This window comes from Pelobates fuscus, chromosome 10 (genome assembly GCF_036172605.1).
Source record: "Pelobates fuscus isolate aPelFus1 chromosome 10, aPelFus1.pri, whole genome shotgun sequence".
Classification (NCBI taxonomy): Eukaryota; Metazoa; Chordata; class Amphibia; order Anura; family Pelobatidae; genus Pelobates; species Pelobates fuscus.
The window spans coordinates 107,908,904-107,969,971 of record NC_086326.1 but is presented as its reverse complement, the minus strand read 5'-3'; the positions used below and the strand labels follow the sequence as shown (position 1 = coordinate 107,969,971).

At 41.2% G+C, this 61,068-nt stretch overlaps 1 protein-coding gene across 3 annotated transcripts; it reads right to left on the bottom strand.

Annotated features, from left to right (window-relative positions):
* Positions 1–907: 907 nt before the first annotated feature.
* On the bottom strand, positions 908–38,717 carry CTNND1 (catenin delta 1). Of its 3 annotated transcripts, XM_063434809.1 has the most exons (19): positions 38,510–38,717; positions 20,572–20,789; positions 19,068–19,208; positions 15,067–15,485; positions 14,702–14,933; positions 13,274–13,496; positions 11,806–12,001; positions 11,511–11,628; positions 6,591–6,738; positions 5,697–5,765; positions 5,247–5,374; positions 4,844–4,994; positions 4,255–4,441; positions 4,034–4,148; positions 3,846–3,924; positions 3,720–3,767; positions 1,834–1,913; positions 1,646–1,727; positions 908–1,510 (listed from the first exon to the last, which is right to left on the bottom strand). In XM_063434809.1, the coding sequence occupies exons 2-18, from the start codon at positions 20,764–20,766 to the stop codon at positions 1,665–1,667; spliced, it is 2,592 nt and encodes an 863-aa protein (XP_063290879.1). In that variant the 5' UTR covers positions 20,767–20,789; positions 38,510–38,717; the 3' UTR covers positions 908–1,510; positions 1,646–1,664. The 3 variants fall into 3 exon arrangements, with proteins under 3 accessions (XP_063290879.1, XP_063290880.1, XP_063290881.1); XM_063434810.1 differs by lacking the exon at positions 1,646–1,727; XM_063434811.1 differs by lacking the exon at positions 20,572–20,789.
* Between the last annotated feature and the right edge of the window lie 22,351 nt (positions 38,718–61,068).

Here is a 61,068-nt window from a genome sequence, read left to right as displayed (position 1 = left end):
GTTTTATCTCTTCCAAATACAGAGAACCTGTTTGCGACTATCTACACCTATATCCTACCAGTGGGGGATAGACGCCACTGAATGCCAGTATTCCCAGAGCTAGTCTTAGCTCCCCAATAGGTGAGTGCACATACCACTTGTGAAGTTTTACCCTCTTTTTGGCCATTTACCATCTGCACTATTGGAGTTTATTTTTTCTTGTGTTCACATATCAAAACCTGCACCGAGAACTCTACTACTACAAGACCAACAATGTACTCAGATCCACAGCAAAATCCAGTATCTGTAAACCTACTTGATCTTTTTGTCCATATTATATCAGGACTTTAAATATATATTTTCTTTCTCTGTCTGATATATGCAAGTACATTATCGCTGTCAATACTATATATTATAGCTATTTGTGGCATACCAGTTTTTTTTTCCCTTTTGCTTTGATTACAGAAGTTTAAAAAATAATTTTTACAGTTCATTGTGGCACGACCTCTTTCATTTTTACTATTTCCTCAACATAAGCACATTAATCAAATTTTTCAAGTGCCACCTCCTAGGAACCCACACAAGTTGTTAAATGTGCAGTTTGTCAATAATACCTTATAATACATTATGTACAGCAAGATTACTTTCAGAGTTGAACGTCTATACATTAGACACAGTATTTTTTACCTCTTAAAAAGGAACCTACACGTTTCTGAAGATTACATAATTTAAGGTTTCCCTTTAACAAATTAGAAGCTGTACTCCAGATTACCATATTTCTATGTGTGTATAGAACACGCATTCTCACTCTCCAAAACTTGTTCTAAATCCAACCAAGAGCAGAAGACAAAAAAGTCATAATACTCAGCTTGCCAAAAAAAAAAAAAAAGTATAAAGCACTTCAGTTTGTTTTTGTTTTTTTAAACGATTGTCTTAAAAATTTTATTTATAAAAAACATAATCCTTGGCATCAGATTGTTATGAAAAATGTTTGTAGAGAAGCAATCGGGGGTGAGAGTTAATTATACAGCCACCCCACTATAATCCCTCCCCCAAGAGAAGGCCACTGGTGATTCCAAGAAAAACAAAACAAAAAAACAATGCAAAACAAATATTAAAAAAAGGAATGGGAGAGAATCAGACAAATTATTCGAGGCAAACATAAAACCAGGTCACCCGGAAAACAAAAAGGGGAGGGGGACATAATCAAAGAAGCAGAGACAGCTCAGTGGCTTCTCCAGCAATCCAAAAAGACTGTTAGTGTCGCAATATCAGCCATGTCATGATATGTTAGTGTTCCCATATTTACAGTCATTCTACACATTTTTTTTCGATATTTTATCGCATTTGCTGCATCACTTGTCTAAAAATATTCCAATAGGTCATCACAATTTACACTGCAGATGAGATCTTCAGATGCAGCAGAGAACCAAAAGGTAGTAATGGATGGGAAAAGGACAGGCAGTGAGGTTAAAGAATGAAGCATTTGTGGACCTGTAGCTCCTCAATAGGCTCAAGCTTGTGTTTCACCCTGTCAAAGAAAACAAATGAGAATTAGGAGATCAAGGAACATCTGTAGTAGCAAAGTAGCTAACACAAAGTGACATGTACATATTAGACTGGCCACACGTGCATGCAAGAGACCCAGACAACTCATATTACATACACATGCGAGAGATGTGGTATTAGACTGGCTGGTCTTCAGCATCCCCAAGATCCAGAGATCCCGCAGCACTGAGAGACCGTTCCTGTGACAAAGATCGTTAGTAGTGAGATAGATATTATGCAAAGATGTGAAGAGAAACCGCATAAAACTGCAGGTGAGAAAAGAGAATGCAATTGAAACTCTGTTACCTTTAGGGGCTCCAGTTCTGACAAATCTCCTGAACGGTTTAAGTGGCGAGTGCTACTGTCTCCATTGTGCGAGTATGGATCTTAAAAAAAAAACCCCAAAAAAACCCACAAGTTTTAAACCAGGTTTAACACCAATATGATATACAACAATACTAAATTGAGGAGTAGCAGAGCAGACTTTGACAAAACCTTAACTTTAAATTACATCTTAAAATGCTCATTGGTAGCTTTGTTTTTATCTAAGTGGTGCGTATGCTGTGCATATAGCCATATTATAGGGAACCAGTCATCCAAAAAATGAGGATCAGGTCCGAAAGATCACTTTAGTTCACACAAAGAAGTGATCAATGAGCAGTTATAGCTCCTCAAATCCTGACTAACTTCATTTTAAAATGCTCTAATGACTGGAGTGGGGTTGTTATTTACATATTTATAACTGTATCAGGACTGAATGATTTAACTTCCAACTACAAAATGAAAAATACAAAAATCTCTTGAAAAAGGATTTGCAAATTAGTCAAAATTTCATATATCCTTTTTCAAAGGACTTTTATTTAGTTCTGTAGTTAGAAGTTAAATCACTCAGTCCTGATACAGTAACAAATATTTTTTTCTAAATGGTACAGAAATAAAGGCTAAAACCTATATATGCAAGCAGGATAGTCTTACACAGGAATGCACTCCAAATTTGATGACCCACAGCAAGCAAAGATTTGGCCCAGTCAAAATTGTAAAGGTTACAATTAAAAAATAACCAAAAACAAACATTTTGGATGGCGTAACATGTCTCCATGGAAATGGCAGCATGCTGCCCAAAGAAATTCTTTTGATAAAGACTTTATATGATAGAATGTACACAGCTGTTTTAGCTATACTTTTTGTTACCAACATAGTACATAATTTATCATTAATATAGCACCAAATCCCATAGCGCTGTACAATAGGTGAATTAAAACTAATTACAACAAGAAAAGCGGAATATACAGGAACAGAAGATTCTCCTCAAACCCACTTACATTCTAAAGGTGAGTGGGGCAAATGACAACAGGCAAGGGTAAGACATTCATGTAATGGAAAAGCAGGTTGCTAATGTTTACAATTAAGGTTTAGGGCTTTTTTTGTATGACAGCTGACAGAGAGAAGATGGGTTGGTGAGGTGTGGGGAATAAAAGCTGTTTACAGTTTAATGCACGTCCCTTCTTGAAGTTGTGAGTTTTCAGTGATTTATTTAACCCCTTAAGGACACACGACGTGTGTGACATGTCATGATTCCCTTTTATTCCAGAAGCTTGGTCCTTAAGGGGTTAAAGGGAGACTAGGTGACAGTCTAATGGGGCAGGGAAGGGGTCTTGCATAGGAACAGTATAGCCCTAGAAAAGTGTCTGGTGGATAGAGTCAGAGGTGTGAGCACGAACAGAGGTCTTCAGCAGAGTGTAGGGCCTTAATATGGCATACTTGTGTATTAGCGAGGATATTTAGATAAAAGCAGTGTTATGAAGAGATTAAAAGGACTGTGAGGGGAAAGGCAGAGTGGGACAAAAGGAACATATGCCTTTCTGCAGCCTTCATTATAAACTGTAGCAGGGCTAGTTGGGAGAAGCGGATTGCTGCAGTCAATGGGGTTGTTGAAGAGTATTTAAAGTGTGGAAGAGGTGTTTGGTTACGAGAGTACTGAAGTGGTTTTCTTTGGTACAAGAAAGGGCAAACTATTGCATGAATTTATACAGGAGGAAATCAGATTTGCAAATGTGTTTGAATACTTTACTGACTGGAGATTAAAATCTCTTTTATTCAATGATGCTCCACCAGCTATGTCCATTTTAAAAAGTTAATAATTTTAGCGATTTTGTTAAGCAAAGAATGTATTAACTCTCAGGATGTCTTACCTGTTCTGATATCATTCAAAGGGATGTCCATGCTACCAGACTTCTTATCTGCAAGACCAAAATACACAGATTAGACATGCCAAGAGAGTCAAGGAGAATGGATATACTTAATGGTTGATTACCCACCATTTTTCTGATTCCGATCAATAAGCGGAAGAGTGCTATCATCATATCCTTGTGCACGAGTCGTCCCAGCAAGAGACACCTAAAAAACAAAACATAAATAAGAACAATCTGATATAAGACAGTGGCAATTGTTAAAGGGAGAAGAAAACAAAAGACAACACTAACAGTGTTGGCAGATTTTTAGTTACCTGGAAATCTGTCTTTTTCCACCCTTCTTTCTCTAATGGTCTTCTCAGATCCTTATAACCCCAAACGGTCTGTAAGCAAAGACCTGCCGCACGTATCTCTCTGTCAGAGCGTCCACTATGGTAAAATAGTCAGTTAGAAAATATAGAAAATCCACTTTTACCTCAAACACTAACATTTCCTGCTTAAAAGGAGATAAAAAATTAAGGGTTGTGTCACTGACCCTCCCTTGTTGATCAAAACCAGTCTTTCAATTCCTTGACTTTCTCTAAGCTTTTTTGCAGCTTCCAGATTACCAGTGATTACTTCCTGAATGACACCGAGAATGGCAACAGTAGTATCTTCTGACAATACATACTGGGAAGATGAGCTGGGAAGCTGCGCCACAAGACTGTTGAGCGCATGCTTACCTACATGAAGGTACAATACAGAATACAATGAAAGTGAGTATTTTTGCACTAAACAGCTAGGTGCACAAACCCCAGAAAAATATAAAAATGCAAGTCAACACTTCTTTAAATCTTCCAGAGCTATTCTGCCCTTTAAAGAGTATTTGTATGTATGTTTAGTTTTAAACAAAGTTAATTTGGGCCTTCAACATTACTTGTGTTAGGTCAATTATTTATTGTTAATCCCAATATCCCAATTGCATAGCTTTAAAACACTGCGCAAAATGTTGGAGCAATGTATATGGTAACAAAAAACACTTTGATGTACACTTATGCAATCTGTAGAGCTCTACATTTTGTATTAAACGAGTTTGCACTTAAAATATCTGCCTTTCACCCATACAAAAAATTAAGCTGCCTCACCAATCAGTTCTTTGTTCCGGCTGTCTCCACAGAGATTGCGCAATGCTCCACATACGGCACGTACAACACGCTCACTCTTGTTGTTCAGATGATCAGCCAGTAACGAAAGCCCTTTCTCCTGACGAACAGCAGCACGAATACAGCGGCCATACTGCGAGAGCGCACATACACCACAGAGCGTCAGACTACAGGGCAAGTATACATGCTAGGGCACGAACAGTTTAAAAGATACTCTACTAGAAAATAATTATTTCTCTTCCTTATGCTAGTGTATGAATAATAAAAAAAAAAATCTACACACGTATAACATAAAATTGTACGCAAATATAGCACACTGCAAGCATGAGCACACAAAAGCATTTACAAAATTAGTGCAAGAGTGAGTTAACCAAAAGGCACTCACAGTCCAATTTCCAGCACACAGGTTTTGAAGGGCTCCAGCTGCTGCTTCCAGCACCGCCTCTGTGCGAGAAGACTTTACAAGAGACACATAAAGCTGCACTAACTCTGGCTGAAAGAGAAGCTCATAACCTGGAGAGGGTTCACAAAGAATGGGGAGAAGGAGGGAGGGAAAAAAAAAATAAAAAAAAATTTGAAGTTAGAAAAATGCATGTCAATAGTATAACACAATAGAGGTCTACTTCTACAATACTCCTTCCCAAGCCACAACCAATGGACGAGTGGAGTAACACTATATTGACTGGATAATTTTTTTATTTTTTTTTAAAGAAAAAAAAAATACATGAGTGTGGTCTGCTGCATGCATATTTAAGAATTAAATGGGGTGCATCCAAGTCACTGGAGGAAGAAAAAGCGTAACACTTAATATTAAATAAAAAAAAAAACACTTCACCTTGTGCTGGGGCTGTTCTCTTTGGAAAATCAACAGCATCTGCAGAATTCTCTTCTGAAGTCTTCTTGCCTGAAGTCACAAAACTTGTGAATTTACAAAAAGATTGGGATAAACCCAACCTACAACAATTTGTGCATTGACTATTCGGTTTACTATTAAAAACAAAGTCATGCATTTAGACTGGAAGAAAATAAAATTTTGACTAAAAGCAAAGGCAATTTTTTTTTTATTTACAGTAAGAAAAGTATGTGAAATTCCAGGCCTGAAAATGTGGTTTTATCAGAGTCTGCACAGATGTTTAACCCCTTAAGGACCAAACTTCTGGAATAAAAGGGAATTATGACGTGTCAGACATGTCATGTGTCCTTAAGGGGTTAAAGAGCAATTGAATGCATACTTGCTAAAACATAATATTAAAGGAAATAAATGTTTAAATTGTGGGGCAATAGCTTCTTGATCCAAGGATAAGTTGGACTGCCATTCTGGTGTCATTAAGATTCCCCTCCTCCCCAGTTTCTTGTAAAATGAATGTGCTTCAAACTGGGCGTTTTGCTTTTTTATGGATGAACAGCAAAAAACAAATGTGAGAAAGGCTGAACATCTCTTTTTGGCCTATGTAACCCCTGCAAACTCCTACAGTAAAAGAGCATGGGTGGCTAGGGACAGGTACAGCAACAAATATTTCCTGCACTGGCAACATATGGAAGGGCATACTTTATTAGAAGAGCTCATTACCGGATATCAAATTATGCTGAAATACCTCATCAACCCTAGCAAGAGAAATATACAAGCTAGGGTTGTCAAAGTGATGATCCTAACTCTTGCATCACAATAGCACTGAATACTTAATCACTAAATCTCACACATCAATATAGGTGGGGGTGGAAAGAGCACCTTTTCCTCGTCGAACTCCAAAGCAACTTTGGTTGCGGGGCTCAGCGGTGTTATTTTGTGGTGCTTCTTGGTATTTCTCAGCCTGTGGAATCTCACGGTGTATGTGGTATGATAGGTTCCTAAGCAGGCATACTACATTCTCCACAAGCTGAGGGAATAAGACCCAATGTTAAATTATGTAATACAATGAAAATGCAAACTAAAAAACAACTAACTGATCTAGTTTATACAAATATACTGCACAGAACATAGGGAGAAGTTAATATGAATGATGGTTATCAGCTTTAAAAATGCAGCAATCTTCAGCCATAAGACTGCAAATTAAGATGACAAAAGAGGAATTAACTAACTTTAGTAGAAATAACATTATTGGCTACACATGTGGGGTCTCTTCCCTCTCCAGCTCAAGAAGAATGACACGCACAGCCCCATTCAATAAACTAAATGGGATGAACTGTTCCAGTAAAACTGCCATCAGCTAGTTCATCACTGAGACCCAGATCAGAAAACTGAATGATACGGCCTGTAAACACCTGTTGTGAAGGTGTTTATGGAAATATCCTAGTCTGCAGAACCAAATGAGAAGCACCTATGCGGCAAAGTTTTTCCTGGTCTTTTAGGGGTTCTGGTGCTTGTCTGTAAATTAGAAGTAACAGCATGAACCTTAAAAAGGGAGTATTTATTTTATCCCTTCGTATAGTGGCAGTACTCACAAGTGGGATGTTCCTTACGTTGGACAAGAAGCTCCCCCTTCTTTGAATCTTATAGCTGTGCTCCGCCTGCTGCCTCCATAAAACCTGCAAGACCGAATCACCCCCCAGTTCTTCTTGTCCCGGCAACGGGACAGACAGGTTCCCCAGTTCTGGTGGAGAAAGGTGTGATCAGCACAGGCTGCTGATCGGGGAGGTGAGTGCCCGATAGCTCCCCGGGCGGGGACTGAGTGGAACAGTACTTCCGGTCTCGCGTTACGGAACGCGACCGGGTATTTCCTTTTTGTGGAGTCTACGGTGAGTTCCCGGGCGGTCCTCCTCGATGGCATTACGCATGCGCACAGCGGTGGAACGCACGCCCGGGAGGCGTTGCGTTCCACCAAACACAGAATCGCGCTACTGCGCATGTGCGAAACTGGGTTTTTGGCGCCAAATTTAAAAAAAAATAAATGTATATAAGCTGTGCAGAACCTTTCTGGCCTCAAGGGTTCTCCGTGTCACCAGCCCTCCTACACAGACATTAGGTGATTTAAGGTGAGATTTAACTCTTTAAACTCTTTAAACTCACCTATTATGCATGCTTCTATTTATTTTTATTTTTATTTTATTTTATTCTGATTCCACAGATATGCCCCGTCCTATATCTCCGGATAAAGCTGTTAAGACAAGATGTCAACATCTGTCCCCAAAAAAGCCACAAGCAAATCTAAGCACTTATGTTGTCTGGAATGTGCTGTACCTCTACCTGACGGATGTGCAAAAAGACGTGTAATCAGTGCTCTACGGAATTGCTAGAGAAAGCAAAGCAGACTGATATGGCATCCTTCCTGGGCTGGTTTCAGGAAAATTTCTCCCAGACGTTTGAGTCTTTTAAAGATGCTGTGAAGGGGCTTCCCACCAGAAGAGCTGAAGAAATGTATTAAAGAAGTGACAACAGCTGTACAAGAAACTGAACCTACCAAGGGTAAGGTTAAAGGTTTCCCAATGTCACCTAAAATCTTGGATCTCCTTCATAGAGAATGGAAGAATCCTGAAAGACGTGCATTTATTTCAAAACATTTTAAACTGCTGTTCAAGCTACAGTCGGAAGAAAGTAGATAAGTAGATATTCAGATTGCCCAGCTGTGAAAGAAAACCACTATACCCATTGGCGAAGTCTCAGGACTTAAAGACCCAATGGACAAACGAGCCAAAACTTCATGTAGAAGAATCTTTCAAGCCACAGGATACCAATGCAGAGCCGAAATTGCAGGTTCAGCGGTTCTCAGGGCGTTTGGCTACAAGCCCTGGAAGAGTCCCTTATGGGAAAATCAGATACAGATCCTTCCCATCTTATGTTCCTACTGAAATTATCCAATGAATTCCTTTCGGATGACACTGATGAGTCTTCATTTAGCAGCAAGAATTATGGGGTTGTCGTCAGTGGCCAGAAGAGCTCTTTGGCTACGAACATGGACAGCTGATTCAGCATCTAAGGCAGCCTTGTGTGAATTACCCTTTGAGAGGAACAAACGTTTTGGAACGCTTTTGGAAGACATTATTAGACAGATGTCGGACACAAAGAAAGCCCTACCTCTGGAATCAAGAACACAGGGATATAAAAGATTTCAGTACAAGGGTCAGCGGTCCTTTCGTTACCAAGGGTGGTTTCGAAGGTTTCAAAAACAGGGTGGAAACAGCAACCAGTGGTCTAGACAAGAATCCAACAGGCAAGACAAAAAGAGGAAGTTTTGACGCCAAAAGAGTGGAAGGACGCCTTCGGTTCTTCGTCCACGAATGGAAAAAGAGTACATCAAATGGGTGGATTATAAGAACAATTTCAGAAGGTTACAGAATAAAGTTTTCAACAAGACCACAACCTTCCTTCCTACTATCAAACTATCCTTCAAGGAAAAAAACAGAAGCTCTTCTTCTTTTAAGAAAAGATGTGGTAGAGAAGGTACCCAAACGTTGGGAATTTCAGGGAGTTTACTCACGCCTGTTCCTGGTTCAAAAACCAGATGGATCCTTTCGGCCGACACTAGACCTAAAACAAGTCAACACCTGCATACCGTACCAGAAGTTCCGCATGGAAAGTATTCTGTCTAACGCACATTTTACAAAAAGGAGATCACATGGCAAAGTTAGATTTAAAAGATGCTTACCTCCATGTACCAGTTTCAGAATCTTCCTGGAAGATTCTCAGATTTGCGGTTCTAACAAGAAGTCGAAGAATTCTCCATTTGCAATTCAAGGCTCTACACTTTGGCCTGTCCTCAGCTCCTCAAGTTTTTACGAAGATCCTGGCACCCATAGCAGCAGTCTTACGTCTGAAAGGTATCTCGATTGTTCCATACCTGGACGATTGGTTCTTGAAAGCCCAATCGCAACAACTGCTAAAATATCTCAAGATTGCCATGAAGGTTTTAAAAGATCACGGTTGGATCCTGAACCTGAAAAAATTGAGTCTGAAATGGAGTCACTGAGTCTGGAATTCTTGGGTCTTCGGGTAGAATCACAGTCCCTGTCTGTTTCTACCAATAGAGAAACAAAGGAGGATTTTAAGAGCCGTATCAAAGCCGCAGAAAAACCTAAGCTCAATCAGGGATGCTATGAGGTTACTAGGCCTCACTTCTGCAATCCCGGCAGTGGCCTGGGCAAAGGCAGAATCAAAACCATTGCAATGGGACATTCTTTCCCAATGGACACGAAAACAGGAAGATCTAGACTCTGCCTTCCACTTATCCGAAGTGGTGAAAAAGCAACTAAACTGGTGGAAAGACAGAAGCAACATTTCAAAAGGCACAAAAACAGTGGATTACGATAACCACAGATGCTTCCCAGACTGTTTGGGGCGCCCATCTAGGTTCTCAATTCCATCAAAGTCTTTGGAACAGGGAAGAGGCATGTGCTTCCTCAAATTTCAGGGAATTAAAAGCGGTTTGGAAGGCACTGGTATCCTTCAGTTCAGTCATCACCAATCGGACAGTGAGGATTCAGTCGGACAACGCCACTACAGTGGCTTATTTAAATCGCCAAGGAGGCACAAAGGTAAAAGCTCTACAAGATCTCTGCTACCATATAATGTCTTGGGCCCAAGCAAATCTTCTCGCAATCTCAGCTACCCATATCAGAGGGCCTCTAAACGTTATTGCAGACGACCTCAGCAGAAGTCATTGGTCTCAGGCAGACTGGGCGCTATCAAACCAAGTTTTCTTGGAGCTAGTTTCCCGCTTCGGCAGGCCAGAGATAGACTTGTTGGTCACGAGGAGAAACAGAAAAGTACAGAGATTTGCTTCTCTCCAAGCAGGAGATTACCCAGATGTCCTGGACGGTCTATCGATCCCTTGGAACTTCGACATTGCTTATGTTTTCCCTCCTGTCGCTCTTATTCCACAGATTGTTCAGAAGATAAGATGGGAGAAGGCAAGAATTTTAGCAGTCCTGCCCTTCTGGTCAAACAGAAGTTGGTTTTCAGAAGTGGAAAACATGACCATCTCACGTTGGTCTCTCCCAATCTCTTCCACCATATTAGAGAATGTGACTCTTCCCGTAGAAACCCTGGAAATGATTCACCTGACATGGTTGCTGCAAGGATGATCCTTCAAGGACATGGTCTTTCAGACCATTTATGTGACGTTTTGTCATCTTCTGTTATAGGCTGGACATATTTTCATCATCTGAGGCTGCTTTTGGGCGTAAGGTGCTGCAAGCTGTGGCCTGCCGAGTCCCCACCCTTTTGTTTTGTTACAGGGATCTTGCTATATCCCACTTGTGAGTACTGCCACTATACGAAGGGAAAAACAGTAATTTTACTTACCGTAAATTCCTTTTTTCTTAGTATAGTGGCAGTACTGGGTTTCCCTCCTCTTTCATATGGATTAAATGTTTTTGCATTATTCAGTCTCCGTTTGGTTCTTTTTTATTACTGGCGGGTGATTCGGTCTTGAAGGTTTTATGGAGGCAGCAGGCGGAGCACAGCTATAAGATTCAAAGAAGGGGGAGCTTCTTGTCCAACGTAAGGAACATCCCACTTGTGAGTACTGCCACTATACTAAGAAAAAAGGAATTTACGGTAAGTAAAATTACTGTTTTTTTCAGCCTGAAATGTCTCCCAATGACAATGTTTAGTAGCTTGTTACCTTGCAAGCAAATTGGATTTTCCCTACTGCTCCTCTCTAGCTACCAAATGCAAATTAGCAGATTGGCTAGTGCAAAACAAACAACTCACCTTACGGTCTACTTGCTTGTTGCTTATCTCAGACCGAAGAATGTAAACAACAGAGTCCACTAGTCCCTCACACTCTCTCATCTTCCTGCGTGCCTCAGAGCGCTCAGAGGAAATGTTTCTTTAAAAAAATAAAAAAATAATAAAGTATTTAACCAGGAAAGGTACATTCAGATTACTCTGGTTTCCAAGTACGTCCTGGGGATGTATAAACAAACAGTTACCTGACACTGACCCAAAGAGGAAAAAAAAAAAAAAGGGTATCCATTAAAACAATAATGAACATATATTTCCTCACCTTAGACAGCCAGTAGTGTTAACCAGGGCTTGCTCCCACTCAATATTTCTGGGCTTCCCCTCTTCTCCATCCTGTACACCTCCATCTCGTTGCCACCCAGAGTGAGGGACAAGTATTTCCTGAGTGAGAGTGTTTAAAGCCTGATCAACAAGCTCCATCTTTATGGAGTCCAAAGAAGACAGGTTCCAAAGAGTGCCTTTTGATCGCAAAAACACAAAGGAGAGGGGAAGTTATATCAGTACACAAAACGGTCTTCAATCACAAACCCATTACCAGCCAACATCAACTCACATGCCCTAACAAACTGTTTTAGTCATAAACCAAAAATGATATGGAGACCAATTAAATGCCAAGTCCCTCCCAACAAGTGATATACTAAATTACATCAAAGTAAAGATCCCTTTAGGTAGACATATTTTATGTCATGTGGATTTGAAAATGGAAAGTGCCAGCATTCAAGATAGTAGTTTACAGTCTATATTTGTACAATATAAAACATTTTTTGTATATATTTTGCCCAAAGACCAACAAACAGAATCACAGCATATTAAACTACTAAATACAAATCAAAAAACACCATATTACTTAACCCATCTCATGCAGTCACACAGAAACTAGAAGAATACTCTAAGACAGATACACCACTTTTATGCAAAGAACATCATTGCACTGGTTAACACAACTTGATGCAGACAGACATGTACTTTACACAAAGCCAGTGTTATTTTCTCTCATATCACACATTCCCCATGACTTTATCCAAGGCCGTAAAGCAAATCCTGACTGTCTCCGCATTTCTACAAAATAGTTCTGGCTATACATTCTTCGAACGACAGAAAAAAAAAAAAGGTAATATGAAAAAATGTAAATAAGCTTATCTTGAGTATTGTTCCTTGTTAAAGCAAAAAAAAAAAATAAAAAATACACATATCACACCTTAAAACATTTCAATGCCTTTACACATATTAAAGTGTAGGAGAGCAAAAACCAACATAATTGCAGGCATTCCACACACACTGAACTTCAGATAAATTACTTCATACACTAACCACACCCTAGTTCTTTATCTCCATAGTTAGTCACCAGCGCTGTGCATTACCCTTCCCTGTTTGTATTCCATTTTTTTTTATGGTTTCCTTCTTAAAAACTCCCTGGCTATTAAGTGCATATATGCTTTAACGTTAAATCTAACCAACCTCATATGACCTCAATGTCCAATCAAGGCTGCTGAAAACATACAATAAATCACATCTGCCCCAAAAAGTTATATGAAAAGATTTTTTTTTTCACCGAATTCAGGGAAAGAATTTGATGTACATGGCCTACAAAAAAAAAACAACTGTTTTTAAAAAAAATTCCAGTTCTTTGCATGTGTGCTCAGCTCGTTTACCATATCAAATGCTAAAATCAACTTTTGTCAGAGCATCTTTCCATTATCTGACATTTTCGGGTTAATATTATAACGTACCAGTTACACACTCTGCCATTTCTCTCCCCTCTCTGCCTTCCCCTCTCCTCCTTAACAGTCTTCCTAATGCTGGAACTCCATCACAGTTTTTCACTGCCATCTTATTCTCCTTTGCGGGACCATAAGAAAGATTCTTGAGTGCTCCACATGCTGCAAGTCTGACAGGGGCTCGTGGGTCTTCCAGTAGACTTATAAGAGGGGGTATTCCACGTAGGCGACATACCTGAAAAGGCAGAAATCATGAAAATTCTACACCTTGGAGAACAGGACAAATGAACACTATAATTTAGTCACTGATAAAACTGGAAGAAGTAGTTTAGCACTACTTTATAGTGACAGAATCAGCACCAAAACAACTTGAGCTTAACAAAGCCGTTTGGGTTTATAGCTCATGCCTCTGAAGTTTCACTGCTCAGTTCTCTGCCTTATCTGGGTCTGTGACAGTCTACAAAGAAAATAAAAATTAAAAAGTTTAACTATCAGATGTTAGACTTTCTTTAAAAGTTTGTATCTTCCGCTATGTAAATTGAACTTTCATCACACACACAAAGCACCTGCAGGGTCTAGAACGTTATTACCAGAGGGGGAGAGAGGAAATTTTAAATTAAACAAAATGTGCAATAAACATTAGGATGCTTAAAAATTAGATCTCTTTACAGAAAGTGTTAAAGAAGTCTGAGTGAGTCACACACAGCGAGGTGTGGCAAGGGCTATATAAAGTAATTTAACTCCTAAATGATAGAACGGAGCAGTGAAACCGCAGGGGCATGATCCATACATAAAAACTGCCCCATTAAGCTAAAGTTGATTTAGTGCCTATAGTGCCCCTTTAAATAATATACTGATATTGTGACTTCACACAAAAGTGGCAATAGTTAATTATTTTTGCCGTGTATAAGAGTACATGCCACAACAGGAGCAAGCACATCTAAAACAAACAGCAGTGTAGCGCATAATAAAATTGCACAATTTTTAGGGTATAATAGACAAGAGTATCATACTAATTAAACATGTCTAGCTGTTAAGCAGAATATGAGCTATACCCAGTCAAATTAAACCATTTATGGATAAATATAAATCAGAAACAGCTCTGAGACAGAACTAACTAGACCTGTGGATTATTCATAAATCTGAGTCCACAGAAAGCATGCTATAGGTTTATCGAAAAGTGGCAATATTTTGACCTAATGCGTTCGTCTTTTGATCATCATAATGAATGGTAACAAAAATAACTGGATAGCAAATAAATAACGACATAGGAAAAGGATGGAATTAAAAATTTGCCTGGTAATTAGTGGTTGACAAATGGTTAATTTATGCATTTGTAAACAAGACTTTTTTTTACCAGTAACACCTCCCCTTAAAAAAAAAAAAAACACAAAAGATAAAAAAAGCAGCAAGCATACATATAATGTAAAAACAACCAACCTCTTTCTTGACATCCTCATTCCGATAGGAAAGATGCTGCAAATAGGCAGCTGCATTTAATCTAACAGCATCCAGAGTGTAGCTAAGCATTGCGATGACCTCTGGTAATTCTGGCTGACGCCAAGTTCCACTACTGGGGGCAAGACCCAAAGGAGCAGGTCCAAGGCTCGAAAGGCTGCCTGAGGCAGGTAGAGTAGACCCATAGTGATCAGAGAGGGGATCTTCATAACTCCTAAAAGCAGCAATTAGGATTAAAATATCAGAATATGGTCATCACATTTTATTAATAACACCTTATGAAAATACTGTAATCAACTTTACCTATACATCAGTCTATAAAAAGGCAGTTACTGCACCTTCCTCACCTCAGCCTCCTGCGTGGGTCACCTCCATTAGCTCCTCTCCTTCCCATTGTGGAATAGTCAGGGCCATCTACATAACCACCAAGGCTTCTACGATCATCTTCCATTCCATAGGCATCTTCAGATCCATATCCCCGGCCAGCAAGCAAATCAGACTGGCTACCGCCAAAGCCACCCCCTCTCACTTGTGGCTGAGGCCCATAACCTGGAGCTCTGTAAGGTTCCACAGTGCGGTATCTCTGATTGGGCCTAGATAAACTGCTGTACCCAGGATGTTGCTGGGGAGGAATCATTTGCATTGGCTCCGCACCTGGGCCTCGAAAATGGTAATTTCTGGGTACAGTTGTGTATGCACCACCCCCTCCAACTGGATCACGATATGGACGATCTAACGTTTGTGAGTATCCAACAGATGGTTTTATCTACAAAGTAACATAATTGGGTGAATACTAAAATGTAGAGCTATAAAAAAGCCAAAAGAAAGAAAAAACGAGGATCTGTGTGGAAATTCTGTGTGGGTAAATAGCAAAAATGTGTCACAAAGGAAGTATTTTGAGAAAAACTGTAAATACACTTTCAAAATGCAGTAAGATGCTGTGTCCACCTCCAGGAGAAGTCAAAAGAAGAGCAAACAGCTTGTGCTGTTGTCAGTATATTTAGGTCCTTACTAATAGGCCATCTTAAATAGTAAAATGGACCATTGACTTTTGAAAAAGCTAAAAAAGTGATTTTTTTCCCCCTCAAGGATCAACAATCTATAACAAGGTCCTTAAACTCTGAGTAGGGCAAAATGGGTGTCTCCAGCGGTTGTAACAAGGACTTTAGGGTTAAATTACTAAACAGCGAATTCATGTAAACTGAAGACCTCCAAGATTAACCAAGGTGAGAACACTATGGAGCGTTAGGTATTTTTGGTTTTGTTTGTTTGGTTATATTTTACTTCTATATATGGTTTACTTACCTACTACAATGTCCAAACCAGAGATCCATAAAGGGACACTGGGGACCTAATACAGTGAGCATATACACGCTACCCCATAGGAAAGCAATGAATGAATACTGTCCTACATGGACTTTCATCACGTGACAGTATGACAACCACTGGATTAACCTCTGCTGTGTAAAACTGAGCCACTAGAAGTGCACTTTACCCTGTAATGAAGAGATTTTAGTTTCTAAACAAACTGCAATATTTTTCACTGCGCATTGAAAAGGACAGGACCACTTCATTGAGTGACTTTAGTGCCAGCTGTGCTTGCAGGTCAGTACTTTGGCCTTAAATTTTAATTATGACTTGTGAATAGCTCCTTGAATTACAAAATTCTGGAGAAATGGACAAATACTAACCAGGGTTCAAATTCTCAAATGCTTTGTTGAATTGCCTAGGTGTGTGTCTGTATAGCCTAGTTTTAAACCAATTGTTACACATTCACAAAAAAAAAAAAAACACAAAAAAAAACATTTAGACTTGAAAATACTACAGAATTGTCAGATTTAAAAACTCAGTTAGCTCTAGGTGTATGATGTAAGTTTGGGCATAAAGTAAAGGTTATGGCAAACCTGAGCATAGGAATAAAGAGTCACCGTAGGCCTTGTTTTGTTTATTGTCTGTGTAAAACTTGCATAGAGTTAAGATTAGAGTTTTGCTGCTTTCATTCGTTTCCGTTTTGTGGATATGCGTTACATTAAAACATTTGCAAGGCCTTTAACATTAATATTACGGACAACGTTTGTTATGAGTTTGTGTGACATTTTCCACCCAGAAACCCCCAATTACTCTACTCATGAAGACCGTGTACCACCATTATTTTTGTCCACGTAGGGGATCAGGACAAATTCTGGGCACCTCAGATTCACAGAACATGTAGTGCAGCAAATATAAGTGGATTGTTAAAAAAATAAAGCTCAATGCTTTATCATCCCAATGATTTGTAGAGAGCCTACAAATCAAGTGGAGTGTGGAATAATCCAACATCCCGTCAGCTATCTGACCAGTGTTGCATTGCTTTGCCTGTAACCACCCTCCAGAAGAGTACAATCTGTAACCACCCTCCAGAAGAGTACAATCTGTAATCAGATGAAAACCTGAGTTGTGAAGTGAGCCACACAGAATAACCCAGGGTGAACCAAGTGATCCAATTTAAAACCTGTCCCTTTTGAAAGAAAAAGCTGAGCTTTTTGGATCAAGGTCCCAACAGTGGAATCTTATACATCCTAATGTCAGTGTTTGTGTACAGGAGTCCACAAAAAGTTTTTGCTTCAATATTTTAAAAATCTTTTTGCCTACTGTAAAGTCAATGGTTTGCTGAAGCTTTCAATGTGGAGCACAACCCACAGCCCTGAAGGCTTTCTATAGATTCCTTGAAGCTGTCCAAATGAATTACTTCCGGAAGAAATAACGTACAACCCTCTAGCAAAGTATCAATTAGTCTGCAACATGTCACTCAAAATCCACTTTGATTCATATCCTCCCATGACAACTGTGGTACAGCATGTGAGCCGTTTCACCAAGAATTTCAGCAATGGAATGAAGATATCAGGGTAGATGGTTACTTCTACGCTTGCTGACTACTGTTGGACAATGACAAGAGATGCCCCAGAAGAAGAGTTTAAGTAACAAGCAACATGAAGGTGCACTCTTTAATAGGCCACTATTTCAGAAGTACTTTGATTTGCTGATGTGGATTTTTAAATTGTTTTATGTGCAATTGATTGAATTAAAACCACTTTCATTTATGTCTAAAAAGATCAGATTGCTGCTTTTTACTAGGACTACAAGAGACCATAAATATATTATATATATCAAATATATATATACATACATATATACACATACTCTGTATGTGTGTATATATGTATGTATATACACATAGTCAAACAAATCGTGTCAAACAAATTGACACAATTTGTTTGACTATTTTAAATAAAGAAGCTAAATTATTTTGTTGAACAGTGTTTGGGTCACATTTTAAATGCTTCTAAGTGCATTCCATTAAAAAGAAAGTGGAACACAATCTATATGGGTGCCAGGCCTAGCTAGGTTTAACCCTTTTTGCAGTAAACATAGCAGTTTCAGAGAAACGGCAATGTTTACCTATGGGTTAATCCAGCCTCTAGTGGCTGTCTTATTGACAGCCGCTAGAGGCGCTTCCGACTGATTTTCACTGTGAGAAGACGCCAGCGTCCATATGAGACTGGCTGAATGCGCACGCGGCTCTTGCCACCCATGCAGCCGGTGACGGAAGTAGAGGGAGGAGAGTCCCAGCGCCGAGGGAGCCCGGCGCTGAGAACAAGGTAAGGGATTAACCCCTTCCTCCCCTTCAGCGCCACGGAAGTGGAACCCTGAGGGTGGGGGCACTATAGTGCCAGGAAAACGAGTTTGTTTTCCTGGCACTATAGTGGTCCTTTAAACTTTGATCCACTATGACATGTCATTATCTGCTTCATAACCATTTTATTTTGCAGAAGTGGTATAGAGAGTGTGAAGGGTAAAGGAAATCATGGTTACCTTCCCATGCCATTGCTTCTCATCCACAGACCCTCTTTTTTATGCACATTCTCCTCCTTACCAAGGACACCTCACCCATTATTAGCGCGGATGAAGAGAGGGCAACCTATGGCAGGTAACAAGAGCCCTGGTTTCTTCCCCAACTTGTTGCACAACTAATGAGCGGAAGTAGTTATGGTGCTTTGAAAAATGACCTTAACTTCCGATTACCAAACTCTAAACTCAATCCCTACCTTAAAACCCACTTATATACACCTCATGTTAAGCACTACAAGGAACCATACACCCTGCTGCTCCATCCCCACTCTTGTGCCCATTACTTTATCATTTTGTAGTTCCTACAGCTTTCCCCATCGTTTTCAATTGTTATACTACTTCTGAAAGAAAATTATGAGTGATTGTTGAAAAATGTATGGGGTCAAAATTAGAAGTGAACATTTTACAATGGCCCCAAGATGAACATTGAGTGACAGTAGTTTGAGAATTCTGGACTTACTGCAATATCACCGCTCCGGGGATCATCGGACATACTGTAGGATAGATAGGAGTGATCCTCATCCAGTGCATAGCTTTCATCTGCAGGTAGCAGCTGGTGGCCCTCCATCCTAATTGGGGAGTACACAACTGGTGACCGATCCTGCAGTACGGAGATGAAGAGTTAAGACCATGTTATTAAGATATTTCTCAGTCAGTCACTTTCATTTTAAGGGATGCACCGAAATGAAAATTCTGGGCCAAAACCGAAAATTCAGGATGCCCGTGGCTGAAAACAAACTTTTTTTTTTTTTAAAGTCCCCCCCCCCCCCCTATAATTTTATGTGGGGCCTTCTCTTTTAGTGCCCCCCCCCCCACCCACTGTCCCATATTGTTCTTTACCCTCCCCAAGTGCAGTATGTTTGACTTTTCATGTGATTACTATCTTTTATTGCGATATATAATCATCTGAATTGTTAATGCAAGCAAGTCTGTTAAAAAAAAAAAAAAAAAACCATCCCTATTCATTTTGGTTTTAATGCTCAAAATGATCTTTGGCATGTACTTTTAATTCTACTTGTGTATCAAATCACCAACTTCGCATCCATCTGCTCGCGTGCCTGACTGATGTTAAAATCAGGACAGCTGCACTAATTTAATATAAGGGAATACAAATACTTGCACACTATAGCACAGAGGTCTCAAGGCCATGCTAACAGGTTTGACCAGGATAGCTCTGAAATATGAATACTAGAAGCGTGAGAGACCTGGAATAACCATCATGGTTTTAAGACAGTGGCCAGCAGGAGAGCAGTAATCACCTGCACTGTATGTTCCAGTCTGTCTCAATACTAAATTTCCATCAATATGAAGTGTTCAGTAAAGAGGCTAGCAAATGTACACAAGTGGAAGTAGCCACCACCAAGAGCTCAGCCATGCTGCAGATGCTGGGAAGGAGGTGGGAGAGTATTGCATGTATATGTGCAGCTGTGTAAGCTTGAGAGTTCAAATCTGCAGCCCTCATGAAGGAAGACTTAAGATGATTTTAAGATCCCTGTCGTAGCATCACTTTGACAGGCTTCATTGGTCAAGCTCTCTTTTTGAATTGTAATTAGTTTTTGTGAGCCATCGATTCCATTCTTATATACTCCCCAGTCCCCTTCCCCCAAATGTCAAACCAGGTCTAAAAATAAATAAATGTAGAAATTTACACTCCAAGCTTTCAGTGTCAAGTGACCTGGCTAATAGCCTAGTACATCAAATTTTAAATCCTGGTAAATCAATATTCACCTTATTTGTATTACTGGATAATAGGGTGCCTTTTCATGGACTGCATTATTAAGTTCTAAAGTAAGTGACAAAAGGTCAAAACAGAAGATTTGTCTGAAACTTTGATTAAAAAAAATAAATAAATAAATTTAGATAAGTTATTAAAATCTGCCTGAACCATACTAGTTGCTTGGTCACAGTATGTATTGGTCGCACATGCCATGCATTAAACAGGACTACCTCCCACCTCATGTTACCTGCTGGCGACGGGTGAGGGTGCCATTGGCGATTGGGGGGGTAGGTTCCTGTGGCGTCACCCACACCCGGTCCAGCTGAGCAGTGACGTGTCTCCTCTCTTCTTCCAGAGCACGAGACAGCAGTTCAAACTGTGCCTCCTGTGCTCGCACTGAGGCCAGGATACTGGCCGGGCTGTCAGACTCTGGCTCATCCATAAGTAGGAAAGAGAGACCCTCAGCTGGAAATGGAGGGCAACACAGAAGAGAAAAAGAGAAATACACCAAATTAAAACCAGCCATTAGCGAGAGAAAGAACCACAAACCCATAGAAGATTCTCACTCCTGGCTGCATGTCTAATAAAAGTAGTGTGCCTCTATTTATAAACTCAATTGCAACCAGGAGTAAGAAGCAGAGAAATATAAGAAAAGCACCAGTCTTGATTGATAGAGAAGAGTAGAAAGATAGGTTTTAAAAGAGGAAACAGTTCAGGAAACGGTTGAATGAAGCAATACTGTAGATACAAGTAGTAGACTGCAAACCACCACTATATGCATGAAGTGATATGGATGTTTAAAGACAGGGCCACTAAGCCACGTTAGTGTGCTAGTTGCTGGAATGGAGTCTTAGGGTACAGTTTCTTCAGCTTTTATTAAAACCTTTGAGCAGTTTGACACCTTCTACTGTTGCCAACACTAAATTAAGCAGTATCAGTTAGAGTGCTTAAAACGTCCCTTTAAGCATGTATGGCTGAAGTTGGAGCAAGCATGATTTTGTTACATATATAGAGGAATGCAAGCAAAAAGTGCATTACTGTGTAAGTAATGTTAATGCACAAAATGTGCTCCAATGCGATTGGGGGAAGCAGACTTATGGACCATAAAAGCTACCACTCATTGTAGTGGTTATCGTGCAGAGCTCATTTATAAGGATAGCATGCATGTTGATACTGTGTAACCCTTGAAATGATATCTAAGAATTCATTAAGTGCAGTATACTTAAAAACTCATTTAGGAATCAAACTACATACAGCCAGCAATACATTAAGCAGCATTCTTCCAACCATTCAACATACTGTACTTATTCTAAGTCAGAAACATTTGTACTCCCTTTACCAGAGAGCACCAATAATATAGTAAACATTTTTTTGTATTTTTTTTTTTTTAAATCTAACACTGAACCAAAAGGCTAAATGCACAAAGGCTTCTGATAACTGCTAAACTCACTAATCCAGAAACCGACACTACAAATGTCTACCAACCTTCCCAATATATACACCATCTGAATAAATGATTAAAGAAAGAGGGCGATATCAACACTGCTGTCTGTTATACTGATTATTCTGCTTTGTGACTAAATCCTTTAAAATCTGTTGTAAAATAAATATGAATTTGGCAGCTATGTAACACTGTTCATGAGATTGCTAAAATTGCCATGCTGAGACTACAGAATGCTGCTCTGTTTTTAAATCTGTAATACTAATGGAGTTCTATGGCCAAACTGGTATTTCCAGTGAAAAGAGGCAACTTAAAAAAATGCTAGAATCCCAGGTGTTAGGTCACCCTGGCACCTGGATATTGGTCAGCCCATTCAGCCCTGGTGCTGGGTATTTGTCAGCCCGTTCAGCAGAGGCAAGCCCACCGAGGGAGCATAGAGGTCTGGCAGTGATGCCGGGATATGATGTCCTTCGGGCTCCGGCATCACAAAACAGCACTCGAGAGCTTGAAAATTATAGCAGCCCACGTGAGCCCAGGGAAAGAATCCGCTCCAGATCTCCCAAAGGTAGGTAAGTTGGATAGACAAAAATAAAAAAAAATGTAAAAAAAAAAATTGACAGTGTGCGAGTGTTTTAAATCAGCAAGTGTAGGACTGTCAGCGTGTTTCGGCGACAACCCCCCCTCCGCCTCCATTGCTGAGAATCAATCTTCTAGATCTCAGCCAAGCCAATGGTTTCCCATAGGAAAGCATTGGGAGGCTCTAGCGCATGCATTGCAAAAAGATATTCTGTGCCAATCAACATCTCCTCAGAGATGTATTGAATATTGGTGCTGCACACTGCAGCACTGGACTAGGAATTACCTATAGTGGCCATCTGAGTGACTGTCAGTAGAGGTGTTCCTAAGCAGCTCTGAAAGGGCAGGGTTTAAATTGAAAAAACCTGCAGGAACATGCTATATACATCAGAACCACAACATTGAACTGTATTTGTTCTGCCGACAATAGTGTCCCTTTAAGATTTTATCTTGTCATTTAAAATTAAGCTTTGTTTAACAAAAAAAAAAAAAATTATATTTGAAACAAATGCTCCTATAGTCCAAGCAAGTATGTTAAGCCCAGTCTTACAACATTAAGTGAGTGTATATGTGTTTGTATAGAGACAGGCAAGTGTTACACACTGCAGTTTTAAATAAAATAAAAATATATATATACACACACATATACAATACTGCAGACAGAATACCTGTCACCTCCTGCTTTAATACAAAAAATAAAATAAAAAGAACACACCCCGACCTTAGTCCTGCAATGTGTCACACACCACCTACTTACTGCAACCCTTGTACTATGAGGCAGTACACACCCTTAGTGCAGCTTTCTGCATATCAAGCTGCATGCAACACTATAGTCATTCCTACAGTCACATGAATACTGCATCAGACATTTATACAGATATGTCAGACACGAAGTAGATCTCACTGAAATATGGTTCTTATAAGTGCTGAACACCAAGTAGTAAGTCACTAAGTTAACAAAAAAAAGTCAAACAAGCAGCTAAAAACTAAATGCGTCCAGCAACTATTTTCAAGAAAGGTAATTCACAGCCTAGAAACTGGGAGGTGCAGGAACAGTGTAGATGTGCAACTGTATACAGATTAAATCTATCAGATGAGTCATCTCTGGTTTAAAAATATAGGAAAAGATTTAACACTGCACAGATTGATATATATTATCACTGACACAAAGCATAGCCAAGAACAGAGGAAGCTGTGAGGGAAGCAAAAAAAAATAAAAAAATTCTGCACAGGAACAAACCCAAAAACAAAAGCAGGAAACTGCATTTTATGTTTAAATGCTTGACTCTAGCTACCTCCTCCACCCAATCACATAACTTACATTAAGTGCTATACATTATGTACACAATATATTAAGCAAAATGCCACCACTGCAAGGGGGCAAATGCATGAAAGCAATATCATATTCAAGGAGTAAGCCATTTCTATTCTAAGGAATATCACTTTAAGCAGCTCTCCCACTTCAGAGAATTTCATGAGACATGTAGGAATATTCACAGATAAGAACACAAAGTGATCAAGGTGTAGTGGTCCTGTCATTTTAAATCTGAAATAGAAAAAAAAAAAAAATGCAGTTTATGTAAAAACTGCAGCTTTTACATAGAACCTTCAAACATAGCTTTAGCGGCCGCCTGGAAGACACCATGCATACGTATACGTTTCCAATGCTCCTTAATGAGGACTGGAGAAATAGGTGGTTCCTGCACATTGTAAGACAAGTTCAATTGAGGATCCATGGGGACTCCATAGACCTCTGTATTGCACTTTGACATATGAGAAAGTACTAGAGAGTAGATCGTATCTGCAAGAGAGCTTCATGTAGATTTGTCTTTAGCCACTCCACTGACTGCTTAATATAAGCAGGCATGTGACTTTTCTAACAACCTCTTTATGGCAATTTAATTTAGAATCTCTTTAGCATGCATAACACAGTGAAGCAAAGTACCTTACAACATAAAAAGTATACACACACGTCCAATTTATCCCAAATTATATACTTCTCCTGAAATAGTTGATCTACATGGAACATCAAAGGTCATAAATCAATGCCCCTCCAGCCAACAGCTAGTGGAGGGAAAATGTAGCCTAATACCTGCAGGGTAAGAATAGTCAAGTTAATTACTCCAATGCTTGTAAATATCCAGCGTCGAAGGTAAATGTGTATCATGTCTGTCTTAGCATTTATACTCAAACTTTTGCTTTCCCCAGAATATATTCAATTTGAATATTTCCCCCCTTCTTAAGTGGGAAAATGTTCCAGTTGTAAAAGATCAGATCTGCATAAATACAATGTGGGAATAGGATAACAACCCATATGCGGACATAAAAATCTGTTTTACAATATAGTAAGTCATTGCCAAAGCAGTACTCGTGCTTATTTGCATTTTTAAGCATGGCATATTGGGGGCATTGTGAAAGCAATCCTATGTCCAAGGCAGACCCTCTGGAATTGTAATGAGGAAATTGAGTTTGAAACTTGGAAAAGGAGAGTATGACCAAATCATAAAATATAACACATTCATAACCCATTTACTGCTCTCATAACATTGTAAGTTTTACTTCCTACCCAGTTTTGCAAGTGCAAACAAGCTTAAGTTTTGTTTTTTTACACTTAAAAAAAGAACCAGCACTACTTGACTTGCCAGGGCTGATCCAAAAAAAATAAAAAACACACAACACTGGATTCCTGCAGCATGTACAGACAGGTTTGCCTTCTACACACCAAAATTAGTGGAAAAGTAAACGGATCGTTTAGATTATAATAATTGGAGTGGGATGTTCCATAAGTTAAAATAAGTTAAAGATAGTCTAAAAAAAAAATAATAATAAAAAAAAAAAAAAAAAAACACTTGCATCACAAAACCATTTACACAGGTTTGAATTAGTAACTAAATTGCCAAAGGTCCCCAATTAAAATCTCCAGTAACAAAAGATCCCCATGGCATCCAGCAGAGATCAGTGTCTAGGCTGCATATCAGATACACAGTAAATAGCCTAGGGCTGGGTGCAGTAGGCAAATACAGAAAATAACAAATATTTACTTAAATCCCACATAAGTAAAAATTCCTAGAGTGTTTAGAAGTGCACACAATTTTTTCACCTGGGAAAAAAGTTTCAGTAGGCCAAAAAATCCCACCCCCCCCAACCATGGGCCTAATAAATGATAGGGAATTTTCCTTATTACCAGTGAGCATAAGGCTATTGAGCAACAGCACTACATTAATATAATCACTTTTCACCAAAGTGTTGAGGATTGCATGTCCATATATAATTACAAGTACTGTATAGGAGTGGGAGTAAAACTTTTAAAGTAATGAAAATGATTTCCTATGAGCTGAATTAAACCAAGTTTCACTCTTTTGCTGCATATGAAGACAGCAACTGGAGTTGTGTTTAACAGTCAGATGTAAAACTTGACCGTTTCTACAAAATTGCAATACATTGCAGGGTTAAAAACTTCAGGGCCAATGCACACAGACCACTTCATTAAGATAAAGTAGTCTGGGTGCATTTAAACAGGGTTTTATTTATTTAAATTGGCCACTTATTGCCAGGAAAACAGGTGGCTGCTAGAACTAGATAAGAGTACCAGGAAATGTTTTTTTTCAAGTTTCAACCCACAGTAAAGAAGGTTATGGGATACATAATCAAGGGCAGAAAAAAAAAAAATAATGTTTATCAGTGATCAACAAAATATTCAAAGGTAACCGGCCACTTCCTTGGATATTAAATATTACTTTTCCCTATAGCCAATATATAGTCATGACAGCTCTTAAAATTTGAAGTTTTATGTACAGGCCTTCGCCACAGCATGCACACAACAGGGAGTATAATGATACAGGTTATTTACTAAATTAAATGGGAGAAAAAAAAAAAGACAAAAAATAAAATAAAAACAGACTAAAAACAGCTGATCTGAGGAAACTTTTTTTAAAATAAAATTAAAATAAAGAAATATTACATTTGCAAAAAATGGGAGTTTATGGTCTTGTTCTGTCTTCCCCCTTGCTCTCACCAATCCATTAACTGTACTTTGAGGCTTGGATGTACATTTCTCTACACAACCTCCTCGCAGGGTCCAGCGCTCACAAGTCTACACTGACTCACCAAATAATTCAGCGTCCACGAATGTGTCAAATTAATGGAAGCCTAGAGCCATGCGCTAAACCCTGACTCTTAGTCGCAGCAGGGCTAAATGCCCAGTGCAGAGAACTGCATGTCCCGGGCAATACAAATTCCACCCCCTGATTAAGCAGTGTCATTCAAAGGGGAACTGCATGTTCTCTGTAAAGGGTCAAATCTAATCATGCCATGGCTATGACGCAATAGTCTTTATATACAGTTCCTCAAAGAAAATACATTTCTTATTTTCAAATCTCTCATAGTATGTCTACTCTTAAATCGCCCGCTTGTGTAAAGCATCCTCCTGTGTGAAATTAGCTGAAGACCTCAAAACCTCACAGAAACTTGTCTGCACTTGTTAAAGAACACAATTGTTGACCAACTTTACCCAGCATAATACGAGTATGTTTTGTAGATAGTGGGGAAGAGGGGGGTGCCAATACATTTCCTGTTTTATAGCTTCCAAACATGCTTATTGTGCAAAATACCTCCCTTTGATTGGACACTGCCTATGGACAAACAAGGAAGTTTGTACAGAGTAAAAGTGGGGTAGGGACCAGCAAAGCAGTAGAACATACTGATGAGGTGGGATTTTAGAGACTTTGGAAATTAATTTTGAAAATGTATATTTTTCTATTCACCGCTTTGTCCCAGTGTATTACAAACATTTTATTTTAACCCAGTCTTTCCCTTTAAAACAGGCAAACAAAATTGCTGGTAAAAGTAGCACACTGAAGCAGAATTGTGTGGACAGCTTCTAACATAATATAGACCAGGAAAGTAGTATTCACTTCAGTCGTTCAGCAAGTAGGAAAGGCATGTACTTTAAAGGAATTTTGCACAATTTTCTGATAAGAGTGAGAAAGACAACCTGCATCTAATAACTTAAAGTCTAAATACACAAAGTTTTCCAAGCTGAGTATATATATTTTAGTTTTCTAACACTTCACCTACTTTTAAAAGCAACTCAAGATAAACATTCATAAAATAACCTGTCCAATTCAGTTATGTTAAGAACTCATTTTCTTTTGTAGAAGGGTTGTGTAGTATTATAAAAAGAAAATAAATTCTACTTGCCCAAGGGTCTAAAGTGGTAGCCCAGTCCACTTGTCCGGACACAAAATTCAATTAAAAATGATTAGGGTCCCTGCCAAAAGCCCTGGGAACTGACATAGCTATTTGTTCAACTTTGAAGTTTAACACAATAAATCTGAAAGGAAAAATGGAGGCAAAAATAGCCAATGTGGAAAAACTAACTCTCCTTTCGTCACAACATGGCTATTTTTGCCATTTAGATTTACTTTACAATAATTTGTAGTCTTGCGAATGACTGTGTCCTAACCTCTGCCATACCACATAGTTTTCATAGTGTGCGCAATGTAGGTTTGGTGACTCACAGAGACCAGTGAGCGCACTGAATGTTTCACGTGTGAGCATTAGTCAAATTTGTTGATAGTCTTAGGGACATATTATAGATATATAACCCTGAATTTTGATGAAGAGTTTACAGGACCTTTTGTCTTCAAATGTGAATACGAAATTACACATTTTAGACCATGTTATATCCTAGTTTATACTACGCATTCCATGTAATTATAAATAAAAATACACTATTTTGCAGGAGTTGTGTGTGTGTTTTTTTTTTTTTTTTATATTTTTTCTTTGAAGTGAGCTTCCGAGACTGACAGAGACCCAGTCAAAGGGGCAAACCACCGATAAATGTTTACATTGCAGCTCTAAGCCACAATGGAGGCACTTCCTGGATCCAAAACAGACCTTTGTTTCAGTAACAGACGCTATGCATGAGGACATCAAGCGTCAGATTTTTCACCATGGGAAAGCATTGATTCAATGCTTTCCTATGGGGAGGTCTAATGTGTGTGGCACAAGACATCGGAGGAGGAACCTTGACCAAGCGCCAAGGAATATCAGCGCTGGAATCAGGATATAGTGCCAGGAACATAGTTTTGTATTCCTGGCACTTACAGTATATCCCTTTAAGCTCAGTACGTGCAGATTTAATAATTACATGCTGCACAGACAGACTCCTGGCACCACAAACACTTCAAATCACTGAGTGGTCATGGTGTTTGCAGTAAAAAATTTAAACTTCAATAATTGGTATGTCATATTCAATGGTATGCTGCCATGTTAAACCCTCCGCACCGCCACATTAAACTTTCTGGTGCAATGTAAATCCCTGGCTTCATTAGCCCTCAGGCTGGACAAAGGTGGTGTCCCCCAGGGTTCTGTTTTGGGACCGCTTCTATTTAACATATCTATAAATTATCGTGAAAGCCAGGTTTCAGTGTTTGCAGATGGCACAAAACTCTGAAGTAATACAATGTGTGGAAGATATTACTTTGCTGCAGAGGGATTTAGATAGCCTGGGGAACTGGGCACTAAAATGGCTGATAAAATTTTATGTAAAGAAATGTAAAGTTATGCACTTCGGTATCAAGAATGCACAGGCAACTTACACCCTAAAGGGTAGTAAATTAGGGATAACCACACACAAATGATTGGAAATTGTTATAGACAACAAATAAGGCAGCAATATGCAATATCATTCTGCAGTTGCTAAGGCCAGTAAGGTTTTGTCATGTATAAATAGGGACATAAATTTATGAAAATATAGTTTTGCTTTTTTATAAATCACTGGTGAGACTACACCTTGAATATGCTGTGCAATTTTCGGCACCTGTTCTAAAGGATATCATGGCACTACAAAAAATGCAGAGATGAGCTACAAAATTGATAAAAGGAATGGAGCATTTAGTTATGAAGAAAGGTTAAAAAAAAATGTAAATCTCTATTTTGGAAATATGCGCCTCAGAGGGGATATGATAACATTATACAAATATATTCGGGGCCAGTACAAACAAACATCTGGGAATCTATTCATAAACAGGGCAATACATAGGGCACAAGGTCACGCATTTAGGCTGGAAGAAAGGAGATTTCATCTAAGGCAAAGAAAAGTTTTTTTTTACAGTAAGAGCAATAAGGATATGGCATTCTCTGCCTGAAGAGGTGGTTTTGTCAGAGTCTATACAGATGTTTAAACTGCAATTGGATAAATACTTGCAAAAACATAACATACAGGGAAATCATTTCTAATTAGTAGGGTAATAGCTGCTTGATCCAAGGAGACATTCGACTGCTATTTTGGGGTCAAGAAGGAATTTTTTCCCTAGTTTGTTGCAAAATTGGAAGTGCTTCAGACTAGGTTTTTTGCCTTCTTTTGGATCAACAGCAAAAGCATATGCGAGGAAGGCTGAACTTGATGGACGCAAGTCTCTTTTCAGCTATGTAACTATATAAATGCTCATTTTGTCAGCACCAATGAATGGTTCATTTTTATTCACCTTTTAAAATCATGTGGTGTCAACTTCATAAAGTTTCAGAATGAGAATTCCCCTAATTGTAGCATGCCATTTGCAGAAATAGACTGCATCAGGCATTTTGTATTGTAAACCATTTTACTCACACACAAGACACTGCATTCTATTAGGGAGGACATATCCATCTGCTTTAATCCCTGAAACTGTACTCCGAGTCACCATGTTGATTACATTAACACCCTATGTATACTACCTCCGCTATGCTTTTTATGGGGTCTTAATTTTGCCATGTGTCATTGGAAAGTAACCAACCTACAATTTTCTCTTAACAGTTAGTGCCCCAAAGGACAACTTTAAAATAAATTTTCTTTTAAAAAGCCTGTAAAAAAAAAAAAACTTCCTTGCATCACATGCTTTAGAGTTAAACAATCTGCAGAAAGTCCTAATGTTAAACTATAATTTCCCTAAATGACTGTGCCCAAATACAGCTCTACTCTGCCCTTGGGTTATCTGTGGCCAATCTAATGCTTCTCAAAGGTTTTGGGGTCTTACAGCACACGTGCAGCAATAGGCACATTAAATTACTAGAATGTTTAAAGAAGCATTGCCTTCCACTTTCAGAGAGCACTCAAAGCAAGTGAAGAACATTTGTGAAAATGTAAAGGTACTCCCAAAATAAATACTAAACTACAATTTATTGTTGCAGGTCTCGTCTAAATACTTTGTAAGCAATACTAACCCTGTCAAGAGTTTGTGGCTAATCAAATTCCCAATGTAACGCAATGATAAGTCTTTGCAATGCAGGTGCTCTGGGCAATTTCTGCCTCTTAACCCCTTGAGGACACATCACATGTGTGACACGTCATGATTCCCTTTTATTCCAGAAGTTTGGTCCTTAAGGGGTTAAAGGAGCACTATAGGGTCAGGAACACAAACATGTATTCCTGACCCTATAGGGTTAATGCCACCATCTAACCCCTTGTCACCCCTCATGCCTCCCTAAATATAGTAAAATCTTACTTTTATTCAAGTTTGAAGCTGCTTATTTTGTCCCCGTTTCCTTTTGACCTGCCCACTGCCATCGGCAGAAGTGGTAGCCTGATCCAATTACAATGCTTCACCATAGGATTGGCTGAGACTGACAAGGAGGCAGATCAGGGGCAAGCCAGCACAATTCAAACACAGCCCTGGCCAATCAGCATCTCCTCAGAGATGAATTGAATCAATGAATCTCTACGAGGAAAGTTCAGTGTCTACATACAGAGGGTGGAGACACAATGTTTGGGTGCATTTTAGGCAGCCATGACCCAGGAAGGATCTCTAACAGACATCTGAAGAGTGGCCAGTGAAGTTATCACTAGGCTGTAATGTAAACACTGCATTTTCTCTGAAAAGACAGTGTTGACAGCAAAAAGCCTGAAGGTAATGATTGTACTCACCAGAACAAATTCAATAAGCTGTAGTTGTTCTGGTGACTATAGTGTCCCTTTAATATAAGCTCCACTGAGCTAAACTACCAGGAAGTTACTGGACCGATTGTCTGACAACCAGGGGAGTAACCAGGTTACAAAAAAAAAAAAAGAAATAAAGACTTTACAATTCTATTAAAATCTGCAATTTACCAATCCCAGGTGCCAGGTCGCCATGGCAACTTGAAATTTTGCCCTGGCACCTGGGATTTGAAGCCCTTTAGCTGAAGGCAGGATGGGGGAACAATGAGGGGGTGAGGGGGGGGCGGCTGGTTGGCTCAGTGAGTTTGGAGGCGGCCGCCCTGGGCTGCATGGATGCCTACCCAGGTAGGGATGCTGGGTGGATTAAAATGTCCATAAGAGTGTGTGTGTGTGTGTGTGTGTGTGTGTAACACTTAACTACATTAAGCTGTTGTGGTTCTGGTGACTATAGTGTCTCTTTAAGAATTGTATTTTTTTGGTAAATTAAACTTTGCTAGTTTCAACAAAAAAACAAAACAAAAACTGGTTCCTAGATTCCAAATTTGTCAAGCCCTGGACTAAGAAGTGTAATTGAATTATAACAGTCATATCATAAAATTGTTCTATTATGTTTCTTAACCCCTTAATGATCACATCCTCCTAAAACTTGAAAATTAATGTAATCTGAGCTACTGGGATAGATCTAACAGCATCACTTGCATACATACCATACATTCATAAGCATGAAGTAAACAAAAGGCATTAAAGCAGTCTGTCCCCCCCCCCCCCCCTCTCTCTCCCTCCCAGCTTTTGCAGTAAACAGTCTTATTTAGAGAAAACGCAGTGTTTAAATTACAACCTAGTGATAACTCCACTGGCCACTCCTCAGATGGCAACTAGAGGTTCTTCCTGGGGCAGTGCTGCACACTGCAGTACTGCCATTTAGTGTAACCACCCTTTGCATAAAAACACTGAACTGTTCTCAGAGATGCATTGATTAAATTCATCTCTATGAGGAGATGCAGATTGGCCAGGACTGTGTTTGACTTGTGCCACTGATCTGCCTCCTTGACAGTCTTAACCAATCCTATAGGGAAGCATTGTGATACGTTCAGACCACGACTTCTGATGAGGTCAACAGACAGGTCAGAGGCAGAAGCTGCAGACTTAAATACAAGTAAGATTTTACTATATTTAGGGATGCAAGAGTAGGTTTGGGGGATGAGGGGGTTAAGATTGTGGTTTTAACACTATAGGGTCAGGAATGCAGGTTTGTGTTTGACCCTATAGTGTTCCTTTAAGACAAATAAGGAACTACTTTTTCTTAAAAGGACACTATTGGCATCACAACAACTTTATCTTAAGTATTTTTGGTGTAAAAATCATGCCCCTGGTGTCTCACTGTTTAATTATCTGCCATTTTGGAGAGAAAACACTGGTTTATTTATGAAGCCCTAGTCATATATCCTGTAACTCCCACAGCCTGCATGAAAAATGGTTTAATTTCCAATCAGATGTTAACCAACTTCATATTTTTTTATCTCCTGCTCTGTAAATTGAACTTTAAAGGGACACTGTAGGCACCCAGACCACTTCAGCTCATTGAAGTGGTGTGGTTGTAAACTCCCATAATCCTTAATCCGGAGCATGTAATTATTGCAGTTTTTATAAACTGCAATAGTTATCTGCTAGGGTTAAAAAGGAACCCTACAGGCACCCAGACCACTTCAGGAGAGGGGAGCCTTGACAAAGGGAGCACTATAGTTTCACTTCAATCACAAAAAGGAGGCCCCTGCAAGGTCTCTAGAAGGTTATTAGAGTATGAGATGAATTCTAAATTAAATACTGTATAATAAAAGGGAGTTTACACATTAGATGCCTCTTTACAGGAAGTGTTTCGGAAGGCTGTGCACGATACATGCATAGAGGTGCGACTAGGGCTGCATAAACAAAGTGGTTTAAAGGGACACTATAGTCACCGAAACAATTTTAGCGTAAAAGGACACTATAGTCACCAGAAAAACTGCAGCTTATTGAATTTGTTCTGGTGTGTAGAATCATTACCTTCAGGCTTTTTTGCTGTAAACACTGTCTTTTCAGAGAAAATGCTGTGTTTATATTACAGCCTAGTGATAACTTCACTGGCCATTCTTCAGATGTCTGTTAGAGATCCTTCCTGGGTCATGGCTGCCTAAAATGCATCCAAACATTCAGTGTCTCCTCCCTCTGCATACAGACACTGAACTTTCCTCATAGAGATGCATTGATTCAATTCATCTCTATGAGGAGGTGCTGATTGGCCAGGGCTGTGTTTGAATCATGCTGGCTCTGATCTGCCTCTTTGCCAGTCTCTGCCAATCCTATGGGGAATCATTGTGATTGGATCAGGCTACCACTTCTGCTGATGTCAGCAGACTGCTTGAGTCTAACAGCATGCAGAGTTACAACTTCAGGCTTGAATAGAGTAAGATTTTGCTATATTTATGGAGGCATGAGGGGCCCACGGGGGCTAGATGGTGGTGTTAACACTATAGGGTCAGGAATACACATTTGTGTTCCTGACCCTATAGTGATCCTTTAATGAAGCAGTTTTGGAACTGTGAGACTGCAAGGGCATGGCCTATACACAAAAACGGCTTCATTAAGCTAAAGTTGTTATGGTGATTATAGTGACCCTATAAGTAATATTCTTAACACCTGACAAGAGACATCTGATCTGCTACACAATCAAGTTTTGTCATTTACATAGCTATGCATCCATCAAGTTAAGCCTCTCACACATCTGATTTTGCATCACTGGTGATGGCTGTGAGGAAAAAGGCTGTGTATGGAGGCTACCATGTGTCAAGGGATCCTCCATAGACATCTGTGTTGTACGGTCATGCATGCCCGAGAGAACAGCACTGAAGCAAGCTACTGGTAGGTGAAACATCAGGCGCTGAAGAGGATCAAACAGATTAGCTGCCGCAAGGGACATCTTCCGCCACAAAAACTTACCTGTCCACTGCAACCCAAGGCCATCACAATGTCAAGTGATGAAGGACACCAAAATAGATGTTTCAGGTGAAAAAAATATTTCTCAATGTACAATGTTCTTCTGAAAAGCATTGTACATTGAGAAGGTTGTTTCATCCGAAAGGTGTGTGTTTTGGTGTCCTTCATTAAACTTGTAGCCCTGTGGTGAATTGGATTTAATTGTTGCACTTGTTTTTTGTTCATAATAAGGTTATTACTGTTTATGCTACTATTAGTGAGCCATAGTGGTTACGAAACCAACTTAACAGAAGTGATATTTATATTGAACTTTTTTTGCAATTCTTTTTAGGATGATACTGCAGTATATCAGTTTTCCAATTTCCACCTAAAGTTTTGTCAACTTGACTGCTATACATAATGAAAAGTAGTTTCCTTATATATTTAACGAAGACTACAGCAGATTGAGACACAGGGAAGTACGTAGATGCAGATTAGAAAGTGTTTATTTTTAGGCAACACAGCCACTTTAATTATGCTAGAGCAATTTCCATGGTCATACAGTAGAAAAAGACCGTTATGGAATGAATAATTGAATCTTAAAAGAACTATCCACTGCCCAAACACAAAATAAATTAAAAAAAAAAAAAACATTGTTTAATAGATATAGTCCAAATAAAAACTTGAATGCATTTAAATACCTTTTTTATTTGGGGTATATTTAAAAACAGCGTGCAAGACCAGCAGTTCTCGTCTGCTGCCTTTGTAAACCTTCCCCCTTCTAACCCTGCCCAGACTTTCTGTGGCTGTCCAATCACAGATTACAGAGATGTGTTTGCAAGAAAAGCGCTCTGAGCAATTGCTGCCTCTTATGTTTAGCTCTACTGAGCCAACGTAACCAGGAAGTACCATTACTGTTAGTTTGAAAGCCAAGAGGGTATAACCAGGTTAGTTTCGAAAAGGGTAAATTTTTATTGAAATCTGCAGTTTTTCCGAAATGAGGGCAGACAAAGATTTTCAGCAAGATTTAGGGGTCTGGAGTGTTCCTTTAAAGAGTTACTCCAATAATCATTAATTCTTCTGCATGCTCTATGAAAAGTCAGGACTGTAAAAGGATCACAATAGTGTCAGGAAAACAAACTTGTTTTCCTGACACTATATAACCCTTAGGCTCCCCCCTCTCGTTGGGCTGAAGAGGTTAAATGCTTTCCTATGGACGTTCTGCACGCTGGACGCGATTTTCGCATAAGCGCCTCTAGCGGCTGCCAGGAAGACAGCCACTGAAACTGCTATATTTACATCTGAAGGGTTAGAACCTGGGGGACTTGGCACCCAGACCACTTAATTGAGCTGAAGTGGTCTGGGTGACTATAGTGGTTCTTTAAGCACCTAAACAATAATGCCCAACAGGCATCTCTTACCCCTTGTATTTGTATGTGTATATTGTACGTTTCTCAACTAATTGTACAGCGCTGCGGAATCTGTGTGCGCTTTATAAATAGCAATAATAAATAAAAATAAATAAACAGGCCTTAAGACCAAAAAAGGGGGGGGGGGGGGGGGAGACTCCTTGTAGTAACAGTTTCGGACACCATAACAACTAGTGTTTTTTTTTCTTACCTGGTTGCTCTTCAGCAGCCTCCGGTTTCTTTAGGAGATTCAGGAAACGCAGAGTGTCATAGGACAGGGGTGCCGCTGATTGAGCGGGGAGCTACAGATTGTCTTAGATCGTCAGGTGACTGCTCTAAGCCAATAAGTGGCACCCCCACACTACAGGACTGTGCTTTGTGAAGAAACTGGATGCCGCTTGGGACAGGAAGATCCGGTGGTGGAGAGCAATCTTAAAACTACTTAAGAGTGGTTTAACCCTTTCAGGTAAGAAGGTAAAAAGGGACCGATGGGCACCACAACAACTTAATTTCAATAAAGTTGTTATGGGGCCCATACAGTTCCTTTAACTTTTAGATATCCTTATGGAGAGACGTGGGTTGACAGATCCAACAGTCTGAACAGTGATAACAGACATAAGATAACTATATACGTTAATTCGATGCAATGGCAAAGGACTACTTCTAAAAATAATCTTAGTTATTTACATTATGAGCAAAAGGTAGACCCTAGTATGCTTTGTGATTTTAAATGCAGCTAAAGTATCATTGGTAATTGCACAATATATGGGGATCAATATTTAAGCCATCTTCACTTCATGTGTATCTAAAAATATGTGGCTACTTATATGGCGTATTAAAGTTACTAGACCACAAGTCTTAACACCTAGAAAGAAGTAATCATAAGTTTACATGGGTGTAGCTAAGCTATAGTCAAGAAGCACTAGAATGGGGCACCAATTTTTTTTTTTTTTTAAATACACTTAGATTTATACCCCTGGGTGACATGACAGGGTGTAAGTATTAGAAATGGTATCAGTCAGAACGCTCCCAAATTTAGACTCTCGATGTAACAGAACAGCATGAATTTCCTAATAAATTATCCAGAAACCTCTGGTGTCACAACTGTGATTAGGCCCTGGGGGTAAAACCCCTTACCTCTGTGATCAATAGAATCAGCTGAAGACTCCTTTCCCTCCACAAAAGGGGAGGCATTAAGAAGCTTCTACTTGAACTAAAGGAGGTTTGGGAAACATACCTATTAAAGGACCAAAAATTGGTGCTAAGTCAAAAACTTACAGCTGTGGAAACTTGTTAAAAGAGTGAGATTGGAAGTTAGGAAACAGTCAAGAGGTGGCTCATGCAGGGAGTACAAAACCTGTCCCATACAGTGGTTCTTTAAAGGCCCAATACAGACGCAGGAATGTCCTTTTTGTGGAGTGCCAGAATCTATAGGCCTAGGAGTTCTACCTTCTTTCCTCAAAGAGCTGATTACAACATTATAGCTGAAGGAGAAGAATCACCACTGATAGTCTTTGTATTCATAAGGCTGCATCAACCCTTGTGAAGTCTCCAAGAGACATCGCAGTAAACAGATATAGCTAACTGGGCTGCCATTATGCCCCATTTCATAACTTCGCTAGTTATTGGTTACGAGGGCTGTTCTATATAATTCAGTAATCTCCCATTCTCCTTGCTTGCAGAGATGTCAGTTGGCACACAAACAGGTTGTTAAGAATCACTTCATCAAGTTGGTTCCATAATTTTTTATATAGAGTTTACTTCAACAGCTGGGGATACTGGTCCTGCCATTACAAGAAGCTGTGATTCATCCAGACTGTGCCAGAACACTGTTTGATCATGTATACATTTGGCCAGCTGAGACATCTCTACAATGAAATGCCTCTCTAGACCATTGTGAACCCTTAGTAAAGTCTGATACAAGTATAGTACATCTATAGCTTGCAAAAGATCATACCAGAAGACCTTCCCTTTTATCTTGAATGGTTAGTCTGGAGCGACTTTTCAATTCTACCATTTGTTTTTCTCCTCCTATTCTCAAACTTTGAAACTGCATTGTAATCACATTACTAACTCCAACACACATATTGTGTGCCAGACTTTCATACTTATTCATATTATGTGTGTACACACACACACACAATTCACTGTTAAGATTCAACATAACATGAATACAGTATTGAACTACAAGAGATCAGGTTAGTGTCTAATGACACACTTACAAGAAACAAATCCCACACATCCTCAGATATATGACTCCTCTGCTCACGCCTGCTATATATTCCAGTCTTACCAACTTCATCAAATAAAGTATGTTATAAAGGCAATACATGCACTAAACCGAGTTATCGTGAACTGCGATCCCAATAGTAATTACGTAGGTAAAAGAGAGTCAAGCTGCATCAAGTAAAAACATTTCAAACCTGCCATTTAATTATTTTGGCCCAGACTTGGCTATAAATCTGGAATGTTGTGAATAACCCTCAAAAGTAGATCTAAGAGGTTGAGGCCCAGTTGTGAGCACTTTAAACAAAACCCAAGTGGAAACAAAGCCACAAAACAACAACAACATTGATAGTAATAATAAATATAATATGATGATAGAGTGTTAGTGGAGGGGGAGCGGGGCAGCATGCCAGGACTCAGCACATGATTTGATTGAAGTGATTGGGTTAGAGCGGCTGCAGGGGGTTAGAGAGAGAGGTCAGACGGGGCCTGCTCAGCCCAACCCCGGCAGCAAGGCGGCAGCTCGGCCCGGGGCGCTCCCCGGCGCTCAGGTAGCCCACAGACACCCACCCACACCCACAGGTAGAGGAGGCCACTTCCATACACTCGGCGGTGACCCACCCCCCCTGACCCGGAATACCGGCGGCGCGCTCATCATACTCACGGTGGGCTCAGCGTGTCTCTGGGCTGCGAGCAGAGGTGGGCTGGGTGACGTCACTCACGGCGGTTCTCTCCCCACCGCTCAGGGCTCCGTCGCTCGGACCGAACCCGCCCTTCCCAGGACTAGCCGGTGACGTCACTGCCTGCCCACCAGCGTCCAATCAGGGAGCGCGAAAAAAAGGAGGCCGGCAAGCCGCCAATGAGAGAGCGTGTTGTACAGGCAGCGAGAAAGAGGGCGTGTGCAGGGAGGGGTGTTATATATACATATAGACACACACGAGATAATAGGGAGTGGTAGGGAGATGCGCGAGATAAGAGGAAAAGGGAGCAGGAAGGAATGCCATACTCCATGCAGGTAGAGCCCGAGGGCTCTATTCACTAAACAGCGGGTTAGAGCGAACTGGAAAACACAATCCGAATGGGAGAACAGACAGCCCGGCTATAGGAGGGAGAATTGTCTGGAATTCAAAGTGAATTTCAAATTAAAATCTAAAGTAACAGGAGTGGGAGCCAGCAGGATGGGAGAATCCCTGCCATGTGTGGCCTTCAATGTGACATGTCACAATATCGGAAATAACCCATTAACCCCTTAAGGACCAAACTTCTGGAATAAAAGGGAATCATGACATGTCACACATGTCATGTGTCCTTAAACTATAGTCTGACCGGGATATTCACTGTCTGAGCATTGCTGAGAATTCAGAACGAATTTAAAAAATTAGATGGGATTTTAATAATAATAATATCTAGTATTTATAGAGCGCCTTTCTCAGCGCACGCTCTCAGAATTAACCAAATCGGCAGCTGAGTAGTGATAGATGTTATTAGCCAATTGATGGTACTCGTTATATTGACCTCAGAAGGATGAAGGGCTGAGTTGACACTGACAGGATTTAAACCTGTGACCTTGCATTTTTGAACAGGCTACCTCACTGTTTTTGATTTGGCACTTTTGGCCTTAAATTTTAACTTAACGTCGAAATCTCAGCAAGTTTTACTTTAGTGAATAACCCAGAGAGTTTGGCTATTTTAGACCACAGATTTGTTTGTGTGGGGGTATAAACCCTTTGTATGTTTGCAGTTATATAGTCAATGAATCAGGATTGTTAAACCCTACAACCCCTGTTAATGTGGGCTAGGTTTCCCATTCTGATCCACCAGTTTTTGCTAAACATCCTGGGATAGTCCACAACAGCTGATAAGATCAACTAGCAAATCACTACTGAACATATACATTGGTGAGAGAGTCTATTTCACCCCTGGGACATCTCTAAAAGCCAATACAATGCTCCTTATAAGGAAACATTGGGATCCTACAGGGCATGCACAGCACTCACCACACTGTGAATATAATGCTTCTCATTTTTGTTTTTCCTTTTGTTACCACTATTATTATTATTTGTGTATTTCTATTTTTGTTTTTCCTTTTGTTACCACTATTATTATTATTTGTGTTCACATTGTCTTACTGCATCTCCATTAAAGGTTAAGTTTTATCATTACTACTAGGAAGGGGTTTCCTAACATGGTCGATCTAGATTAGAGATTAGGAGTTTCCTATCTCTTTCTTTATCTTCCTCTTTTTCTTTTTCTCCTTAACACGTATGTAAGGGTTACCCCCTTTCCCAGGATTCCCCAGACACACTCATAGGCTGGTTGCCGTAGGCAACTGGCTTGTTTGTCTTCTCTCTTTCATATTGAAGCATTGCCTTCCACTTTCATCAAGTACAGTAAGAAAGAGCACCCTTAAAGGGACACTATAGTCACCAAAACAACTTTAGCTTAATGAAGCAGTTTTGGTGTATAGATCATGCCCCTCCAGTCTCACTGCTCAATAGTAGCATTTGATTTGAGGAGCACAGCATTTATAGGAACACTTTAAATTTAGGGGTGTGAGTGGGGTTGCAAAAATAATAATAATAAAGGTGTGCTGTGTCTTTAAGACCTGTATAAAAAGTGTTTATCACACACAATGTAAAAAACTGAAACAGTAATTAAAGTGCTCTCTAACTATATCATAAACTGTCAATGTGTGATATTTCATTTTTTTTTTTTTTAAATAGCGCAAATGCCTTTTTTAAACTGCATATAACAAGAAAGGCTTGAAAGGGTGACAAATATATCTCCAAGTCAGGCTTGACAAATTTGCTTTGAATCTAGGAGCCAGCTAAAAGTTAGGAGCCAGGTTTACTTATAAAACTTTATAGTCAACGACAAAAATACAATTTTTAACGCCGTTAGGGTGTACTATGCCATCCTGCATATAGTGAGTCTAAACGCCGTCAGCCCTCCTGTCCCTGCACACTTACATGGACCAGCGATCCGCGGCAACCCCGTATGGAGGGACTGCCTCACGAGCCAGGCAGTGCCCCTGCTTCCCTTTCAGCTCTCCAGGGCCATGTTATTGCGACGGACTGTGCTTCCTAGAGGTTCTTCCTGTGTGCAGCACCTATATTCAGCGTGTTCACGCTCTGCGTGGAGGCGCTGAAAGTTCCCCATAGAAACGCATTAATTCAATTCATCTCTATGAGGAGATGCTGATTGGTGCATCATTTTGCAGCGCATGCGCAATAGTCTCCCAATACTTTCATATGGAAAAACATTGGATTGGCTAAGATGCTCAAGCTTGATAATCTCAGCCATAGAGGTGTGGCCAGTCGAGGGAAGACCAGGGCGGCATGGGAAAAAAAGGTGAGTAAAAACACCATTCCCTTGTGAACGGAGCGGGGCTGGTCAACTAAACACACACACACCATGACAGACACACCACGAGAGACAGACAGACGCACACACACACGTATACCATGACAGACAGACTCACACTGACACAGACCCACATACACTGACACAGACTCCCTCGCCGTCCGCCTACTATTCGCACAGCCAGCCCATTGCCCGCCTACACCAGCTTTCCAATACAAACGGGAGAAAATATACATAGCGTTATATAGTTTCTAAAACTTTGGGTTTCAGTATGTAAGGAATACTATTCACAAATGTAGAGCAGATAAGCCTGCTCTAAACATTGAGCGCCTCAATATCCTTAATAAACCTGGTCACCTATCATAAATATATAGACAAGTTTTTTTTTTTTATATATGGAAAGGTATATAGTGTGCATCTAGAAATTGTTTTAGAAAATGTAAATAAAAAATACCAGAGGTATCTCTTTAACCAGTTCTTTCATGTAGATAAAGGGATTTAAAAAAAAAAAAAAATGGATGCTAATAGTTACGATTTATATAATAGAGGAAACTACACACCTTGGCTAGACAATATCCCAGAGGGACAGTTTCAAAGGATATAGAGAAACTGTTCTGATAAAAGAGTTTTTACTGAACTAGCAAATGTTTTGATTGAAAATTTCACAGAAATTCAAAGAAATACCCCAAAAATGTATTAGAAATAACTTTTAAGGAAGTGGAGGAAAATTATCAAAATGATTTAATCTCTAAACAAACAATTCCTTTAGAGGTGTGCCAAATTTTAAACAAATGCTGACTTTTAACCATCCTAGAATGAAACCATAACCACCTTTTTAAATGAGAAAAAAAACTTATTCATGTGGCATGTGTGTAGGCTGTAAATGCAGTATAAATAAAACCCTGAAAGATGTCGATAAATTTAAAACTATACATAAAGAAGGAGATTTTTTTATTAAGGATTTTATCACCTGCTGTAGTAAAAACATTGTTTACCTTTTAATATGTCCGTGCAGGCTACAATATGTTGGCCGGACTGTACGCCCTTTCCATAATAGAAAATATGAGCACGTAAATAACATTAGAAAAAGGCTTAGAACAACACTGTGTGTCAGCCCATTTTAAAAAATGCCACAATAGACCAAAAAGGTTTAGTTTTTTTTTTTTAGGAATCCAGATAGTAAAAAATTGTTGGCTAATCATATCCTCAAGGTAGCAAGGGAGAAAATTAAATGGGTACATAGGTTAGGGGCATTGGAACCAGAATTTTATCTGTATAATTTTTTTATAAAATATCTGTTTTTTAAATGTTGTACTTTTATCATTTTATTAGAGTTCTTTAATATTCTTTTATTATTATCTAACCTTTTTTCTTCTGTCAGTAGGAAAGATGGGTATTTATTTTTAAAGTCATGTAAATATGTATATACCTTTAAATATGTTAAGTAACTTGTTTTCCTTCTTTTTTGTATATTGTATTTCATTCTATGCTATTTATATAATTAGACTTATTTGCCTTTAATATCGGTATGTAGTTTCTGATTTGTGTTCTAAGATTTTTATTTCAAAAGCGATGTTTAGGTGACATGTCAGTTGTATGGAATTGTGTTTCATATGTAAAAGTATTGATCCGATATACACAGATGGTTTTAAGTGTCATCCTATTATAAGAGACTCCCTAATATATTCAAAGATGGTGTTGAACAAGGCCCAATAATATAAGGATGTTTGTGAAAGCCCACCCCTTTGGGCGGACTTTAAATATGGACTTGTAGCTTGCAAGGAAGTCTGATAATGCCGACTGGCGAAACACGTCATCCGGTACATACACGTCATCCGGTACATACAAATCACGTACATCGGATGAAGCTCCGCCTCCAGAAAGCACTTGGTAATAGTGTTGGACAGCCCGGGTAATCACAATAAGCCGACGGGGAACCAATAGGACTGGGGACACTACATACAGAGAAGTGAACTGCTGGAGATGCACTATACCTGGTTTGAAAGTTGTGAAATAAAACATTTCTTTTAAATCTGCTGCTATTTGTTTGCTGTTACATTGATCCTTAATAAGGATATTGATGTGCTCAATGTTTAGAGCAGGCTTCTCCAAACTCCGGCCCTCCAGATGTTGCTGAACTACAACTCCCATTATTATATGAATGAAATAGATAGGCTTAGAATCATGGGAGTTGTAGTTCAGCAACATCTGGAGGGCCGGAGTTTGGGGAAGCCTGGTTTAGAGCATGCTTATCTGTTCTCCATTTGTATTATGGCACTAGAAAAAGTGCAGAGGCGGGTTACAAAATTAATAAAAGGAATGGAACATATCAGCTGGTTAACAAATTTAAACCTATTTAGTTTAGAAAAACGTCGCCTGAGAGGGGATATGATAACATTATACAAATATATTCGGGGCCAATATAAACCATTGTGTGGAAATCTATTCACAAACCCGGACTTTACATAGGACACGAGGCCATGCGTTTAGACTGGAAGAAATAAGATTTCGTCTAAGGCAAAGGAAAGGTTTTTTTTTACTGTCAGAACAATCAGGATGTGATATTCTCTGCCTGAAGAGGTGGTTTTATCAGAGTCCATACAGATGTTCAAACAGCTACTGGATGCATACTTGCAAAAACAGAATATTCAAGGATATCATCTTTCAATGTAGGGTAATACCTGCTTGATCCAAGGATAAATCTGACTGCCATTCTGGGGTCAAGAAGGAATTTTTTTTCCTAGCTTGTTGCAAAATTGTGCTTCAAACTGGGTTTTTTTGCCTTCTTTTGGATCAACAGCAAAAAACAAATGTGAGGAAGGCTGAACTTGATGGACGCAAGTCTCTTTTCAGCTATGTAACTATGTAAGTGGCACTCCTATATATATTGAAACCCAGAGTTTTAGAGAGAGTATTAAGCTATTATGTATGTATATTTTCTCTTTTACTGTTTTGAGTAACTTATAGAAATATTTGTCATTTACTCAAACCTAAAGGCTAAGTGCTTTTCTATAATATTCACTTTAAAAGAGAATTTGCACTAAAATTTGTTGTTATTTTAAATATCACACATTGACACTTTTTAATAATATGAGCACTTTAAAGGGACACTATAGTCACCAGAACAACTACAGCTTATTGGATTTGTTCTGGTGAATATAATCATTACCTTCAGGCTTTTTGCTGTAAACACTGTCTTTTCAGAGAAAATGCAGTGTTTACATTACAGCCTAGCGATAACTTCACTGGCCACTCTTCAGATGTCTGTTAGAGATCCTTCCTGGGTCATGGCTGCCTAAAATGCATCCAAACATTCAGTATCTCCTCCCTCTGCATGCAGATACTGAACTTTCCTCATATAGATTCATTGATTCAATTCATCTCTATAAGGAGATGCTGATTGGCCAGGGCTGTATTTGAATCATGCTGGCTCTGCCCCTGACCTGCCTCTTTGTCAGTCTCAGCCAATCCTATGGAGAAGCATTGTGATTGGATAAGGCCACCACTTCTGATGATGTCAGCAGACTGCTTGTTTTTTTGTTGTTGTTGAGGCAAACAGCATGCAGAGTTACAGCTTCTGGCTTGAATATAGTAAGATTTTACTATATTTAGGGAGGCATGAGGGGCCCATGGGGGCTAGATGGTGGTGTTAACACTATAGGGTCAGAAATACATGTTTGTGTTCCTGACCCTATAGTGATCCTTTAACTACTGGTGCACTTTACTATACCGGTCTTAAAGACACAGTCCACCTTTATTATTTTTTTGCATTTTTGAGAATGTATATTTGCGGGCTATTGCACTTTAGAGGTGTTGTAAGATTATTTTAGGGCCCTTTTGACTTGTTTTGCTCTGTTTTTGGTGTGAGTGGGGTTGTTATTAAAATGTAATTTGGAACAATACCAATGTATCTTATCTACACAGACTTATTTCTAAACATGTTTATTGTAATTTAAACCTTAAAACCACTGACAGGTGGGGCATGGCTTTGCTGTAAAAGTGAATGGACGTTTTAGGGAGGAGGTCTGCGGCTACACCTGATTATCACCTGATTATCAGCTATCTAGTGCATAAACAACTCAGAGAAAGCTCTGCAAGCATATTAAAATGTCCCAAGGCCATAACAAAAAGAACGCCGACAAAACGGACTTCTTTACACCCAAACAATCAGCACTAACACAGACAGTGAAGCTGCCATAAAAAGGCAAAGGAGAAGATGGAGAAGTGGGTGGAATGCGAGATCACAAGAAGGACTTACCAGTCACATGTGCCTTCCTGCAGGGCCTACTCAACGATATATCTCAAACTTACCAAATCTTTACACTTTTCTATTAAGGATCTGTGCAAAGACATCGAGGTCCTAGGTGAAATTTGCAGAATATGCAGAAGCACACAACAGCTCAGCGGACAAAATACAACAAATTGGGGGGCGGGGGCAAGCCAGCAAGTCACATATAAGCTGGGCTCACGCTTCACTTGCCAATTTCCTATAGATACTTGCAAAACTCGAGACAAAAAACAAACCCGGGGGAACTCCTAAGTCAGGGATGACCCGGTGACAAGCCTGATACCCGAACATTTTGGAGATCGGGAGCCCAAGGTTGCTCGACGCGGCCTACAGATGACGGAGCCCGGGAAAGGCAGCCACTCTCCTTGTCCCTACATCGGAGGTGCAGACCGACCGACACCCTGTTGCCCCCCCCCCTGGACCGGTGGGGGTTATCCCGGTCCACTCCTGAGAGGCAACCAAGCTGAAAAGGGCCCAAAGATGGAGATCTGCAAGCAGCGGGAAGAAGTGAAGTCTTTTAAAAAGGCCGCCGCCATGGGTGCTCACAATATAGAGAAGCTGGACAACCTATTCGGTAAGTTTTGGAGGAAAATAGCATCTCGGGAGCAGCAAGCTAAGGTACACAAACCTGATAAATGCATACCCACGGTGTTGCCGGCACACTCCCTTAAGCAAACAGAGCCCGAAAATGGCCCAGAAGACAACAAGGCTGCAAATCCATGCAACTGACCCTGCCGACGACGGCGCTCCACCGCAACATACAACCTGCAAAATCCAGCATACAAGCAAGGCATGCAAAGGGGACCCTTCAGCACCTGCATCCTGCTCCATGCTGGGACCTGGCTTTGCCGAGGGGGCCTGGGCGGAACTCATCGAGCCAATTCTACTTTCATTACACAGATGCAGATCCCCACTCGGGCATACCGCTGGGCACATCCCTGGAACTATCACAGGACCCTGTAATCCCTCAACGGGACATCGGCTGATCTCGGTAAAAAGCTGAGGAACTTACCATTTCTGGCTGAGATGTGTCCTCATGATATCCACAGACACTGCAAGTTGTGGGGGCAGAAAAGCTTGTTAAGATATGTAGTGGGGGACTTTCGCCTAAATATCGAGGGTAGCCTCCTGGGATCTCTCATGTAAACCCACTCTGTGCAACTGGAACATTACATAAAGTTACTCTGCTGTCTTATTTACACTGCACTGTTTCTCTAATCTCCTTTCATAACCCTTTAAAAATGTACTGACCAACCTATACACTTTACTTCATGTGAAATGTGATACCATGGTTATTTTTTTTCAGTTTATACTGTATATTCTGTTATCATAAAACACACAAAAAAACAAAACATACAACAAATTAAAGAACACATTATAAGGGTGGAACACAAATTCTGGATCTCGAAAATAGGTCTAGACGCAACAACTTGAGATTGCGGGGATACCGGAAGCAATTTCTAACTTCTCACTCCAGGAATTCAACACTGGCCTCTTTAAAGTTTTAGAACCCGACTTATCAGAAGATATGTTATTAATTGATATAATCCACATAGTGGCTCACCCAGTTTCTCTGTGATACGCATTTCGGGGAGAGGTGTCACCTTTGCACATGCTTGATTTGCTTAATTATTGTAACACAAAAATGTGTGTATATTTATATATATTTAAGGCTGGGCCTGTAGTTGTGGTAGGGTCTTGGGTCCCCTTTATAAGGGCATCCAATCCTCTCCAACTTTGCCGTGGTTGGTCTGGCGAGTTACATTTACCTGTATCCTCGTGGTCCGGTCTCCTGGCTTGCTCTCCGTTTTCTTCGCATTTGCCGACCCCTGGATTTCTCTTCCCTCGTGGTTTTGCCGTACTGTCGCTTCGCGGAGGTCCTGCTGCTGCTGCCGGGCGCCTGTCTGTTTCGCAGGGTCCTATCACTAAACAGTGAGTTGGCCTGATAGGTGCCTCTCTGCACGCCGTCGGGGCTGGTAGCTCGGGTCCCTTTGATCTCTCCGGGTTCCCCCAGCTCTGCGCTGTCTTTTATTGTCCTCCCCCCCACCCGGCCACGTTCAAGCAGGTTTGACGCATGCTGATGGTTTTGCATTTGACTTTCCGCGTGTCGGCTTGAGTTCCCGATCCAGCTGGCTGTCCTCAGGGGGCCCCTCACTGTGTGTTTCTCAGTGGGCTGGGGTTCTGTTTCGCTAGTTGGTTGTTCCTCCTCCTTTGCGGTTTCCTGGCTGTCTGCACACTTACCCGCCCTCCAGGGGCCCCCATTGCTCTGCTTCCCCCCACACTTCATTGTATTGTGGGCGGTTGCCAGGCTCCTGGCTGGCGGAGACGACTTTCCTCGCTCTGGTGCCTGCCTGTGGGGTGGGGGTTGTTGGGTATCCCTTTGGTACGCCACGCCACACTTTATGTGGTCTTGTCGGGTGTCCCTGGCATTGATGGGGCTCTCACTCTCAGGCTCCCTGTCTCTCGGTGGGTGTCTCTCCCTTCTCCCTGGATGACAGCTCCTCTCCCCCCGCCGCCCTCCTCTGGGGTGGTTGCTGGAGGCACAGGGATGATGGGGCAGGGTTTTTTGCTGGGTGGGGTGCTGTGCTGTCTAGACCTTGGTGATATAATTATTAAATACTTTTATAACTGTCTTGGGTTGGTTTTGCATGTTGTGTGTTCCGCGGGCGTTCTATTTCACTATCCGGTTATCGTGGGTGCATATTTCTTTCACTTGTTATATTGTTCCGGTGTGTCTCTTACTGTGCTTATTGCTGGTTGTCATTGTGCACCGGGTTTTTTTGCCATGTTCTGATACCCTCCTCTGTTTCCCTCCTCTATGGTTTATACCCAGGTTTCGCTTATCTGGGTGACACGCGTTGTCCTGCCAAGGAGCTCATCTTTCCTGGCAGCGTTTGCCTTTTTTGCCTCGTGTCCACCAGTGGGGTAGGTCACTTTCAGTCTGCGATCTGAAGGATGCGTTCTCAGGCACTTTTCTACATGGGTCCACAATCTGGCCCACGCAGAGGCATTCGTTCTCGGACACCATTCTACATGGGTCCAGGATCTGGCCCACGCTAAGGTCCCCTATTAGCAGATAGTACTGGTTGTTAGGCATCTAGGTGCCCACTACGGTAGGTTTCTGGCCTCTGCCATAGTCTAGTGGTCCTGCTAGGCCAACACCCATCCTCATACTCGGAGGACAATGCCATCGGCCCAACGTATAGTTATTCGCCTCGCATTGGGATGGCCTCACCTGTCACTCCCATTCTATCTTATGCTTTAGTAGTCACCAAGAGGTCATCACCCTGCCACCCGCGTTTCGATGGCCTCTACCTCCCCTCGGGCCAATGCATAGATAGAGCCTCTCATGCCGCTTGGCAACTAGCCGGGCCTTACCTGTCACTCTCATTAGTTAAATTCTTCTCTAGCTGGCAATAGCTAGCCTGCCGGTACATTATATGGATCAAACTAATGGTGGCTTTGTATAGGCGTATGTCTCTGTGACGGATCACCTGGCACCCCGACTGGGAATCTCCGCCAACAGATGCTTCCTAGCTGACGCTGAGGACCATAAGCACCGCACCGGACACCACAAGCACTGCAGACTCCACAACCGCCGTAGCTTAACTGGAATCTCGTCGTCTTCCTTCCACCCTGGATCAACCTCTGACATCCAGGACCATGTGGGAAAGATCTCTCCTACTCCAGAGAGTGTAGCAGGAACAGCGCTTAGAAGAGCTAGTGATTAGAACCCAGGGGAGTATAAAGAGTATAGCAATCCCCAGTGTGAATATTGCAGTTCCCCTTCAATCACAAGATGAGGCTACGTGCTGAGGGTTAAACAGGGACTCAGTTTTAATGGAGGCACACTGGCCTTTTATTCCCAACAAGGGTGACGCCCAGGTGAACCTTGTTGGGCACAGGGACACAAAGCGTAAAAGCCAATAAAAACAATGTGACAATGAATGACACTCCCACATACAGTACACAATCCCTCCCCTCTGCCTGTGATATAATTAAGGCAGATAATGCCTTTAACTTAATTATCCCCAGTCAGAAAAAACACACATTTTTACAAAGTCCAATAAGTACCCAAAACACAACATAGCCCCATAGTTACATCCCCTGATAGCCCTGGTCTGGGTGAGCAACATATCCAAAAATCACCCAGATCAGATCAGGGGTTCAGAAATTTTATGGAAGTCATAGTTTTGCCCAGGCGCAGGCATGATCCCATGTCCAAAGTCCCCTAAGTCCCCCTGAAGTCTATTCGCAGTTTTGGTCTACACGAACAAGGTGGCCACCGCCACGTATTCGAATGTCGGCCACTTTGACTGTTTGAAGTGCCCTTCGAAGTTCAAACTGTGGCCATAAAAATCCAAAAGGCACGAACAGTGATTTAAATCATGTTTTATCACAGGGGCCATAGTCCCAGGGTAACAGGCTGGCAAGTAGTCCCCTCCAAACCCCAGTAGTGAAGTGGCTTTCACCACAGTCTCGAGTTCCCAAGTTACTGGAGAACTGTCTTTACCCAACACCTCATCCCTTACACATTACATACCGTATATACTCGAGTATAAGCCGACCCGACTATAAGCCGAGGACCCTAATTTTACCCCAAAAAACTGGGAAAACTTATTGACTCGAGTATAAGACTAGGGTGGGAAATGCAGCAGCTACTGGTAAATTTCTAAATAAAATTAGATCCTAAAAAAATTATATTAATTGAATATTTATTTACAGTGTGTGTATATAATGAATGCAGTGTGTGTGTGTATGAATGCAGTGTGTGTGTGTATGAGTGCAGTGTGTGTATGTGTGCAGTGTGTGTGTGTATGTGTGCAGTGTGTGTGTGTATGTGTGCAGTGTGTGTGTATGAGAACACTGTGTGTATGAGTGCAGTGTGTGTATGTGTGCAGTGTGTGTATGTGTGCAGTGTGTGTGTATGAGTGCATGTGTGTGTGTTGGAGTGTGTGTATGAGTGCAGTGTGTGTTTGTGTGCAGTGTGTGTATGTGTGCAGTGTGTGTGTATGAGTGCGTGTGTGTGTGTTGCAGTGTGTGTGTGTGTGTTGCAGAGCCTTGGTGGGGGGTGGGCATTTTTATTATTATTATTTTTATTATTATTATTTTTATTTTATTTTGTTAAAAAAATTTCTTTTATTATTATTAATATTTTATTATTTATTTATTTTTTCGTCCCCCCTCCCTGCTTGATACATGGCAGGGAGGGGGGCTCTCACTCCCTGGTGGTCCTGTGGATGGGCACTGTGTAGGAGGGGGCTGGCAAAGCTCTTACTTACCTCTCTTGCAACTTCTGTCAGCTCCCTTCTCCTCCGCGCCGGTCCGGTCAGCTCCCCTGTCAGCTCACACTAAGTCTCGCGAGAGCCGCACTATAACCCCGCGGCTCTCGCGAGACTTACACTGGGAGCTGACCGAGGTGCTGAACGGACCGGCGCAGAGGAGGAGGGAGCTGACAGGAGCTGCAGGAGAGGTAAGTAAACGCTCTGCAGCCCCCACAGCCCCCAGTCTGTATTATGGCAATGTAAATTGCCATAATACATACACTGACTCGAGTATAAGCCGAGTTGGGGTTTTTCAGCACAAAAAATGTGCTGAAAAACTCGACTTATACTCGAGTATATACGGTATATCGGAACCGGTTAGAGATTTGTCAGGCATTTGTGACTTATCCAAGTAATTATGAGGTATGGTAGAACAAAAATATTTTGTATGGCACACTTCTTTTCGCCCTCTTTATTACAGGCCTACTGCCATGTCGGTCCGGCACACCACAACCGACTGGTGTTGTTAACTATAATGTTATTACTAATTATATGTTATATAACCATTACGGCAATAATGCTCCGACCACAAATATAAAATACCTAACAGTATTATCTGGGGAAATCTATACTATTGTTGCATTAGATGGGTCCTTCGTTCTATGCTGGTTTAATGTCATATCATATACACAGCCAGGTGAGCCACTCTTCTCTCTCATACAAATTTCTATTCCTCAATCTACCTCCCCACTGCACTGCTAACTAGGTGGATTACTCACTGGTTGAGTAGTTTATATATTAAAATTACAAAACATCTTATATTCTTATCTCTATTAATGATTTTAATAAAACATTTATTTTGTCAGTCCTTTTGTTTATGTTGTTTTTGTTAATACGGTCCAACCACCAATATACCATATAACACAAAATCACAGACAAAATAATACTTATATTTACAGTTCAACAGCCTAGGTTGTTTGTGTCTAATTTTATTTATAAGTTACCATTTTTCTATTTTTTTTATTCATATATCTAGTAAACCTAGCTTACCTTTTTATCTCTTACATTGTTCTAATGTATGTTATATTATTTTATTTATTGAGAGTGCAGATCTTGTTTTTCAATTTTTAGCAAACATGTTCTTAGCAGCTATTAACACATGTATTATAATTCTGTAACTATGTTTGGTCAGGGCTGTCTTAAATATTGATTGGACCCTGGGCAAGCATTTGCTTGGGCCCCATGTGCCCTGTCCTCCTCACCACTGCCACACTCCCTGGCATGCAATCAAGCCCAAAGCAGAGGCAGACGTAAAGTAGAGAGGGCTCTGGTTTATGAAAGGGGGCAAAATGGTAGATCCCTATCTGACGTGCAACTCCATCAATGCTTTGACAGCCACTTTCCCATGCATGCAGGAATTGTATTTTGCAGTGGGCAGTGTTTGAATGTTAGCATGTTTTTGTATGGAGTATATTTGTGTGAATGTAGGGGTGTGTTTGTATGTGGAGATGGCATTGAAATGCAAGCATGCTTTTATGTGTAGTGTTGGTTTTTGAATGCAGGGGTGTGTTTATATATAATTTTGGTGTTTAACAAAGAGGTGTGTTTGTATGTAGTGTTGACGTTTGAATGCAGGGGTGTATTTGTGTGTAGTGTTGGCATTTGAATGCTAAGATGTGTGCACATATACACATACACTGCCACACACACACTGTAATACACATACACACACACACACATACACACACACTGAAACACATGTAGATACACAGATATACACAATGAAACACATGCAGCTATACAGACACATATGCACACACGTACAGATACACAACCTGACACACATGCAGACACACAGATGCACATACTGACACACATACAGATACACTGACAACACAGATACACACACACTGACACACATGCAGAGACACTGACAACACAGATACACACACACACTGACACACATGCAGATATACTGACAACACAGATACACACACTGACAACATACAGATACACACACTGACACATACAGACACACAGATACATAACCTGACACACATACAGATACAAATACTGACACACATGCAGATAGACAGATACACACACTAAACACATGCAGATATACACATTGACTACATACAGATACATACACACAGATACACACGCACAAATATAAACACTGACACACAGGTACGTACACAGATATACACACTGATACACACACATACTGACAACATGTCGATACACATACTGACACACACACAGACATAATGATGCACACACAGACATACTGACACACACAGACAGATATACTTACACACACAGATATACTGACATTCACACACACACACAGACATACTGACACCGACAGACATACTGACACACACAGACATACTGACACACACAGACATACTGACTGACACACACAAACACGGGCCCATGGGGGTAAATAAATTAGTTTTATTTTTGCTTGCAGGATGCGGGCAACTGGGCCACGGGGCAGCTGCTTTGGGCCCCCCAGGAGTAACTGGATCCGAGGCAGCTGCCCCGTTTGCCACGCGTTAAATACAGCCCTTTCTCTGATAGTATTTGGAAACTCTAGATGTATACTCTAGATGAATATTCTGGTCTATTAGTTAATTCTATATCTGTTAAATTTTGTATTGTGCTTATAATATCTTTCCATAGGAAAGCTATTAGCAGACAGCTCTACAACATCTACTCTCCATTTATATTTCCACATCTCCAGCAATTATTCGATTCCCTTGGGTATATCTTGGCTATCCTACTTGGTACCAGATACCATCTACTGGTTAGTTTAAATGTAAATCCTGTAAATTTACACAAAGAGTGGTTTTCTATGTTCCACCTCGTACTTTTTGCCCTTGTTTAAATCTATTTTTGGTTCAAGTTTTATTTCCATCTTTTTAAAACTTTTGGAGAGTAATAACCTCCTAATACAGCGGAAGCATTTTGAGGTAAGTTATATAACTTGTTTTTTTTTTTGTAAATCTGTTTATTTAAGAGAGAGAGAAAGAGTTTACAAGAAGATTCGGCTCGCAGGCCTGTGTGAGACATAGATACATCGTGATGGTGCCGAAGGAGTATGAGTTAGGCTTTGTTGTGCCGGTATTATCAGTACACCCATCAAAGTTTAGTTACGGCAGAACTTTTCATGCTTAACAGTAGGCATAGTTGAAATAACAGAGAAACAAGGTTTATAGAGTGTTGACCGAGGAATTTTTGGTACTCGTGTATATATACATATAGGTATGTTCTCAATAACATTGTACAATTTTCTAACACCAGGCTGAGCGGCGGTTCGAGTATAGTCAGGAGGTATAGTGTATATGTCAGTAAGAATACTAGCTGACGGGGTGGGCGTGGTTGTCTGGTGTCTTGGTCGGAATAGTAGGTCGAGTTATCCCATGAGTGAGTACCCATGTCCCTCAGCTCGAGGTGCCCAAGGTAATGTCATCGTCAGGTAGTACCTTTGTAGTCCACTGTTATCGGTTACTACGTTTTGGATTGATATTGTGGTATGGAAAAGTAGAAAGGGAGAGTTAGAGTGAGTTAGGGTGGCGATCATAGTGGCCCACCCCCGGTTCCCCAGAGCGCACCCCGTATACGTGTTGGCTTCATAGACATGGTAGGAGCGGGAGATCTCGATTGGGTTGTGTGCTCTCGACCTCGCGAGGTGTGTGTGGGAGGGTCCGGTCGTCAGGCTGATGCTGATTCTGCCAGTCCTGGGGGTATGCCCCTAGCAGTGTGTTAGTCTTAACCCCGAAAGTGTCAGAGGCGTGGGGTGCTAGCTGTCTCTTGGGCCCCCATCTCCCCCCCTCTCACGGGGTGTTTATCGTCCTCTAGCCTGGTATGCGAACCATGGTTGCCACATCTCCACGTGCCTGGTCTCCCGACCCGTCAGGGACGCCTGCAGGGCTTCCGCCAGTTGTATGTCTCCGATCCTATGCAGCCATTCTTCAACTGTGGGAGCCTCAGCTCGCTTCCAGTACACAGGAATAAGGGCTTTAGCTGCATTCAGTAGATGATGTAGGATGGACTTCTTATAGCCAGAGATAGACCGGGAGGTGATATGTAGGAGGACCAGTTCCCTGGACCATTCCATGTCTTCCCCCAGCATCGTCTTGATTTCAGACCAGATTCGTTCCCAATATGGGGCGATGAGCCTGCAGTTATATATCTTGTTTTGACCAAATAATTCATTTAATTTTTCTTTAATTTCTCCTTCATTATTGTTTTTACCAAACAAGATTTTACCCATATATAATTAAATATTTTTTCCCCATAGGGCAAATTTCAAACATAAACTAAATGTAGCATAATTTTGGAAGATATCAGATATTGTTTTAAATCCAGTGGTACACTGTCTCAGATCTTTATTTTCCATTAAATCCTGCACTATTTAGAGCGGGAGGAGGTTTATGAATTCACAAGGTATCTTGTTTTATTTTCTAAACTTTTTCCAGAAATTCAATAAGCTTGGGTTTTCTAATTCAGGATTATTTGTCAGCTCCCCTTTTTCCCTCCAATACCAAGACAGACATTAGATCTATATTTTTTATATCTCACTTGTTTTTCAATTTGATACCAACATTCTTTTTTACTTTGTTCATTATGCAGAATAGGTGCCTGCTTCATATCGTCCTTTTTAATGTCAAGAGCATTAAGCCCTCCCTTCTTAGGATTTTGTTTTAAGATCTTAAATTAAACTCTAGGCTTCGTATTAAGCCAAATATGTTTGTTAAAAAAGGTTTGGACTGGGCGGAGCCAAGCTGTTGAGCTGAACGGCCGCACGAGCGACGAGCTCCGGGGTAAAACACCTGAAACCCGGCGATAATCGGCCACTACGACCGCAAAACGGCAACCAAAACACCCCTAACGACCATGGGCAGGAAGTCCAAGAAACTGAAGCCCGAAAAACCCAAACCGGGCGCCAGCATAGGCGATTTGTTCCGCCAAGCTTACGGAACGCATGGTCCCAAGATGGCCGCCGCCATGGGGGATTTTTATGACTCCGAGGAGCTATCCCCAGATGAAGAGGGAGAGGGGCTAATTCAGCCGAGGTCAATCCCACAGAGGTCAACAACCAATGACCCGGTGACGGCCTCCATGCTGGAGACCATGTTGGGGGCCTTGCAGAAAACTATACAGGCGGATGTGGCCTTACTCCGCACGGACATTACAGGCCTGGTAGGCCGCATAGGCGTGGTGGAGTCCAACACGGAACAACTGACCCAAACGGTGGCCCGACTTCAATTAAAAGTGCAGGCACTTACCAAGCATCGGACGGCCAGGACCGGTGCTAGGATTTTTAGTTACACAGGCGAAGATGCATTTTGGTGCCCCCCACCCTCGTTTAAAATAAGGTTCATACAAACACAGAAATAATCATACAGAGACATACAGACACAGACAGAGACATACATGCAGGCATATAGACATACATACAGAGGCATACCGTCATACAGACACATACATACATACATAGACAGACATACAGAAACATACATACAGAGACATCCAGGCATACAGACACATACACGCATACAGAGACATACAGACACATACATATATACAGGTATACAGAGACATACAGGCATACAGACACATACGTACAAAGACATACAGGCATACAGACACATACATTTGTACATACAGAGACATACAGGCATACGGACACATACATTTGTATATACAGAGACATACAGGCATACAGAAACATACAGACACATACATGCATACAGAAACATGCATACAAAGACATACAGGCATACAGAGACCTACATACATACATACCGAGACATACACAATTACATACTAGTTCAATCTTGTCCCCTGGATGCATGCTGTCTGGCTCCTTGGAGTCCTGTCCTGCAGCCCAGCCCCATCACAGGGCGCCAGCCGCGCTGTGTGGTACACAGGGAGCAGGGATATGATGTCATTCATATCCTCGCCCCCTCCAACACATGGCGGCGGGCACCTGGTCGCAGGGGTTGCAGGGCTGTGACCCCTGCGACCGCGGTATTTACGCCAGTGCATGCAGATGCACACACAATTAATGGACCACTACAGACACCCAGATCACATCAGCTCAATGAAGTGGTCTGGGTGTCAGGTCCCTCTAGTTTTAACCCTGCAGCTGAAAACATAGCAGTTTCAGAGAAACTGCTATGTTTCACCGAGGGTTAATCCAGCCTCTAGTGGATGTCTCACTGACAGCCGCTAGAGGAGCCTCCGCTATTCGAAAACACTGAACGTCCATAGGAAAGCATTGAGTAATGCTTTCCTATGGGCGGTTTGAATGCATGCGCGGCAAGAGCATTCGGAGCTGAGAGGCGGAGGGATCCCCAGCGCCAAGGGAGTCCGGCGCTAGAGAAAGGTAAGTGCTGAAAACACACACACACTCTCACGAACAGATGCATACACACCAGCTAACAGACACACACATTTACTGACAGACACACTCAGCGACAGACATACATACACACTCACTTACAAAACATACACTCTCACTGACAAACACTCACTAACAGACATCAAACAGACTCACTAATACACACACAAACACACTCAGTAAGAGACACACAGTAACACACTGACACTCACTAGCAGACACACTCACTGACACTCACTAGCAGACACACTCACTGACACTCACTAGCAGACACACTCACTGACACTCACTAGCAAACACACACACTGACACTCACTAGCAAACACACACACTGACACTCACTAGCAGACACACACACTGACACTAGCAGACACACTCACTGACACTAGCAGACACACTCACTGACACTAGCAGACACACTCACTGACACTAGCAGACACTCACTGACACTAGCAGACACACTCACTGACACTAGCAGACACACTCACTGACACTAGCAGACACACTAGCAGACACACTCACTGACACTAGCAGACACACTCACTGACACTAGCAGACACACTCACTGACACTAGCAGACACACTCACTGACACTAGCAAACACACACACTGACACTCACTAGCAGACACACACACTGACACTCACTAGCAGACACACACACTGACACTCACTAGCAGACACACACACTGTCACTCACTGACACTCACTAGCAGACACACACACTAACACTCACACTAACACATGTTTTTTTTTTTTAATTTAATCCCTCAGCCTCCTTACCTTTTTGGAGTGCTGAAGGGATTCCCTGGGGTCCAGTGGTGCTGCTGGGCTCCTTGGCTGGCTGGCTCCCTCCCTGGCTGGCTGGCTTTTTCCCTTGCTGGCTGGCTGGCTGGCTGGCTCCCGGGCGGGTGCGAGGGAGCACTCTCCCATGTGTGCTTCCTCTTCAGCTCCCTCGCGCACCGCGTAGGGATGCCGGCGCAGGAAGATGACGTCATCTTCCGGCTCCGGTATCAGTATGCGGCGCGCGAGGGAGCTGAAGAGGAAGCACACATGGGAGAGTGCTCCCTCGCGCGCCCGCAGAACCGGGCGCTCGGCCACGCTACAACAGGTCGTCGGTTGGAGGGGAGCGCAGTGCGCTTCCCTCCTTCCGGTCAGCCTGATTTTGCGCCCCCACGGCCGGTGCGCCCTAAGGCGGCCGCCTGGGCCGCCTTATGGTAGCGCCGGCCCTGCGGACGGCAACAGAACTCCGATTTGCCGCGTTAGAGGATTCAAGGCGCCGCAACCATCTGAAAATCCGGGGAATCCCGGAGAATGTACCCACATCTGAGCTCCCACACCTCCTTCGGAGGCTCATGGCTCACCTCCTCAAGCCCAAACAGGCAAGGAACATCACACTCGAGGGGTGCTTCAGAATCCCGAAACCCAACCGAGCACCAGAAAAGGCCTCTAGAGACCTGATTGTCCGTTTCCGCTCTGGGTCCGACAAAGCTCTGGTACAAGCTGCACTAAAGGGGATTACCCCACTTACCTTCGAAAACATGACCCTCTCGTTCTTCTCGGACCTCACTGGGGAGACACTTCACTGGCGCAAAACGCTGCAACCCCTCACGGCACTGCTCCGTAGGCACAATGTGGAATATAACTGGAGGTCCCCGCGTACGCTGCGAGTCAAGCACGGAGAAGTGATACACTCCATCTCAGACATCTCCGAGGCACCTGCACTCCTCACTAAACTCTCCATATCGGAGGACTTGCTGCAGTTACCTGGCACCCAAACCACCTTGCCGCCAACCCAACGCTGGAATCCGAAGACCATAGCGCCATTCCACCCAAAAGGGAAAGAACCCACAACCTCGGCCGCAACGGAGACCTGAGGACTGTTCCTGCTGTAGTGGATTCACTACATCACATATTTGTGGACTGTCAGTTACCCTGTTGTGATTTGCCACCTTACCCCCCCCCCCCACTAGAGCAATACCACCCTTTACTAATTTTTCATGCCACGACCCCTACAGGGGTGCTTACCCCCCTTCCCCTCCCCACCTCCCCTGACACCGACAAACAAACCTAGCAAATCTAGCAAATCTAGAAGTCTGGAGGTGTAATCTTAGTACCTAGGTGTACCTGCTACTGGGACCACAATTTTGTGGCCATCTTATGGTACACCCACACCTAATGAGCAGGAGCAATGCTAGATTAGTAAATCGAATTTATTGAGTTGCTAACCCATTACAGTTAGTTTTTCCTAAGTAGTCCAGCGATTGTTAACCTGAAATAGAGAGACACCTGTGTACGTTCCTTTGACTCATAAACCAACAAAAATGTGCATAAGTCTCACCAGCCGAAGTTTTAATTTCCTTTTTTTTTTGTTTCTTTCTTTGCTATCTGTTGATATGTAACTTGAGGCTCTGCGAGCCGTCTGACCCTTGTTGCACGCAAAAATAAAGAATTTAAAAAAAAAAAAAAGGTTTGGACTAATTGTAACCAACAAATGTAAAATTTTAAGTGTGTTCTGCCTGCCAAAACACAGATAAATCCTGTAATACTATGACCATATTTATTCCCTTAGGTTGGAGGCAATAGTACGTGTTCTGATCAAAGCAAAACCTAGAATTTGTGCAATATGTCTGTTCAACCATAATTCACCTCTTTCATATTAAAGGGTCACTGTAGTCACCAAAACAACTTTAGCTTAATGAAGCCGTTTTAATGTATAGATCATGATCTTGTAGTCTCACTGCTCAATTCTCTACAATTTAGGAGTTAAATCCCTTTTGTTTGTCCATGCAGCCTTAGCCGCACCTGCCCTGGCTGTGACTCAAACACCATGCATGAAAAAAACATGGTTTCACTTTCAATTAGATGCAACTTACTTTAAAAGTTCTTATTGCCTGCTCTCTAAATTGAACTTTAATCATACATAGGAGGCTTCTGTGGGGTGTAGCAAGCAATCAACAGTGCAGGGGATAATACATTTTAAATTAAATAGAATTTGCAAAGAAGGAAGTATAAACATTAGCTAACTCTTTACAGGAAGTGTTTAGGAAGGCTGTGCAAGTCACATGCAGAGAGGTGTGTTTAAGGTGCATAAACAAAGTGATTTAACGCCTAAATGGCAGACAATTGAGCAGTGACGCTGCAGGGAAATGATGTATACACCAAAACTGCTTCAATAAGCTAAAGTTGTTTTTGTGACTATAGTGTCCCTTTAAGTGTACCCATAATTGTTATATATCATTTTATTCAGGAGAAAAATTTTCATATATGAAACATAATTTATTCTTAATATTTTTTTTTTAAGTGTGAGAAATTAGAGACATTTAATTTTTTTTTCTTCTGCATGGCATTTTAACTGTAAATGTAATTATACTGTTAGCAATAAAATAAATATATTTGTATTAAAGGGACACTATAGTCACCAGAACAACTACAGCTTAATGTAGTTGTTCTGGTGAGTAGAATTATTCCCTGCTGGCTTTTTAATACAAACACTGTCTTTTCAGATAAAAGGCAGTGTTTACACTGCCCCCCCGAAGGTGCTACCTGGGGCAGTGCTGCACAGCCGTCAATGAAGAGGTGCTAATTGGCTTAGCAGGTATTTGGCCCCCGTCCCCATCCCACCTCCTTGCTGATTTCAGCCAATCCAATGCTTTCCCGATGGGAAAGCATTGGGTTGGCCAAAATTATTTACTTCTGAAGATGTCAACAGGGAGGAGGATCGTGGGCGAGGCCAACACCGGCGGACCCAATCAGCGCTGAAAATAAGGTAAGTTTTCCTACTTTTTAAGGGAGGCTAAGGAGGAGCAAGCCACCTAAATGGTGGTTTTAACACTATAGGGTCAGGAATACGGCGTTTTGGAAAGTTACAGGATCAAATATAACACATTCCATT

What these genes read in the sequence shown, in the direction of transcription:
- CTNND1 (XM_063434809.1), bottom strand. Translation starts at nt 20,766, where the DNA reads ATGGATGAGCCAGAGTCTGACAGCCCGGCCAGTATCCTGGCCTCAGTG. An exon ending in GAGAACAGCCCCAGCACAAG is followed by an intron (nt 5,375 to 5,696) that starts GTGAAGTGTTTT and finishes AACCCTCTCCAG; the next exon opens with GTTATGAGCTTCTCTTTCAG. An exon ending in CCGGAACAAAGAACTGATTG is followed by an intron (nt 4,442 to 4,843) that starts GTGAGGCAGCTT and finishes ACCTTCATGTAG; the next exon opens with GTAAGCATGCGCTCAACAGT.